At 47.3% G+C, this 72,089-nt stretch overlaps 2 pseudogenes; one reads left to right on the plus strand and one right to left on the minus strand.

Moving 5' to 3' along the window:
• Positions 1-13,373: 13,373 nt before the first annotated feature.
• LOC142263269 (U2 spliceosomal RNA) lies at positions 13,374-13,580 on the minus strand (annotated as a pseudogene).
• A 34,403-nt stretch (positions 13,581-47,983) lies between these two features.
• Positions 47,984-48,190, plus strand: LOC142263264 (U2 spliceosomal RNA; annotated as a pseudogene).
• Positions 48,191-72,089: the final 23,899 nt, after the last annotated feature.

Genomic DNA, 72,089 nt, shown 5'->3' on the forward strand with positions numbered 1-72,089 from the left:
TCCCTGTAGACTGTAAGCCCTCGCGGGCAGGGTCCTCTCTCCTCCTGTACCAGTCTGTTATGTACTGTTAATGATTGTTGTACGTATACCCTTTCACTTGTAAAGTGCCATGGAATAAATGGCGCTATAATAATAAATAATAATAATAATAATAATAATGGCTTACTTATAATTAGTTGGAGTATGCAACGCAGGCAGATGCGCTCTGCAAATGTCTTGGCACTAGTGGGACTATAGCAAGGTCCAATAGCCACGTATAGGATGCCACTAGGTACACTGAGTGTTTGCTAGTATAATGGCTTACTTATAATTAGTTGGAGTGTGCAACGCAGGCAGATGCGCTCTGCAAATGTCTTGGCACTAGTGGGACTATAGCAAGGTCCAATAGCCACGTATAGGATGCCACTAGGTACACTGAGTGTTTGCTAGTATAATGGCTTACTTATAATTAGTTGGAGTGTGCAACGCAGGCAGATGCGCTCTGCAAATGTCTTGGCACTAGTGGGACTATAGCAAACTCCAATAGCCACAGATAGGATGCCACTAGGTACACTGAGTGTTTGCTAGTATAAGGGCTTACTTATAATTAGTTGGAGTGTGCAACGCAGGCAGATGCGCTCTGCAAATGTCTTGGCACTAGTGGGACTATAGCAAAGTCCAATAGCCACGTATAGGATGCCACTAGGTACACTGAGTGTTTGCTAGTAAAATTGCTTAGTTTAAAAAAGTTGGAGTGTGCAATGCAGGCAGACGTGCTCTGCAAATGTCTTTGCACTAGTGGGACTATAGCAAAGTCCAATAGCCACGTATAGGATGCCACTAGGTACACTGAGTGTTTGCTAGTATAATGGCTAAGTTAAAATTAGTTGGAGTGTGCAACGCAGGCAGATGCGCTCTGCAAATGTCTTGGCACTAGTGGGACTATAGCAAAGTCCAATAGCCACGTATAGGATGCCACTAGGTACACTGAGTGTTTGCTAGTATAATGGCTTACTTATAATTAGTTGGAGTGTGCAACGCAGGCAGATGCGCTCTGCAAATGTCTTGGCACTAGTGGGACTATAGCAAAGTCCAATAGCCACGTATAGGATGCCACTAGGTACACTGAGTGTTTGCTAGTATAATGGCTAAGTTAAAATTAGTTGGAGTGTGCAACGCAGGCAGTTGCGCTCTGCAAATGTCTTGGCACTAGTGGGACTATAGCAAAGTCCAATAGCCACGTATAGGATGCCACTAGGTACACTGAGTGTTTGCTAGTATAATGGCTTACTTATAATTAGTTGGAGTGTGCAACGCAGGCAGATGCGCTCTGCAAATGTCTTGGCACTAGTGGGACTATAGCAAAGTCCAATAGCCACGTATAGGATGCCACTAGGTACACTGAGTGTTTGCTAGTATAATGGCTTACTTATAATTAGTTGGAGTGTGCAACGCAGGCAGATGCGCTCTGCAAATGTCTTGGCACTAGTGGGACTATAGCAAAGTCCAATAGCCACAGATAGGATGCCACTAGGTACACTGAGTGTTTGCTAGTATAATGGCTTACTTATAATTAGTTGGAGTGTGCAACGCAGGCAGATGCGCTCTGCAAATGTCTTGGCACTAGTGGGACTATAGCAAGGTCCAATAGCCACGTATAGGATGCCACTAGGTACACTGAGTGTTTGCTAGTATAATGGCTTACTTATAATTAGTTGGAGTGTGCAACGCAGGCAGATGCGCTCTGCAAATGTCTTGGCACTAGTGGGACTATAGCAAAGTCCAATAGCCACGTATAGGATGCCACTAGGTACACTGAGTGTTTGCTAGTATAATGGCTTACTTATAATTAGTTGGAGTGTGCAACGCAGGCAGATGCGCTCTGCAAATGTCTTGGCACTAGTGGGACTATAGCAAGGTCCAATAGCCACGTATAGGATGCCACTAGGTACACTGAGTGTTTGCTAGTATAATGGCTTACTTATAATTAGTTGGAGTGTGCAACGCAGGCAGATGCGCTCTGCAAATGTCTTGGCACTAGTGGGACTATAGCAAAGTCCAATAGCCACGTATAGGATGCCACTAGGTACACTGAGTGTTTGCTAGTATAATGGTTAAGTTAAAATTAGTTGGAGTGTGCAACGCAGGCAGATGCGCTCTGCAAATGTCTTGGCACTAGTGGGACTATAGCAAAGTCCAATAGCCACGTATAGGATGCCACTAGGTACACTGAGTGTTTGCTAGTAAAATTGCTTAGTTTAAAAAAGTTGGAGTGTGCAATGCAGGCAGACGTGCTCTGCAAATGTCTTTGCACTAGTGGGACTATAGCAAAGTCCAATAGCCACGTATAGGATGCCACTAGGTACACTGAGTGTTTGCTAGTATAATGGCTTACTTATAATTAGTTGGAGTGTGCAACGCAGGCAGATGCGCTCTGCAAATGTCTTGGCACTAGTGGGACTATAGCAAAGTCCAATAGCCACGTATAGGATGCCACTAGGTACACTGAGTGTTTGCTAGTATAATGGCTAAGTTAAAATTAGTTGGAGTGTGCAACGCAGGCAGATGCGCTCTGCAAATGTCTTGGCACTAGTGGGACTATAGCAAAGTCCAATAGCCACGTATAGGATGCCACTAGGTACACTGAGTGTTTGCTAGTATAATGGCTTACTTATAATTAGTTGGAGTGTGCAACGCAGGCAGATGCGCTCTGCAAATGTCTTGGCACTAGTGGGACTATAGCAAAGTCCAATAGCCACGTATAGGATGCCACTAGGTACACTGAGTGTTTGCTAGTATAATGGCTTACTTGTAATTAGTTGGAGTGTGCAACGCAGGCAGATGCGCTCTGCAAATGTCTTGGCACTAGTGGGACTATAGCAAAGTCCAATAGCCACAGATAGGATGCCACTAGGTACACTGAGTGTTTGCTAGTATAATGGCTTACTTATAATTAGTTGGAGTGTGCAACGCAGGCAGATGCGCTCTGCAAATGTCTTGGCACTAGTGGGACTATAGCAAGGTCCAATAGCCACGTATAGGATGCCACTAGGTACACTGAGTGTTTGCTAGTATAATGGCTTACTTATAATTAGTTGGAGTGTGCAACGCAGGCAGATGCGCTCTGCAAATGTCTTGGCACTAGTGGGACTATAGCAAAGTCCAATAGCCACGTATAGGATGCCACTAGGTACACTGAGTGTTTGCTAGTATAATGGCTTACTTATAATTAGTTGGAGTGTGCAACGCAGGCAGATGCGCTCTGCAAATGTCTTGGCACTAGTGGGACTATAGCAAGGTCCAATAGCCACGTATAGGATGCCACTAGGTACACTGAGTGTTTGCTAGTATAATGGCTTACTTATAATTAGTTGGAGTGTGCAACGCAGGCAGATGCGCTCTGCAAATGTCTTGGCACTAGTGGGACTATAGCAAAGTCCAATAGCCACGTATAGGATGCCACTAGGTACACTGAGTGTTTGCTAGTATAATGGTTAAGTTAAAATTAGTTGGAGTGTGCAACGCAGGCAGATGCGCTCTGCAAATGTCTTGGCACTAGTGGGACTATAGCAAAGTCCAATAGCCACGTATAGGATGCCACTAGGTACACTGAGTGTTTGCTAGTAAAATTGCTTAGTTTAAAAAAGTTGGAGTGTGCAATGCAGGCAGACGTGCTCTGCAAATGTCTTTGCACTAGTGGGACTATAGCAAAGTCCAATAGCCACGTATAGGATGCCACTAGGTACACTGAGTGTTTGCTAGTATAATGGCTTACTTATAATTAGTTGGAGTGTGCAACGCAGGCAGATGCGCTCTGCAAATGTCTTGGCACTAGTGGGACTATAGCAAGGTCCAATAGCCACGTATAGGATGCCACTAGGTACACTGAGTGTTTGCTATTATAATGGCTTACTTATAATTAGTTGGAGTGTGCAACGCAGGCAGATGCGCTCTGCAAATGTCTTGGCACTAGTGGGACTATAGCAAGGTCCAATAGCCACGTATAGGATGCCACTAGGTACACTGAGTGTTTGCTAGTATAATGGCTTACTTATAATTAGTTGGAGTGTGCAACGCAGGCAGATGCGCTCTGCAAATGTCTTGGCACTAGTGGGACTATAGCAAAGTCCAATAGCCACAGATAGGATGCCACTAGGTACACTGAGTGTTTGCTAGTATAATGGACCTGACATTACCTCTCTACTAACCAGAATCCCACAATGTCTGTCTGCTATTTCATCCTTCTTCTCTGTGCGATTCCTAAAACTTAACATGGACAAAACAGAATTCATTGTCTTTCCTCCTCCTCACTCATCTCCTCCAACAAGCCTTTCCATCAAACTCGATGGTTGCTTACTCTCCCCAGTCTCACAAGCTCGTTGCCTTGGAGTGACCCTCGACTCTGCTCTATCCTTCAAGCCACACATCCAAGCCCTCTTCACCTCATGCCGATTACAACTCAAAAACATCTCCCGGATCCGTGCTTTCCTTAACCAAGAATCAGCAAAAACATTAGTGCATGCCCTCATCATCTCCCGCCTCGACTACTGCAACCTCCTGCTCTCTGGCCTCCCTTCCAACACTCTTGCACCCCTCCAATCTATCCTAAACTCTGCGGCCCGCTTAATCCACCTCTCCCCTCGCTACTCCCCAGCCTCGCCACTCTGCCAATCCCTTCACTGGCTTCCCATCACCCAACGACTCCAGTTCAAAACACTAACCATGACATACAAAGCCATGCACAACCTGTCTCCTCCCTACATCTGTGACCTAGTCTCCCGGTACCTACCTGCACGCAACCTCAGATCCTCACAAGATCTCCTTCTCTGCTCCTCCCTTATCTTCTCTTCCCACAATCGCGTACAAGATTTCTCCCGTGCATCCCCCATACTTTGGAATGCTCTACCTCAGCACATCAGACTCTCCCCTACCGTGGAAAGCTTCAAGAGGAACCTCAAGACCCACCTCTTCCAACAAGCCTATAACCTACAACAGCCCTCAGTCCAGTAGACCACTGCGCAACCAGCTCTGTCCTCACCTATTGTACCATCACCCATTACCTGTAGACTGTAAGCCCTCGCGGGCAGGGTCCTCTCTCCTCCTGTACCAGTCTGTTATGTACTGTTAATGATTGTTGTACGTATACCCTTTCACTTGTAAAGCGCCATGGAATAAATGGCGCTATAATAATAAATAATAATAATAATTATAATAATGGCTTACTTATAATTAGTTGGAGTGTGCAACGCAGGCAGATGCGCTCTGCAAATGTCTTGGCACTAGTGGGACTATAGCAAGGTCCAATAGCCACGTATAGGATGCCACTAGGTACACTGAGTGTTTGCTAGTATAATGGCTTACTTATAATTAGTTGGAGTGTGCAACGCAGGCAGATGCGCTCTGCAAATGTCTTGGCACTAGTGGGACTATAGCAAGGTCCAATAGCCACGTATAGGATGCCACTAGGTACACTGAGTGTTTGCTAGTATAATGGCTTACTTATAATTAGTTGGAGTGTGCAACGCAGGCAGATGCGCTCTGCAAATGTCTTGGCACTAGTGGGACTATAGCAAAGTCCAATAGCCACAGATAGGATGCCACTAGGTACACTGAGTGTTTGCTAGTATAATGGCTTACTTATAATTAGTTGGAGTGTGCAACGCAGGCAGATGCGCTCTGCAAATGTCTTGGCACTAGTGGGACTATAGCAAAGTCCAATAGCCACGTATAGGATGCCACTAGGTACACTGAGTGTTTGCTAGTAAAATTGCTTAGTTTAAAAAAGTTGGAGTGTGCAATGCAGGCAGACGTGCTCTGCAAATGTCTTTGCACTAGTGGGACTATAGCAAAGTCCAATAGCCACAGATAGGATGCCACTAGGTACACTGAGTGTTTGCTAGTATAATGGCTTACTTATAATTAGTTGGAGTGTGCAACGCAGGCAGATGCGCTCTGCAAATGTCTTGGCACTAGTGGGACTATAGCAAAGTCCAATAGCCACGTATAGGATGCCACTAGGTACACTGAGTGTTTGCTAGTATAATGGCTAAGTTAAAATTAGTTGGAGTGTGCAACGCAGGCAGATGCGCTCTGCAAATGTCTTGGCACTAGTGGGACTATAGCAAAGTCCAATAGCCACGTATAGGATGCCACTAGGTACACTGAGTGTTTGCTAGTAAAATTGCTTAGTTTAAAAAAGTTGGAGTGTGCAATGCAGGCAGACGTGCTCTGCAAATGTCTTTGCACTAGTGGGACTATAGCAAAGTCCAATAGCCACAGATAGGATGCCACTAGGTACACTGAGTTTTTGCTAGTATAATGGCTTAGTTATAATGAGTTGGAGTGTGCAGAGGACAGGAGGGTACAGTGGCAGGATTGTGGTGCTCTGGGTAGAGGAATGGAAGCCTGCCTTTCTATTCCCTCCTAATGGTGAAATGCAGGGAGGAAATCCCTGACCTTGGCTACACAGATGCTGTTGCTGTTTGCAGGACCTGTCACGTTTGGCTCTCTGACCCTGCCGGTTTGAGTCCTTAAAAGGACTGCTATAAAGTGCTCTCCCTATGCTGTCTAACGCTGTGTATGCAGCGCATACAGCTGTATCGGCTATAGGACTCAGGAGGACGGAGCTGCGACAGTGATGTCTGACACCAAAGACGCAGAAGGCAGATAATGGCGTCCGTGAAGAAAATGTCCGGTTTTATAATGCAGGGACATGTGACATGCAGATCCTATCACACATGCCGTTGCTTCTCTGGCTCAAAGTCAACTTAGCTGTGTGTGTGTCTGTGATTGGCTGACATGCTGGCCCGCCCCACAAGACGCGCGCACTTAGGGAAGGAAGACAAGAAAAAAAAAAAAAAAATGGCGATCGCCATTATAGAAACAGCAGTGATCTGAAGGCGCTGTTCACGCACACTATACACTGAAATGTGATAATAGTTTGATTCACAGAGTGACTTACACTATTACAGCAGAAACCAAGCTATGATTTAGCTGTTTTTTGGCTGCTAGAACCGTTCTCGAACGTTTCTAGAACTATCGAGATTTTGCAAAAAGCTCGAGTTCTAGTTCGATCTAGAACATGCCCCAAAATCACTCGAGCCTAGAACTGGAGAACCACGAACCACGAACCGCGCTCAACTCTATCCAGGAGCTTTGGTTCCCTGAGTTTCCAATAGCAAATGTCTAGAAAAAACTCTGTCCATTGGCACAACTCAGCAAGAAAACGAGAAGACCGAGAAGATATATTTCATTTATCTTAATGCCACCTTCTTAACAGCACTAAACCCTTCTATTATGTCCCTTAGCCTTTTGAGCTTATCCTCTGGTAAGCGGAAGACCATGCCTCTGGTATCGATCTCAGTGCCTAAAAACTGTATTATAGTAGCCAATCAGAATACAAAAGGATGCATAGGAAGCGTGACTTTATTTCAATATTTTAAAACAATCCAATAAAATGAAGAAAAGTCACTCATACAAGATCCACAGAAGTTGTATAATACATACATAAATCAAAACACTATAAGGCCTGTTTCACACGTCAGTGATTCTGGTACGTTTGTGCTTTTTTTTAAACATAACAGAATCACTGAGATACGCAGATCCATTATAATGAATGGGTCTGCTCACACATCAGTGATTTTTCACTGCACGTGTCTCCGTGCGGCGTACCCGCGTGTCCGTGATTGCTGCACGGAGACATGTCCATTTTTTTCTGGCATCACTGATAGGATGTCCATAAGGTGGCAGCAGAGCATAACAGAAAAAGGTGCCTATTGTGCACTGAAAAGACCCAATGTGATGCACCAGACATATAGAGCCCTAATGGATTCACAAATATAAGATATATCATGAATGACTACTGCATAATGAACGCTAGCATGAAAAAAGAAAGGAATCCATAAAAATAAATAATAAATGGTGCACATATGTTAGAGCCCCACCGAAGGACAAAAAAAGTCTGATGGAAATAGAGAGCATATAGGAACAATAAGAATGTGCAACAGAGAGGAAGGTGAGAATGCAGGATCAATCACTGCCTGTCAGATATTAATAATCAGGGAAATAACTCTGGAGCAGACGCACAAATTAGGGTCTTACCTGGTAAGGTAACAAATAATTAATAGTAGTTGCACTCACCTATTAAGGTTGTGCCAGTCACAACCCCTAAATGCACGTTACAAATGGCGACAGCCGCAGCCCCTAGTAGAAGAGCAATAACGTATAGGAGGAAAATCGGGTGCGTGCCGCGCTGTCACCAAAGGAAACTGATGTTAATTATTTCATCTCTTTATTCTTTTTTCCGGTCAATGTGTTTCAGAGATCACTGTCTCCTTCATCAGGGCAAAAAAAGAACAGTATGCAATCAAAGGAGGAAGAACCTCTATATATACACATATGGAGCTACGTCAGAGGACTGACTGCTGTATTTCAAATACTGCCGGGATGGTCAACTGTTACAATACCGGCCATAAAAGTTCTCAAGTGATATATTGAGAAACATTTATAAAATCACTGGGGTATAGTGTTTCAAATTTCATCAGCTTTTTGAGACAAAAATCAGAAAAAGAAGAAGAAGAAGGACAAAATGAAAAAAAGAAAAAAAAGAAGAAAAAAAAAACAAAAAGGGAGCATTGAGCTCCAGACCCTGTATTGAGTCTTAGAAGTGTAGTGACAAGTGCATCTGTCCACAACCCTGTAAGGGTGAACGGGATGACGGACAAGAAAAATTATGTTCGTGGCAAAAAATGGTGGTGTTGCTATATAAAATTGCATTAAGAATAAAGAAAGGAAAAATTTCTTTATAAAAGTAGTGAAGAAAAAAGTGGAAAAAAGGGGAGTGTAAGCCATTTTACTAATAAATAGTGATGAGCGAGCATGCTTGTTACTACTCGGTACTCGCACGAGTATCACTGTACTCGGTCTACTCGACGGGGACCGAGTAATCTCGCGATACTCGTGCTGTACTCGTGGTCTTCATCCCTGCATGTTGGCGCTCTTTTGAGAGCCAGCCCTCATGCAGGGATTGGCTGGCAGACCACTGCAATGCCACAGCCCTGTTAGTTGTGGAATTGCAGTGATTGGCCGGCCTGCACAGCGTGACCGAGCCTTTATACCGGCGGGCGCGCTGTGCTCTGCTCACAGCTATCCAGACAGTCAGTGCAGGGAGAGGGTCGCTGCTTCAGGGAAAGGTTTGCGGCCCTTTATAGCTATTTCCGTAGCAGGGCTGCAAACAGTGTGACCAAAAGTCCTTCTCAGGACTATTCTAGTTGTATACAGGCAGGCAGGGTATAGCCAGGTCGGAGTACAGTAGCAGAGTCCTTCTCAGGACTATTGTTGCTGTATACAGGCAGGGTATAGCCAGGTTGGAATACAGGCTAGTGACCAAAAGAGTCCTTGTCAGGACTATTGTAGCAGTATACAGGCAGGCAGGCAGGCAGGCAGGCAGGGTAAATAGCCATTCCTAGTGGTGACCGTATACCAGCCTTCATCATATCTGGGGCTGGTGTACACAGTCTAAAACAGTCCTGATAGTGTCAGACTTCTCAGCAATTGTCGCTCCTAAAACCTGTTAGGTTCTTAGTGCGTCCGTGCTTGCATTTAAAAACCGCACGTGTGTGCCTGTCGGTGGCAGCGTACAGGTGCACTTGTGTGCGTTTTTACCAAACTATTATATAACGCACAAGTGTAGTGTATAATACACGTCAGTCAGCAGTGGCTGATAGTGTCAGAGTTCTCGTCATTAATTTTTGCTCCTAAAACCTGTGTTAGGTTCTTAGTGCGTCCGTGCTTGCATTTAAAAACCGCACGTGTGTGCCTGTCGGTGGCAGCGTACAGGTGCACTTGTGTGCGTTTTTACCAAACTATTATATAACGCACAAGTGTAGTGTATAATACACGTCAGTCAGCAGTGGCTGATAGTGTCAGAGTTCTCGTCATTAATTTTTGCTCCTAAAACCTGTGTTAGGTTCTTAGTGCGTCCGTGCTTGCATTTAAAAACCGCACGTGTGTGCCTGTCGGTGGCAGCGTACAGGTGCACTTGTGTGCGTTTTTACCAAACTATTATATAACGCACAAGTGTAGTGTATAATACACGTCAGTCAGCAGTGGCTGATAGTGTCAGAGTTCTCGTCATTAATTTTTGCTCCTAAAACCTGTGTTAGGTTCTTAGTGCGTCCGTGCTTGCATTTAAAAACCGCACGTGTGTGCCTGTCGGTGGCAGCGTACAGGTGCACTTGTGTGCGTTTTTACCAAACTATTATATAACGCACAAGTGTAGTGTATAATACACGTCAGTCAGCAGTGGCTGATAGTGTCAGAGTTCTCGTCATTAATTTTTCCTCCTAAAACCTGTTAGGTTCTTAGTGCGTCCGTGCTTGCATTTAAAAACCGCACGTGTGTGCCTGTCGGTGGCAGCGTACAGGTGCACAATTTGCACAAACTTTGATATAACGCCCAAGTCTAGTGAATACACGTCAGCACAGCATTGCAAAATGCGCAAGGGCGTTGGCAAGGAACAAGGAAGTGGACGTGATGGTGGTGCAGGCAGAGGCCGAGGTCGTGGGCAAGCTCTAATTTTGCCACAACAAAGGGCCACATCTAGTCGCTCGCACGTCCTGTCCCAAATTCTTGGGGACCGCAGCAGTACACCGCTCTTGAACCAAGACCAGTGTCAACAGGTTGTTAGTTGGATAGCGGATAATGCTTCCAGTCAGATTGGCACCACCACAAACACTCTGTCTTCCACACGGTCAAGTGTCAGTAGCCGTGATACTGCACCGCACATTTCAGAACCTGATCCTCCTTCCTACCACAAGGCTGAGTACACGTCCTCGGACATTAATGATCCCACACTTGGACACTCGGAAGAGCTGTTCACATTTCCATTCGCACATTCTGGCCTCTCGCCAGCTCATGTTGAAGTGGGTCATGAGGAGATCGTATGTACAGATGGCCAAATATTTGAGCAGCCACGTTCTCACGAAGTTGGCAACGTGTCTCAACAAGGGGTGGACGATGATGAGACACAATTGTCAGGAAGTCAGGAGGAGGAGCAGGGTGCGGAAGAGGAAGACGACGTGGTGGATGATCCAGTAACTGACCCAACCTGGCAGGAGGATATGCAGAGCGAGGACAGCAGTGCACAGGGGGAGGGAGGCGTAGCATCCCAACAGGCAGTAAGAAGCAGGGTGGTGGCTCCAGGCAGAAGTCAGGCAACCGTTCCCCGGAACAACAACACGACACAAGGTGCCTGTACAAATGTTAGGTCTTCCCGAGTCTGGCAGTTTTTTAAGTTGGATCCAGATGATTCTAAAAAGGCCATTTGCAACACCTGCCGTGCCAGCATCAGCAGGGGTACCAAAACTAGCAGCCTGACCACCACCAGCATGATCAGGCACATGTCAGCCAAGCACCCGACTTTGTGGGAAGTACAACACAGTCGAGGAGCAGTGCTTGCTAATGTCACTGCTACGTCTTCGCTGGTTGTGCATGCGAGCCAATCCCCTGTCCATGCTGCCTGCGAACAAGCCTCCTCCGGTCCTGCACCTGCAGTTGCCTACTCAGAAATAACACCATCATCAAGCACGTCCTTGTCCCAGCGCAGCGTTCAGTTATCCATTCAGCAAACCTTTGAACGCAGGCGCAAATACACTGCCAACACCCCACATGGGCGCCCTGGACAAGCCAGGTCGTCACAGGTACTACACCAACACACTCTACACTCCGGCTAGGCACACCGAAGCTAAACACAAATCCTAGTTGCCTTCCTCCAGGGGCTGATGTCCACACCAGGGGGTGGGCCAGGCGGTTGATCCCACCCACCGAGGAGTTCACAGTCCTGGAGGCGGGAAAAGGAGTCAGATTAGAGATCAGTTTTGGAGTTAGAGAAGTGAAGAGGAGAGGAGACTGACCGTGTCCGGGTGTGTGGCCCGGGCACTCAGCAAGGTTGGCAGACGGTGGTGACCTTCTGCAGGAGAGGCTGATTGGAGTGAACCGTACGGACCGGGGATGGGCGGTGGCCCGCCGGTACCAGATCGGGGAGTGAAGAGAAGCCAGCACCATCCGGCAGGGCCTACGGACCCCGACCAGGCTAGGAGTCGCCGTAAAACCGGTCAAATCCGTTAGCGACAGGAACCTCCAGGGTTTCCCAGCAGTCAAGACCCGATTGAAGGCAACAGCTCACACCGTAGAGGGAAGCACAGTCACCGCCAAGGCTACAGTTCCCAGGGCCAGAGCCTGCGGGCAAAAGGGGCTCCCTCAGCATCCATCCAAGCTGGGGAGCGGGTTACCGGTGGGAAGCCCGCTAGATTTTGGGGGAATAAAAGGGGTCCAACACCACATCCCCACAGGTGCACACCCACCCATCAAAGAGAGCTATAAGCCAATACCACCTTCACATTGCCAGTGTACCAAGTACATGTTGAGCAACATGAAGGCGGCTGGGGTTATCCGTGACAGTTGTAGCCTTTGGGCAGCTCTGTTGATCCTGTTAAAAAAGAAGGACGGCACCACTCCCCGTATTGAGGAATCGCTAGCTGCATTGAGAACTGCAAATTATTTTTCTACCCTTGATCTCACTAGTCACTATTGGCAAGTGTCCGTTGCTGAGGCAGACCGGGAGAAGACCGCCTTCGCCACCCCTATGGGTCTCTGCGAGTTCAAAAGCATGCCCTTCGAGCTGTGCAATGCGCCAGGAACCTTCCAGAGGCTGATGGAATGCTGCTTGGGACAAGATTTTAGGGTGTATAAAAAGGGAGATTAGATCCCGTGATCCCAACGTATTGTTACACCTCTATAAATCACTTGTAAGGCTACATCTGGAATATGGGAACCAGTTTTGGGCTCCACATTTTAATAAGGACATTCAGAAGTTAGAGTCAGTTCAAAGGTGGGCAACTAGACTACTACAAGGAATGGAAGGCCTCCCATATGATGACAAGTTGAAAAAGTTATTAAGTGATTATTGGCTGCAATGGGGCTTTCTGGCTGGTGCCAGCCTCTCTTCTTAGCACACAGGAACCACAATCCCTACACCATGCTTCAATGGATTCTCTCATCCCAGCCCAGTAAAACTACATATTTTACACAGTCATAAGCAGCCAAAAGGGATCTATTCTATTCAATTGCAAATGATCTAGATAAGACTGAGAATAAGATACTGCACGGGACATAGCAGAGTTGGTCAAGTTGAGTGGAGATGAGTTTGCTATTTGGCACAGCTTTTTGCATCAATAAAGCAAGTAAAAGGTGTGAAAGATAAAAAAAAGGGTGAAAGTGTGAAAAGTGAATTGGCCAAATTGAGGTGCATATAAAGTTTTTGCTTTCTTTCAATTAACTAATGGGGCTCATTTGAATCAGGTGAATTGAGTTCTGCTTTTGGAAACTGGGTTAAGAAGGGGTGCACCGGTCCTGGAGGTACTGCAATACCAGGTCAATGCGTGCAGTGGACAGAGCAAGATTTTTTCCATCTCCTTGTTCTAAAAATCCATTTAATATATGGTCCCCAGAGAGGGGACGTATCAGATATTAAACTGATAAGAACAGATTTAATTTTTTTTTTTTTCTGTTTATCAGTAGGACTTCAAAATAACAAAGGTGATCGCCTCCCGTTGCCTGGGAACCGTCCAGGCACAAGAGGGCTATGTGTCACCAGAAGGCGCACACACTTCCTCAAGGCCGGCAGACGTGCAATCCCAGGCACCTTCCAGTACCGACCAAGGTAGCGTCCTCCGAAACTACACTTGATCTTAGCCAAAAGGCCGAGAAGCTATAACCCGAATTGGTTACGGCCTTGAGTGGCACCCTGGCCTATACCGGACACATCTTAGGGAGAGGGAGACAAACCCACGCCTACAGAAGACATTTTGTCACCCAAGCCAACCCTTGAAAAGGCTGTTTTGCAGAGCAAAAACAAGAAGAATGGTGCTTTTTGCAGCCGCCGCCCACTGCAATGAATCTGAATAACTCCTCCTTTTGGACACAAGCACCTCCCCTCCCCCTTGCAGTCTTTCCAATTCATGATACAAAAAGACGGACGGACAGGACAGGACAGGACAGGCTGCCTGACTTTCCGTCACTGCCACCCTTTGCCATCCTTGCCCGTAGAAAGCCCTTTCATCATCCCCAAACCCTAATCTTTTCCCTTCCCTTCCCAGATGCGTCTCACTCCCTTTCATTAGGAAGTGAGCGCAGCCTTTTCTCCGTTCTGCACATGCGCGACGTTAAACACAAATGCGCAGGCGTGCGTTCCATTACCCTCACTGCATTCCACTCCCATACAGGAAGTGGGCGCAGCTATTACTACGGTCGCACATAAAAGAACCCACGGCCACCACTGCACATAGCTGACTCCACCACAGGACACCCACTTCTACACCAACGCAGGTAAGACAGGATCGGCACCTCTATGCTCCCGTTACAATCAGGCTCAGTCACCATGTGATAACGCTCTCAACTCTTTAGTTGCAGGCTCCCCTTGCTTCACCTCCACTGGCTGTGCTGCCATTTCCTCTCCCACCTGGAAGGTATACTTTATTCCACTATTTTCCTGTTTCTCTCTTCCCCCTTTTCCCATAACCTACTTTTATCTGCATTTGTGGGGTATCTATATGCTATTTACATCATAGTTTTATTCATTAATATGGAAGGGAAGAGTGCCCATGAGAGTGTTGAACTGCGGAGAGCAAGAGATTAAGCTGCTCCGATTTGCCACCATTGATAAGCTGTTCTCAGTAGATACACATGCTATCCAAACAGCAGCATCCACCATTGCTTCAGCCCACCCATTCAGTGACAGCTCACCAAGTCAGCCAGAGGAGTGGTGTAAGGAATTACACGTAGGCACTGACTCCACACCTTCACATCACAAGAAGGGGGTCTACAGGCTAGTGCAAGAATACGAGCAAGTCTTCAGCAAACATCCGCTAGACTTTTGAAGAATAAAAGGGGTCAAACACTACATCCCCACAAGTGCACACCCACCCATCAAAGAGAGATATAAGCCAAAACTACCTGCACATTACCAGTGTACCAAGGACATGTTGAGCAACATGAAGGAGGCTGGGGTTATCCGTGACAGTTGTAGCCTCTGGGCAGCTCCGTTGGTCCTGTTAAAGAAGAAGGACAGCACCACTCCCCTGTATTGAGGAATAGCTAGCTGCATTGAGAACTGCAAATTATTTTTCTACCCTTGATCTCACTAGTCGCTATTGGCAAGTGTCCGTTGCTGAGGCAGACCGGGAGAAGACCGCCTTTGCCACCCCGATGGGTCTCTGCGAGTTCAAAAGCATGCCCTTCGAGCTGTGCAATTTGCCAGGAACCTTCCAGAGGCTGATGGAATGCTGCTTGGGACACCGAAACTTTGAAACGGTACTGCTATACCTTTATGATGTTATTGTTTATTCTAAAGCAAACAAGATTTTAGGGTGTATAAAAAGGGAGATTAGATCCGGTGATCCCAACGTATTGTTACCCCTCTATAAATCACTTGTAAGGCCACATCTGGAATATGGGGTAAAGTCCTGAGCAGGTTGATAACCATTGGTTTGAGCATGGTAGGGTGTAGTGCGCATCTTCCTGCATCGGTAAAAGCTGCAGAAGTCCTTGAAGATTTCCGCTTCAAAGGCTGTGCCTTGATCTGTGAGGACTCTCTCTGAGTAGCCATGAGGTCTGCATAAGTGTGCTTGGAAGACCTTCGCTGCAGTATGGGCCATTAGATCTTTGACTTGTACCACAACCATAAATCTCGAGTAGTTGTCTACCATCGTAAGTGCATACGTGAGCTCGCCTCGATATTCTGCAACAAAACTCCCTTTTTCGATTTCAGTTTCAGCAAACACTCCTCTTCCTGTAGAAAATATTTATCATTACCTAAGACAGTCATTCTAATGCATGACAATATTAAGGCAATTTAGTTAAAACTTGTTTTAACTCACCTTTAAGGGGATTGATGTATTTCATGGTCAATCCAGGTTTGTCAGTGATGGCACTGACATAATGTATGGCGTCTTTTTCGGGAGTTATCCTTTGCCTTTTCATTGTGAAAATCCAGTTGCCTATATCAAAGCAAATTCTACTACTTGTAAAGTATGCAGAAAATGAAATGTAGAACATATAACATCAACTGCTTAGGAACGCATCATAGGTTAGTACTTAAAAGGATATTGTCATGTTCTAGTCATAATGCAAGCTGGACATTTTTCATGTTACCCTGTAATCGCCGGCCTGTTCTAATGCTCACAAGCCAAGATATAGGCTCAGCTGCTAAGGCTTCCCTCTGCCTTCTGAATGAAACTTGAATATGTCTGGGTCACTGTGTATATAGCAGGTGCTCAGAAAAAATAAGAGTCAATTCAATAGAAATAGCTCTGGCACACTATAGTGATCAATAACGTAAGAAAAGAACTCTTGGAATGCTGAAAATTCTTTATTTGTGCAAAAGGATAATTCATCCAACGTTTCGACCTTGTTTTTAGGTCTTTATCAAGGATAAAGTTATCTAAGATCATAAAGGGTTACAAAACCATATAAACACGTAATTAGTACATAGTACAACATAACAGTACAATATATTGCTACTTGAGAGTACAATGGGTCAAATGACCATGATGCACATACAAAAAATTTTTCCAAAGCCATAGTGAAAACATTTGTACTGAGGAAAGAAAATTTCCACATGACCTATCTGGAGAAACATTCTGGATCAAACAACCAAAAATAGTCAAGCAGGTAAATACACACCTATATGGATAACAGGATGATATGTGTTCAATTGTATAGCGTCATTGCCATTAAGGTACAAATGGAAAACTTGCAATCCTATATAGTGAAGGAAATGAACACATATCATATCAAAGAACACAGGAACATGGGTGTGAGAAAAACCTCAATGTTTATACTTTGTTCTTTATAATGGTGTGAACATGTATATGTCTCAGTACCTTATGCACTTGAGAATTCTAGTGAGTAGATCATGAAAGCCTATTTCAGAACTGGAATCGGTAAATAATTGTAGGTGGAATCTAAATGAAAAGATGGTACAAGTGTTATCATGACACGTGGGCTATAACACAATGAGGGGCACTGCAGCCAGAAACTTGAGATGCTGCCCCCTGACTGCTGGCCCCTATGCATGTTTAAATAGAGGTCTCCCCCTAGAAAGACACTGACCTGCCGCCCCCGCCTCCTGTGGTGTGACTGGCCTAAGCCCCGCCTCCTGGATACATATCACCGTGCTGCCCAGCTTCCAGCCTCTCGGCTGCAGGACCCGGACCTGTTTGGGCAGCCGGACACAGGGACCCGCTCCTGGAGGCGGTAAGAGAGCTATCAGCAGGGAGGTAAGCGTTTCAGCTCACAGCACTGTTAGCTGTGAGCGGCTCCCTCTATGCTGAGGCACAAGCGATGTGTGACCGGTGAGCGCGGCGTTCTAAGGGAACTACCCGCCCGCTGGTCCGCTTGTGCTCGCCATTATTTAACAACCTCACCCCCCCCCCTCCCCCCACCCCCCCCCCCTCCTCCCCTAAAATCAGCATGGAGGAAAGCGTTCTGCTCACGGCGCTGTTTGCTATGAGCGGCTCCCTCCCTGCTGAGGCTCAAGCTACGTGCGCCGGCGAGCGGCGTTCTGAGGGAACTACCCGCCCGCCGGTCAGCTTGAGCCGCCATTAAGTTTGAAAAAGAGCGCTTCGCGCTCTTTGTCATTGGCCCCGCCCACCCGCCGCCCAGCAACCGCCGACCAGACACCGTCGCCAGTGCCGAGGAGGAGCTGGGTAGGGCTGTGTGCGCTCTGCACGGCACCTAAAAGGTGTGCCTCAGAGCGCAGCTGAAAAGCTCCGTTCTGAGGCGCATGGTGCCGGTAGAGAACGTGCGCTCAGCCTGCAGCTCCTGCCATAGACAGAGCAGGAGCTGCCGGCAAAGCGCACGGAAGTGACATGTCACTTCTTAGAACACAGCGATTCGGGCAACAGCTGAATCGCTGCGTTCTACTATGCAACGTGCGTACGGCCTCTACACAGTCTCCATAGACTGTGCAGGGGACGCAGGACGCATGAATTAGGCACACAGCCTAATTGAAGTGCAGACTCAGTGCAGTCCCTGTCACAGCGCAGGTTGGAGGCACGGTAGGGGAGAATCTAGTATGCAGGCACTAACCTGCAAGAGTCAAATCACCCCATCCCACACGCACTGAACTTCCCCTCCCCTCCGTTTGTATGCCCCGGGAATGCCAAGGGGGCTAGCCTGGGAATGAACCAGGGACCATGTGGGTCTCCCAGTGAGCGGGCGGGTTAAGGGATTCTGTTAGGACTTCAATGTTCAAATTGAGGGGGGCTGGTAGTGAACAGGGGCAAGAAGCAACAGTCAGCAGGTGGCGTGTTTTCCCTCCTGCTGATACCACACCTACACCAAGCCCCCTCCCAGGCCAAAACACACTCCATTTGACATTATGACAATGGTGACTGTTAACAGCCCCGCCCCGTTGTCACACAGGGGATTTCAGCATGTTATGGCGGCGGTGGGTGCGGTGCCGACTATCGCGTTGTACGGTCATGTGCAGGGGTCACGGTAGCAAGCTTTGGCATGGGTAGCCACCATGTCCGGAGTCTGTCATCTTAACCCTTGGATAGGTGTGAGCGTCGTCGTAGCAGGCGTTACGTGGGTAGATCTAGATCCAGTCGTCTTGTCATTTCCTGAATCACCAGGTGAGTACCCTGATGGGGAATGCGGGGTGGGATAAGTCCCCCTAGGGAGGATAACGTGACGTCACAGGTAACAGGCGTCCCGCCCAGCTCTACATGTTGTCACTAAGTTATTTATAACAATGTTATTGGTGCTGAGGGAATCGCCCTCCCCCGTTTCTGTTAAAAGCTGTGATGGTATCTAGCATTCCTACCCCTTGTAGACAGCATTCCACAATCTACCTGCTCTAACTGTAAAGAAGCCTTCCCTATTTCGGAGGATTAAGTTTGGTGGCAGTTTATTTATATTGACCACACGGGTATTTATACAAATTATTATTATTTATTATGCGCCATATAATTCATGGCGCTTTGCATGCGAAAGGGGTTTTTACATAATAGGTACCAGTATAATAATCATAAACCGTACAAGGCACAGACTGGTACAGGGGGAGAGAGGACCCTGCCCGCGAGGGCTCACAGTCTACAGGGGATGGGTGAGGAGACAGTAGATGAGGGCAGAGCTGATTGTGCGGCGCTGTATCGGACTGAGGGTTACGGCAGCTTGTAGGCCTGTCGGAAGAGGTACAAATGAGATATCCTCTGAGACGTCTTTCAAAAATTAAACATATCTTAATTTTTCAACCTTAGTTTAATACAGGCGGCCTCCATTCCTTGTAATAATCTTGTTGCCACCGGTTAACTGACCCTTCAAGTGATTTATTGATTAGTGACAATATTATGGGATCACGGGATCTAACCCCCCTGTTTTACCCCTAATGTCATGCTGTAATTGAAAGAAGGGATCTATATTGGTCACAGTTAGTTTTATCGAAATGTGAGAAGTATATCTCTGTACATTTGCATGGTTTGATTGTTTTTCTAAAACTGCTTCTTTTTTGTAGTGAAGTAATTTTCATCCTTTTTTACTAGATTTTCCCTCTTTGGTTAATTACGTATGTTTTAATTGGTTTTCCTTACCGTAAGAACTGAAAATAAACAAGTGAGATGGGAAAACCGGCAATGTTAGCTATTCGCAGAATAATTATGCCCGCTAATATTTTCTGGACAATTACTTCCACATACATATTCTAAAAGGTATAAATTCACTTTTAGTTTTTGTGTGCGTTGCATGGATTGGGGACGCTGCCCCATCGGGGCTTACGGTCTGGATTCCCTATCTGTATGTTTATGGGGGTGTGGGAGGAGGCTAGAGTGCCCGGAGTAGACCCACGCAGTCACGGGGAGAACGTACAGGCTCCTTGCGGATGGTGTCCTTGGCGGGATTTGGGCCCAGGACCCCAGGGCTGCAGCTAGCCATTGAGCCACCGTGCCATGCCATAATAGTTTCAAGAGCAGGAACAGACAGATTTGTAGATGGAGTATTACGGCGTTGCAGGGCCAGCTGTTTGGGATCATTTGCGATACAAAGTGTTTATATAGTTATATATAAAAAAAAAAAATGCTCCTTATGCTGGGCCCGGGGGGACATGGTCCATTAACCTAACTTTGATTGCGCCTTTCCCCCTATTTCGGTTCCAGCTACACAAAAGGGGGGGTGGACTGGGAAATAGGAGAATGACCAGTGGTCCGACGATGCCGGTGGGTAAAAACCTTAACCAACTACAGCCCTTTCCTCGAATAAGTAATCAGGCTGATTAGGTTTTTGTGGCTTGGAATGATTATGGGTCAACGCAGGGTTGAAGGCAAAACAGGCATCTGGGTTCCGGGTTAGTATCGGGCACCTTATTGCAATCCCAATCTCAGGTATTTTGGTAACTCAACCCACCAGCAGGATCAAGGTTGGAGTTCTCAGCTAGATGGTGGGGTGCTCGGTGAAGTTAGGCCTATGATCCGGGCCTCCATTTTGCATTGACCTGACGGTTCGATGGTACGTTATTCAGCGGGTGTTGCTCTGGTGGTTGATGTGCGTGACGATTTTACAAGCCACCCTCTAGTAATACACACCCTGCAGTATTCAGCGAATGTGCACCAATTTCGGTTGCAAGAAAACTGTTACGAGGTCGGTCTTCCCATTTTTAAATTGCGGAACGGTACTGAAGCGATGAGGGTCTTGTGGGGTGAAAGGTATTGAAGGGTTGGATGATTATGGTAAGCGAGTGGAGCACAGTAGGCCTATTCTTTTTTAGCCGAAGATTGTTTGTTTTGTTTTAAAAAAAAAAAAAAAAAAAAAAAAGAAAAAAGTGGGGGTTTGGATTGTTCGCCCCATTGCAAATCTATACATTGATATTTTGGATCTTTTTCCCTCACTCGGCGGGTGTCCCGACGTTGTCGTTTATGTCTCTTAGGCGAGCGGGTGTATGGGACCAGTTTTTACCCATGACGACGGCCCTTCATTTTAGCGTTACGTAGTTGGTCCTCCATTTTGTGGGCTGGTTTTTGGTTGGTAATGCGACGGTTACTCGTTATTTTGGTGTTTGCCAGCCGTGGTACCCGGCACGTACTCTCCCAGAGTTGGGGTGCTACAAGGCTTCAGGAGCCAGCATACATGAGCACAGTTTTCAGTGGATCAGGTAACGACAATGGAAATGCATTATGAGGGACGTCAGGTCGGAGTTGGTTTTTTGAAATCGGGTTTTATTCGACACGTAAGGAGATTCAGAACAGTGTACAGGGCTAATGTAAAATGACATGATTGTGATTTGTTTATCCAAAAAAAAAAAAAAAAAAAAAATTTTTGTGGGTTTTTGTCTTTTTGTCAGTACCACCTTGGAGAGACGAGGTGTTTGATGGTTACGAGAATTCCCTGTTCTGACAGTGTTTTTGCCTTTCAGATCCAAGTCGGCCCAGTGATTGGGTCCGAGGTTACTTCCATGTATGTTGTCTGCGAGGAGAGCGGATCTTCGCCTCTTCGCCTTGGTGGTCGGTTCTTGGTTCCTGTTACAGTGAAAGTAATTGGAAAGGTTGCCGGAGCTTGGCTCAGCTGTGGGTCTATCAGAGGCGATCAAGATTGCGTGAGCTCTCTTTTCTACAACCGACTTGGTGATACACATAGGCTTCAAGTAGCTGGTCCAAGGCCGTCTAGCTAGGCCTCTTACCCTTATCCGGTCAGAGAGGTACAAGTTTCCCTGTTTTAGTGTGGAGTGTTACAACGATCCGGTCGAAGGTTACCCTCTGGCCCAGGTGGCTTGGAGCTATGGAAGAATGTGATAAGGATCTCTCCTGGCGCATGGTCGATCAGGGCCTACCCAAGTTGTGCTGTTAATAAAGTGTTTTTTTAAAAAAAAAAAAAAAAAAAAAAAAAAGAGGTTGTTGGTCTGGCACCGCCAGCTGGAAGGCAATATTTGGCTGTCCTTAAGCTCGGATGGGTACACCCCAAAATGATGATGTTATGGATATGGTGGTTTCGGAAATGCCTGGGACGGCTCAGGTATTTCAGTTTTTGGGGGGGGTCGCAGCTTGCTGGCGCGGTGCTGCTCCTTGGCGGAAGGGGTAGAAAAAGTGGTGGTGAAATACCCGCGCCGGACGGCCGGAAGGCGGTACATTTACCTGAACCCCGTGATGTTGGCAAGTTAATGCCTGGTTTAAAGCTGCGACCAAATTTTATGCCAAAAGATGAGAGTGGTTTTTTCTCCATGCCTCTCTCCAAAATGGAAAATTCAAATAAAAGTATTTTAATTTATAAGAGAACGGTGTCGTGTCTTTCTAGGGGGGAAAAATGGTGGTAGTTGGGTCCTGGCAGTCTGAGGGGCACTGCAGCCAGAAACTTGAGATGCTGCCCCCTGACTGCTGGCCCCTATGCATGTTTAAATAGAGGTCTCCCCCTAGAAAGACACTGACCTGCCGCCCCCGCCTCCTGTGGTGTGACTGGCCTAAGCCCCGCCTCCTGGATACATATCACCGTGCTGCCCAGCTTCCAGCCTCTCGGCTGCAGGACCCGGACCTGTTTTCCCACCCTCCCTCCCTTTTTGTTTTCCAAGTTGATTGAGTTTTCTGTGTTTAAGTCGCAGCAGCGGAAGGGGTAGAAAAAGTGGTGGTGAAATACCCGCGCCGGACGGCCGGAAGGCGGTACATTTACCTGAACCCCGTGATGTTGGCAAGTTAATGCCTGGTTTAAAGCTGCGACCAAATTTTATGCCAAAAGATGAGAGTGGTTTTTTCTCCATGCCTCTCTCCAAAATGGAAAATTCAAATAAAAGTATTTTAATTTATAAGAGAACGGTGTCGTGTCTTTCTAGGGGGGAAAAATGGTGGTAGTTGGGTCCTGGCAGTCTGGACCGTGTGACAAAGAAGAAAGGAGAGAAAGAAGAGGAAGAAAATGCAACTACCTGTAACATTACGTGATAGTCACTGGTAAGTATCACTTGACAATTCAAGTGAAAAAGGATTCCTTTATTAAAGGGTTCTCAGTCGCCTCAGGATCATGAAATACTAGGGTAAATGATATGAGAATGGGTAAGAAGCACCACTAAAGGAAATATGAGATGCAGGACATATATCTATAAACCCCTGAACTACATGATAGAAATAAAAAGAAGAAAAAAGAAAAAAAAGAAGAAAGAAGAAGAACACATAGAATGCGGAAAGAGAATGGGTACAACTACCTGAGTTACTGCAGGGAGGCCCCTGGTTGGTATTGTGAGGGTTAGTGGAATTCCTTCACTGAAGGGTTCTCAGTTGCCTCAGGTTCGTGAAAAATGCTATAGACAAATAATGCCCGGAGAAAAGGGGTTCATATACAGCGAATAATGGTAATACAAGGTACATGTGTCACATGTAATAGTATATATATATATATTGTACTAAGCTCTACAACAGAAATAGAAAGTAGTCCCTCTGCCTTCTGTCTAGGTGCCCTGAGTTATGTCCTGTAAACTGTCACAGGGACCCAGACACACATGTGTAGTAGGGGAATATCCCTGCTGAGATGCCAGTGCTAGAGCACTCGTTTGCTGTGGAGTTGAACGCTATGTGAGCAGTTCTTACCTTCAATGAGCAGAAGTCTCTTTTTTCAGATTTCAATATCTCTGTGGGTATCTGGCAGAAATATAGAATACTCTTTACTGCTAAGACCCTGTACACCACTCCCACTAAAGGGGGCTTTACACGCTGCGACATCGCTAATGCGGAGTCGTTGGGGTCACGGAATTTGTGACGCACATCCGGCCGCATTAGCGATGTTGCTGCGTGTGACACCGATGAGCGATTTTGCATCGCTGCAAAAACGTGCAAAATCGCTCATCGGTGACATGGGTCTCCATTCTCGATTATCGTTACTGCAGCAGTAACGATGTAGTTCGTCGCTCCTGCGGCAGCACACATCGCTCCGTGTGACACCGCAGAAACGAGGAACCTCTCCTTACCTGCCTCCCAGCCGCTATGAGGAAGGAAGGAGGTGGGCGGGATGTTCCGGCCACTCATCTCCGCCCCTCCGCTGCTATTGGGCGGTCGCTCAGTGACGTCGCTGTGACGCCGCACGGACCGCCCCCTTAGAAAGGAGGCGGTTCGCCGGTCACAGCGACGTCGCCTGGCAGGTAAGTATGTGTGACGGGTCTGGTCGGTGTTGTGCAGCATGGGCAGCGATTTGCCCGTGTCGCGCAACAGATGGGGGCGGGTATCCACACTAGCGATATCGGGACCGATATCGCAGTGTGTAAAGTAGCCTTTAATAAACTGTGTAAAGGATTTTAAGTAAAAATCCACAATAAACCAGCGCTAGATGGGTTTTTATAATTTTATTAATAGACCACAAATAAAACATTTTTTGCTATCCTTGTTTCAAGACAGAGTATTTGATAATATACAATACACTGATTATTACTAAAACCAAGGACCACATAAAACAAGGACCACATAAAATAAAAAATGAAAGTAATGAGAATAAAATTCTTTTGTATAACCAATTAACTTCGAGGTGATACAATATTCACATTGATTTAGTTTTACCAGTCTAATGTAATGCCCCGGCCGGTGGCATATATTTTGTTTGGTTAATAATTTAGACTTATACAATGAAAGATGTACTATACCACCCCTGGCTAACTTACAAGTTTTAAGTTGTACAATATAAGTTTGCGATGTTATATTCATATATAGGAAGGCAAACAATATTGGCAATTTAGTGGCACCCACCATACGTAATCTTACAGCACCTAATAAGGGAGGATTATTTGGCCTGAAAGGTTTTTTTCCATGCAAAAGCTGTATAGTATGTAAGAATACAAAAAATATTTCACGGAAATCCTTCTTACAGGGGCAGTCAGAAGTCATGATTAGAGAATTTATTACATGTCAATCAAAGGGAGTAGTATATTGCATTCAATGTCCCTGTCAGAAAAAATACATTGGGAGAACTATTAGACCCCTATGGAAAAGGGTGGGTGAGCACATTAGAAGTGTTAAAAATAAATGTACTAAGCACCCCCTATCCAGACATTATGTGTTAAAACATGGAGGGTCCTTTAAAGGATCCCAAGTATGGGGCGTACAAAAAATAACTAAGGATTGGAGAGGTGGCGATTTCATTAAAAAAATGTCACGAGCAGAAAGCCAATGGATTTTTGAATTGAACACCTTGAAACCATATGGACTCAATAATGATATAGAACTGTTTGCTTTTAATTAATTTATATTTTTATAGGTAGAGGAGTAATAGGTACTGATAATAATACGGAGAGAAGGAAAAAAAAAAAAAAAAAAAAAAAGCGATTGTCATGGAGATATATGTGTATATATGCATAATATATATTAAAATTGGTGCTTCACTTGCCCAAGGTTGATGTAGATATAAGGGGCTTTTCATATTATAGCAAATTTATATTACACCTTTATGATGTCCTTTTGTTAAATTTATTGTTGAAAAAAAGCATATGCATATATACACATTGTCTTCCCAGTATATGATGATACAAGCAAGGCTATATCTTTTTAGAAAAACCTTTAGAAAAACCTTTGCACATAATTATATTATATGGCTATTATGAACGGTCTTTCACAAATTGATATATGTAGTGGTCATTGAATGTTGGTTGAATTTAAACATTGTTTAATTTTATGCAAATTATAACCAATTAAATATATGCATAAATAGTGCTCTAGGCAACAGCTGAGTTATCCTTGAGGAAGGGGGCCGTTACACGCCCCCGAAACGCGCGTCGGATCAGTTTTCTTTTTTTTAGCCTACCTCACCTGTGCGTTGATAACCTGCCAAGTAATCTCTCCCTCGTGTGGAATCAACCGGCTTCCACTGGACACGGTACGGATTGCCTGCTGGAGAGGTTGAGAGGTTACCGCTGACATTTCCTTTGTCTGCAACCAGGATACATTGGTACCTCCAGCGGTTCTGCATTGCTCGTTTGGAAGCGGATCGGAGCCTTGTGTGGTGCTAACCTGCCAAGCAACTTCCTCCTGTGTGGAATCAGTCAGCTGACACTGGATACGGTCTGGACTGCCCGCTGGAGAGGCTGAGTAGTTACCGCTGATCTTATTGTTGTCCGCAGCCAACATCTTGGTGCTTTCAGTGGCTTCGTACTGCTTGATTTCGAAAGTACATTTGGGAGAATACGGGACCGGCTGGTTTGTGGCCTTGTGAAGTGTTATAAAGGCTCTGTAAAGAGGGATGTCGGTAACCATACATCTCCCCCAGAGCCAGCACTAGTCGCGGCCACTGGCCTCAAAACGTCCGCTCTGGAAGTCTAACAGGTCAATCCTGTACATAGCGGTTCCAGCCTAATCAACGGAGAAATCCGGGGTGTTTTTTGCGGTCAAGTTGTTGTGAGGTTTATTCCCCCAGGCCCTGGGGGCGAATATAACGTCGCAAACTTATATTGTACAACTTAAAACTTGTAAGTTAGCCAGGGGTGGTATAGTACATCTTTCATTGTATAAGTCTAAATTATTAACCAAACAAAATATATGCCACCGGCCGGGGCATTACATTAGACTGGTAAAACTAAATGAATGTGAATATTGTATCACCTCGAAGTTAATTGGTTATACAAAATAATTTTATTCTCATTACTTTCATTTTTTATTTTATGTGGTCCTTGTTTTATGTGGTCCTTGGTTTTAGTAATAATCAGTGTATTGTATATTATCAAATACTCTGTCTTGAAACAAGGATAGCAAAAAATTTTTTATTTGTGGTCTATTAATAAAATTATAAAAACCCATCTAGCGCTGGTTTATTGTGGATTTTTACTTAAAATCCTTTACACAGTTTATTAAAGGCTACTTTACACACTGCGATATCGGTCCCGATATCGCTAGTGTGGATACCCGCCCCCATCTGTTGCGCGACACGGGCAAATCGCTGCCCATGCTGCACAACACCGACCAGACCCGTCACACATACTTACCTGCCCGGCGACGTCGCTGTGACCGGCGAACCGCCTCCTTTCTAAGGGGGCGGTCCGTGCGGCGTCACAGCGACGTCACTGAGCGACCGCCCAATAGCAGCGGAGGGGCGGAGATGAGTGGCCGGAACATCCCGCCCACCTCCTTCCTTCCTCATAGCGGCTGGGAGGCAGGTAAGGAGAGGTTCCTCGTTTCTGCGGTGTCACACGGAGCGATGTGTGCTGCCGCAGGAGCGACGAACTACATCGTTACTGCTGCAGTAACGATAATCGAGAATGGAGACCCATGTCACCGATGAGCGATTTTGCACGTTTTTGCAGCGATGCAAAATCGCTCATCGGTGTCACACGCAGCAACATCGCTAATGCGGCCGGATGTGCGTCACAAATTCCGTGACCCCAACGACTCCGCATTAGCGATGTCGCAGCGTGTAAAGCCCCCTTTAGTGGGAGTGGTGTACAGGGTCTTAGCAGTAAAGAGTATTCCATATTTCTGCCAGATACCCACAGAGATATTGAAATCTGAAAAAAGAGACTTCTGCTCATTGAAGGTAAGAACTGCTCACATAGCGTTCAACTCCACAGCAAACGAGTGCTCTAGCACTGGCATCTCAGCAGGGATATTCCCCTACTACACATGTGTGTCTGGGTCCCTGTGACAGTTTACAGGACATAACTCAGGGCACCTAGACAGAAGGCAGAGGGACTACTTTCTATTTCTGGTGTAGAGCTTAGTACAATATATATATATACTATTACATGTGACACATGTACCTTGTATTACCATTATTCGCTGTATATGAACCCCTTTTCTCCGGGCATTATTTGTCTATAGCATTTTTCACGAACCTGAGGCAACTGAGAACCCTTCAGTGAAGGAATTCCACTAACCCTCACAATACCAACCAGGGGCCTCCCTGCAGTAACTCAGGTAGTTGTACCCATTCTCTTTCCGCATTCTATGTGTTCTTCTTCTTTCTTCTTTTTTTTCTTTTTTCTTCTTTTTATTTCTATCATGTAGTTCAGGGGTTTATAGATATATGTCCTGCATCTCATATTTCCTTTAGTGGTGCTTCTTACCCATTCTCATATCATTTACCCTAGTATTTCATGATCCTGAGGCGACTGAGAACCCTTTAATAAAGGAATCCTTTTTCACTTGAATTGTCAAGTGATACTTACCAGTGACTATCACGTAATGTTACAGGTAGTTGCATTTTCTTCCTCTTCTTTCTCTCCTTTCTTCTTTGTCACACGGTCTATTGTGTTATAGCCCACGTGTCATGATTAGAGTTGAGCGCGGTTCGTGGTTCGTGGTTCTCCAGTTCTAGGCTCGAGTGATTTTGGGGCATGTTCTAGATCGAACTAGAACTCGAGCTTTTTGCAAAAGCTCGATAGTTCTAGAAACGTTCGAGAACGGTTCTAGCAGCCAAAAAACAGCTAAATCTTAGCTTGGTTTCTGCTGTAATAGTGTAAGTCACTCTGTGAATCAAACTATTATCACATTTCAGTGTATAGTGTGCGTGAACAGCGCCTTCAGATCACTGCTGTTTCTATAATGGCGATCGCCATTTTTTTTTTTTTTTTTCTTGTCTTCCTTCCCTAAGCGCGCGCGTCTTGTGGGGCTGGCCAGCATGTCAGCCAATCACAGACACACACACACCTAAGTGGACTTTGAGGCAGAGAAGCAACGGCATGTGTGATAGGATCTGCATGTCACATGTCCCTGCATTATAAAACCGGACATTTTCTTCACGATCGCCATTATCTGCCTTCTGCGTCTTTGGTGTCAGACATCACTGTCGCAGATCCGTCCTTTGTCCTATCGCCGATACAGCTGTATGCGCTGCATACACAGCGTTAGACAGCTTAGGGAGAGCACATTCTAGCAGTCCTTTTAAGGGCTCGTACCGGCAGGGTCAGAGAGCAATAGGTGACAGGTCCTGCAAACAGCAACAGCGTCTGTGTAGCCCAGGTCAGGGATTTCCTCCCTGCATTTCACCATTAGGAGGGAATAGAAAGGCAGGCTTCCATTCCTCTACCCAGAGCACCACAATCCTGCCACTGTACCCTCTTGTCCTCTGCACACTCCAACTCATTCTAAGTAAGCCATTATACTAGCAAACACTCAGTGTACCTAGTGGCATCCTATCTGTGGCTATTGGACTTTGCTATAGTCCCACTAGTGCAAAGACATTTGCAGAGCACATCTGCCTGCATTGCACACTCCAAGTTTTTTAAACTAAGCAATTTTACTAGCAAACACTCAGTGTACCTAGTGGCATCCTATACGTGGCTATTGGACTTTGCTATAGTCCCACTAGTGCAAAGACATTAGCAGAGCACATCTGCCTGCATTGCACACTCCAAGTTTTTTAAACTCAGCCATTATACTAGCAAACACTCAGTGTACCTAGTGGCATCCTATACGTGGCTATTGGACTTTGCTATAGTCCCACTAGGGCCAAGACATTTGCAGAGCGCATCTGCCTGCGTTGCACACTCCAACAAATTATAACGAAGCCATTATACTAGCAAACACTCAGTGTACCTAGTGGCATCCTATACGTGGCTATTGGACTTTGCTATAGTCCCACTAGTGCCAAGACATTTGCAGCACGTCTGCCTGCGTTGTACACTCCAACGAATTATAACTAAGCCATTATACTACCACACACTCAGTGTACCTAGTGGCATCCTATACGTGGCTATTGGACTTTGCTATAGTCCCACTAGTGCAAAGACATTAGCAGAGCACATCTGCCTGCATTGCACACTCCAAGTTTTTTAAACTCAGCCATTATACTAGCAAACACTCAGTGTACCTAGTGGCATCCTATACGTGGCTATTGGACTTTGCTATAGTCCCACTAGTGCCAAGACATTTGCAGAGCGCATCTGCCTGCGTTGCACACTCCAACTAATTATAACGAAGCCATTATACTAGCAAACACTCAGTGTACCTAGTGGCATCCTATACGTGGCTATTGGACTTTGCTATAGTCCCACTAGTGCCAAGACATTTGCAGAGCGCATCTGCCTGCGTTGCACACTCCAACAAATTATAACGAAGCCATTATACTAGCACACACTCAGTGTACCTAGTGGCATCCTATACGTGGCTATTGGACTTTGCTATAGTCCCACTAGTGCCAAGACATTTGCAGAGCACATCTGCCTGCATTGCACACTCCAAGTTTTTTAAACTCAGCCATTATACTAGCAAACAGTCAGTGTACCTAGTGGCATCCTAAACGTGGCTATTGTACTTTTGTCAATTCACAGTATTGGAACGTTATTTGCAGCACGTCTGCCTGCATTGCACACTCTAACTTTTTTAAACTCAGCCATTATACTAGCAAACACTCACTGTACCTAGTGGCATCCTAAACGTGGCTATTGTACTTTTGTCAATTCACAGTATTAGAACGTTATTTGCAGCACGTCTGCCTGCATTGCACACTCTAACTTTTTTAAACTCAGCCATTATACTAGCAAACACTCACTGTACCTAGTGGCATCCTAAACGTGGCTATTGTACTTTTGTCAATTCACAGTATTGGAACGTTATTTGCAGCACGTCTGCCTGCATTGCACACTCTAACTTTTTTAAACTCAGCCGTTATACTAGCAAACACTCACTGTACCTAGTTGTATCCTAAACGTGGCTATTGTACTTTTGTCAATTCACAGTATTGGAACGTTATTTGCAGCACGTCTGCCTGCATTGCACACTCTAACTTTTTTAAACTCAGCCATTATACTAGCAAACACTCACTGTACCTAGTTGTATCCTAAACGTGGCTATTGTACTTTTGTCAATTCACAGTATTGGAACGTTATTTGCAGCACGTCTGCCTGCATTGCACACTCTAACTTTTTTAAACTCAGCCATTATACTACCAAACAGTCAGTGTACCTAGTGGCATCCTAAACGTGGCTATTATACTTTTGTCAATTCACAGTATTGGAACGTTATTTGCAGCACGTCTGCCTGCATTGCACACTCTAACTTTTTTAAACTCAGCCATTATACTACCAAACAGTCAGTGTACCTAGTGGCATCCTAAACGTGGCTATTGTACTTTTGTCAATTCACAGTATTGGAACGTTATTTGCAGCACGTCTGCCTGCATTGCACACTCTAACTTTTTTAAACTCAGCCATTATACTAGCAAACACTCACTGTACCTAGTGGCATCCTAAACGTGGCTATTGTACTTTTGTCAATTCACAGTATTGGAACGTTATTTGCAGCACGTCTGCCTGCATTGCACACTCTAACTTTTTTAAACTCAGCCATTATACTAGCAAACACTCACTGTACCTAGTTGTATCCTAAACGTGGCTATTGTACTTTTGTCAATTCACAGTATTGGAACGTTATTTGCAGCACGTCTGCCTGCATTGCACACTCTAACTTTTTTAAACTCAGCCATTATACTACCAAACAGTCAGTGTACCTAGTGGCATCCTAAACGTGGCTATTGTACTTTTGTCAATTCACAGTATTGGAACGTTATTTGCAGCACGTCTGCCTGCATTGCACACTCTAACTTTTTTAAACTCAGCCATTATACTAGCAAACAGTCAGTGTACCTAGTGGCATCCTAAACGTGGCTATTGTACTTTTGTCAATTCACAGTATTGGAACGTTATTTGCAGCACGTCTGCCTGCATTGCACACTCTAACTTTTTTAAACTCAGCCATTATACTAGCAAACAGTCAGTGTACCTAGTGGCATCCTATACGTGGCTATTGTACTTTTGTCAATTCACAGTATTGGAACGTTATTTGCAGCACGTCTGCCTGCATTGCACACTCTAACTTTTTTAAACTCAGCCATTATACTAGCAAACAGTCAGTGTACCTAGTGGCATCCTAAACGTGGCTATTGTACTTTTGTCAATTCACAGTATTGGAACGTTATTTGCAGCACGTCTGCCTGCATTGCACACTCTAACTTTTTTAAACTCAGCCATTATACTACCAAACAGTCAGTGTACCTAGTGGCATCCTATACGTGGCTATTGGACTTTGCTATAGTCCCACTAGTGCCAAGACATTTGCAGAGCGCATCTGCCTGCGTTGCACACTCCAACTAATTATAACGAAGCCATTATACTAGCAAACACTCACTGTACCTAGTTGTATCCTAAACGTGGCTATTGTACTTTTGTCAATTCACAGTATTGGAACGTTATTTGCAGCACGTCTGCCTGCATTGCACACTCTATCTTTTTTAAACTCATCCATTATACTAGCAAACACACAGTGTACCTAGTGGCATCCTATACGTGGCTATTGGACTTTGCTATAGTCCCACTAGTGCCAAGATATTTGCAGAGCGCATCTGCCTGCGTTGCACACTCCAACAAATTATAACGAAGCCATTATACTAGCACACACTCAGTGTACCTAGTGGCATCCTATACGTGGCTATTGGACTTTGCTATAGTCCCACTAGTGCAAAGACATTTGCATAGCACGTCTGCCTGCATTGCACACTACAACTTTTTTAAACTAAGCAATTTTACTAGCAAACACTCACTGTACCTAGTTGTATCCTAAACGTGGCTATTGTACTTTTGTCAATTCACACTACTGCAAATCTATGTGCAGCACCTCTGCATGACAACCTCGTGCTCTGTTTTTAATAAGCTATAATGATAGCACAAAATACTGCCATTTTGTGGCATCATAGAACTGGCTGTTGTATTCCATTAGTGCCCCACTGGTGACAAGCTATTTCTAGCACCTCTACATCACACCCTCATGCACATTTTGCTACGCTAATGTTATAGCAAACTCATGGAATTCATTGCTGCATTTCATAATTCGGAGGGATAGAAAGTCAGGCTTCCTTTAGCTTTTCCTTCTTTTCATAGACAGCATCTCCAAGACAAATTTCCCCTCCACGTCTAAGTGTGGAGAGGCAGCTAGTGCGCATGCGTGTGCCGATGTACCCCAGCTGCAGCATAATTACAGTGTTTCGCCTAGTGAGTATGCTCAGCCTGACTGTGCCATTCCTGACGCTAAGTTTTCATTTCGGGATACAGCGCATGCTCCCACACTAAGTGTGAAAAGCCTCTTTGCACAGGTGCTTGCATTCCGTGCCGGGTCTAAGTCCTGTTTTGGGCATAGACACCATGCTAAAGCTGATAGTCTTTTTTCAGAGACTGTATTTCATGCTACTGAGCATGCTCAGGCACTTCCTGCATCAGAGACTAGGTCCGGTAATGAACTCTTTGGCCCTGGCCCTGATGTGGGGGTCCCATATAGACCACAGGGCATCAGGTGTCCTCCCAAATGGCTTGCAGAGGCCCACACCTATGACTTGTCACCGCATTATTGATGCTCAGACGATGACTGGTGAGGTGTTTGGGTCATGGCAGCCATGAGGTCATCATTGAAGTTGCGTTTCCAAATAGGACGCTAGTTATGCCACTCATGACGTGTCACTCTACTTTTGTCTCCAGGAGGTGCATTGTGGTTCACCCTGGTTTGGGGCGGACCCAGGTTATAAAAGGGGCTGGAGCCAACCAGGAGGTGCGCAGTCTTCTATTATGCTCCGAAAGAGCACACCTCCATGTGTTGAACCCATTGCGGCTTTAGGCCAGAGGTAGGCAGGGATCGGGTGGTGGATGCAGGCCACCACCACAGTTGGTAACGCAGAACGGTTAAGACCAGCTCCTGTCCTAACAGTCCTGCTTGTGCAGCCCAGTGGCATTAACAGGCCTGCTGCTGCTGATGCGCCTGCTGTCCACAGGTGTGGCCCCTACGCACACGGTCAGCGTACTCAATGGCCCCTGTGTTGTTAACAGGGAGTTCCTGGGCTGGGTGGGCATGTGGACCCTGTGACGCTAACAGGGCTCACAGTCTCCAGATCGAATGGCGTCTAACTCGGTTCAGGCTACTATTAGTTTCATAGCCACACAGCTCTGTATCCTCCACCAAACCTTCAAGTTGCCAACCTCTCCTTTTCCAACTGGGAGCACGGTGGACACTGACTGGTGATGGGGATATATACCTTTCTCTTTCTTTTCTTATTAATTTTCGTTATATAGCGGTCACAGATTATATACCACTTTATCCAAATCTGCCAGTCCCACTGTAACAGATGTTGTTTCTTCAGCAAATGTTACAGTTGCTTAACCACCAAATCCACGGACCAAAACTTTTTTCCCCTTTCCAACACACCTGTTCCCCTTTCCAACAGCATCTGTCCTTTTTCAACTCATTTTGGGATATGACCAAAAGTGCAACTGTGCAGGGACACCGTACTCAACGCCATCTCAGCACAGCAGCCATCCCTCGGTCCCTCCGATGTGGACAAGTAAAAGACCATTTCCTCCTATCCATGACAAAGCGTTGAGATTCACTCTGTGCAGCACTGGTGTTTAGTGGACAAGTAGATCTAAGATTGCGTACCACATTCTGCAGATACTCCTGTATACGTGCGTCTATTTCTATGGCAGGAATTAGTTCGCCAAATTTTGTCTTGTACCGGGGATCTAACAGTGTGGCAACCCAGTATTCAGGATTAGTTCAAATTCATACAATCCGAGGGTCATGTAGGTAGTGCAGCAAGAAGGCGCTCATGTGTCTTGTGCATCCAGGAGGACCAAGTCCTTGGTGTGTTGGTGGCAGAGAGGTGAGAATCGTGCATCCTTCCTCTGCCCTCTACCCACAACCTCGCACAACCGAAATGTGAGCAAGCTCTCACTCATCTGCTGAGTCTTCCATGCCCATCGCCAGTTCGTCCTCCATTTCTTCATGGGCTCCTGCACTTTCATCAACACTTTTTGCTGATACTATGCGCCCTTGTTAATCCCTCTCCCTCACCATGAATGCCGCATAGGTGCCGCTGACCATCTGGACCTCGTAGATCTTGTTATCCCTTCCGCATATGACTCCTCCTGTACTTCCTCCCCTTCCTCTTGTCCCAACACCTGACTCAGAATAATAATTACAGTGTGCTCCATCATGTAGATGACCAGAATTGTCACGCTGAGAATGACATTGCCAGTGCTAAACATCTTCGTCGACATTTCAAAACTGTGTAGCAGGGTGCATAGGTCCTTGATCTGACACCACTCCAGCAGCGTGATCTGCACCACCTCTGGATCAAGTTATCCCAGGCTATATGTCTTACCGTATTTCAGCAGGGCTCTGCGGTGCTGCCACACACGCTGCAACATGTGCAGATTCCAATTCCTGCGTGTCGAAACATCGCATTTACGGCGTTTAACTGCCAGACCCTAAGACTTCCGGAGTGATGAAAGTTGTTGAGCTGCTGTGTGCGCACGATGGAAGTGAGCACATAGCGAGCGTGCCCACTGCACAAGGCCATGTAGGCCGTGATGGTGTTTTAAAAATTGCTGGCGAATTCGGTTCAACACGTGAGCCCTAAAAGGCACGTGTGTCACATTGCCCTGAGGATGGCCCGCAGCCAGGTTTGCATCATTGCCGCACACGGCTGTTAAGTCACCAACGTAGTCCGCTCCGTCAATTTGTACTCCGGTTGCCAGGTGACAACGTGTTCCTTTCATGAATAGTGCTGATGATGTGAGAGTAGTCGATGCCAGCGGCGCAGGTGGACGCAGGTTATGCTCACCCACTGGGCTGCATTACCTTGACAGATGCAGAATCTCTGGCTGAATGTAGCTGGTGGGTATCTCACAGATGAAATACCATCATTCAGCTACAACCAATGGGAAGACACCACACCCTTTTTTATGCCCATCCTGTCTGCAGACCACTGCCAGACATAGCTATGAACCTCTGGTTAATTTTACCCCCAGTTCAGTTTTATGATTTTGTGTGCTTGTTACCTGACTACTTTTCCTGCTTGCTGTTTATGTACCTTGTTGGCCGATACGCATTTCAACTCTGCTTGTTTTCTGATTCTTTCCTGGCCGTCCCATTCTGTTCCTGTTCCTCAATTAATGTTTTGACCCTGCCTGACTACTATTCTCTGTAATAGCGGTGTGACTCACATTTCCCATACATTTCAAAGTAAAGCTTTGACCGCCTGATGGCATTGAGCTCTGCTGCCAGCATAGTAAGGAGGTGTGTGGTAGTCCTTGTGCGCAGTTGCAAGGAAGGGTGGCCTGACCACACAGGGTTTGCGCCAAGGTAGAGGACCCACACGAGGTTGAAGAGGCAGAAGCAGTGTATTAACTTCTACATACAGAACAAGGATTGAAACAACTCGTGGGGACGGCAAGACTTGTACAGCAGACCCTTCTCCATCTCTCACCATAGTTTGCCAGTGCCCAGTCAGTGACATGTAATGACCCTGTCTATGCTTACTGGTCCAAGTATCTGTGTTGAAATGCACCCTGTCGCACACAGATTTTCTCAAGGAAGTGGTGATGTTGTGTGCGACATGCTGGTGTAGCGCGGGCATGCTTTTCTTGGAGAAGCAGTGGTGATTGGGCATGTGGTACTGGGGCACAGCGACAGACATAAGGTCTGTAAAATCCTGTGTGTCCACTACGCGTAAAGGCAGCATTTCGGTAGCCAACAGCTTACAGAGGGATAGAGTCAACCACTTAGCTTTGTCATGGGTCGCAGTAAGTGGCCTTTTATTTGACCACATCTGAGGGAAAGAGATCTGGCTGCTGTCTGTAGACGGTGTTGAGTAGGGTGTCCCTGGAAAAATGCAGGTTTGTGAGAAAAGTGCAGGCGGAGACATGATGTTGCCTTCATCTTGCCTTCAGATCTGTTCATCTTGTATCATTTTTAAAAAACACATCAAGCAAGGGTTACTCCAAGCGGAGTCTACCTTTTTTCCCAACATTGGGCACACAGACACCCCATCAGTGGCAGCACTTGTGCCCTAGTTGCAAACAGGATGTTTTGATTTGCATCAAGCACATTCCAAATCCACAAGCATTTACTCTCCCCAGGATGACACAGGGGTAGTAAATTCCTTCTGGATCCATGACTTGTTCATTTTGATGAACGTCAGTGTGTCCACATTGTCACTGGACAGACGCGTGCGCTTATCTGTCAGCACACACCCAGCAGCACTGAAGAAGACACGTTCAGAGACAACGCTGGCAGCTGCACACGACAAAATCTCCAAGGCGTAACTGGAGAGCTCTGTCAATTTTTCTAGATTTGAAGCCCAAAAGGAGCAAGGCTCCATTTGCAAAGTCATTGCATCGATGTTCATTTCGAGATACTCCTGTATCATCCTCTCCATCCGTTGACTATGTGTCAGACTTGTTGTCTCTGGTGGCCTTGCAAAGGAGGGTCTAAAAAAATTATGAAAATATTCCATAAAATTGCTGTTACCAGCACCAGATACGGTCCTACTGGTACGGGTAGACTGTTGAAGATGACGATGCCGTCCCATGTTTGTCAAGTTACAACTGGGAGAATCACTCCCTTCACCTGCACGGTTGTTTGGTGTAAAAGCCGAGCTAAGATCGAGTAACAGCTTATGCTGATACTCCAGCATACGTGCGTCCCTTTCTATGGGTGGAATTATGTCACAAAATTTGGACTTGTCCCGGGGATCTAATAGTGTGGCAAGCCAGTAGTCATCATCACTTCTAATTTTGACAATCCGAGGGTCATGTTGGAGGTAGTGCAACAAGAAGGCACTCATGTGTCTTGCGCAGCCATGCGGACCAAGTCCACGCTGTGTTTGTGGCATAGAGGTGCTAACCGTTCTTTCTTCCTCTGACATCTCCCCCCAACCTCTTTCAACTGAATTTTGACCAAGGTCTCCCTCATCCGCTGAGTCTTCCATGTCCATGGACAGTTCGTCCTCCATATTTTCATGTCCTCCTGCACCTTCCTCAACATCTCGCCTGCTACCATGCGCCCTTGTTGATCCCTGTCCCCCATGGTCCCATGCCTGCCGCGTTGGTGATGATGAACGTCTGGACCTTGGTGATGTTGTTGTGTCTTGCGCATATGAATCCTCCTGTAGTTCCTCCCCTTCCTGTTGTCCCACCCCCTGACTCCGAATAGTGTTTAGCGTGTGCTCCAGCATGTAAATGACTGTAATCGTCATGCTGATAATGGCATTGTCAGCGCTAAACATATTCGTCGCCATGTCGAAACTGTGCAGAACGGTGCATAGGTCCTTGATCTGAGATCACTCCATCAGGGTGATCTGCCCCACTTCTGCATCTCGTTGGCCCATCATGACGTATTGCACCAGGGCTCGCCGGTGCTGCCACAGTCGCTGTAACATGTGGAGAGTTGAATTCCAGCGTGTCGCCACATCGCATTTCAGGCGATGAACCGGCAGGCCGAAAGACTTCTGGAGCGATGCAAGTCGCTCAGCTGCGGCGGTTGAACGGCGGAAGTGAGCACTGCAGACAGTTTACGTGCCCTGGTCAGAAGGCCATCTAGGCCGGGATAGTGTGTTAAAAATTGCTGGACAACAAGGTTCAACACGTGAGCCATACAAGGCACGTGTGTCACCTTGCCCAGGCGAAGGGCCGCACCCAGGTTTGCAGCATTGTCGCACACGGCCTTACCAGGCTGCAGGTTGAGTGGAGACAACCATTTATTAAACTCGGACCGCAGAGCTGACCACAACTCCTCAGCTGTGTGACTCTTATTCCCAAGACATGTCAAGCTAAAGACCGCCTGATGCCGTTGCGCTCTGCTGCCAGCATAGTAATGAGGGGTGCGTGATTCCTTCTGCGCAGTGAGAACGCTGGTGGCCTGACCAGGCAGGCTTGGGGCGGAGGTGGAGGACCCAGATGAGGTGGAGGATGCAGAAGCAGTGGCGGAACTTGGACAGACAGAGGATTGACACACAAGTCGTGGGGACGGCAAGACTTGTGCAGCAGACCCTTCACCATCTATCAACATAGTTACCGAGTGCCCAGTCAGCGACATGTAACGTCCCTGTCCATGCTTACTGGTCCAAGTATCGGTGGTGAAATGCACCCGTTCACACACAGAGTTTCTCAAGGAAGCGGTGATGTTGTGTGCGACATGCTGGTGTAGCGCGGGCACACCTTTCTTAGAGAAGTAGTGGCGACTAGGCATCTGGTACTGGGGCACAGCGACAGACATAAGGTCTCTAAAATCCTGTGTGTCCACTAGGCGGAAAGGCAGCATTTCGGTAGCCAACAGCTTACAGAGGGATAGAGTCAACCTCTTAGCTTTGTCATGGGTCGGAGGAAGTGGCCTTTTATTTGACCACATCTGAGGGACAGAGATCTGGCTGCTGTGTGTAGACGGTGTTGAGTAGGGTGTCCCTGGAAAAATGCAGGTTTGGGAGGAAAGTGCAGGCGGAGACATGATGTTGCCTTCATCCAACGTAGGTGCTATCGATGTCTGAGAGAGCTGTACACACTCACTTGTTTCCCCTTCCAAACCAACTGACGACCTACCAAGCAAACTGCCTGTTGCGGTTACAGTGGTGGAAGTTTTGCGTGGAAAAACAGGTGTGACAGCTGTCCCCACAGTCCTAGAAGATGAAGAGCGCGCGGATGCACTGGAAGGGGCGGGCGGTGGATGGTTCGCTCCGCTAGGCCGCATTGCAGCACAGTGAGCTTCCCACCGGGACCTATGATATTTATTCATGTGACGATTCATGGAAGAAGTTGTCAAACTGCTGAGGTTTTGACCTCTACTAAGAGAATCATGACAAATTTTACATATCACATGATTTGGGCGATCTTTTTCTATGTCAAAAAAGGAACAGGCTAGGCAAGGCTTAGAGGCCATGCGACCTGTTGATGCACCCCGAATAATGCTCATAGGCAGAGTGGTGGCTGAGGATGCAGTTGTAGACGTGCTACCAGTGCTCCGACTCTGTCCAGGAAGGCGCAAGGTAATTTCGTCGTCGGTTGCATCCTCCTCCACCGCCTCTGTTGACCTCCTCGAGTGCCTGACTGGGGGTTGACAGTAGGTGGGATCTAGAACTTCATCATCAATTGTTGTGTTTGCACTACCCTCCCCCTCAGACCGAGCCTCTTCTTGCCCTGACCGAATATTTAAGTTGTCATCCTAATCGGGTATCTGCGTCTCATCTTCATCAGTATGTTCCTCATTGCCTATAACCACAGTTGTTGGAAAGGCAGCATTTTGGTAGCCAACAGTTTGCATTTTATGAAAGTCAACCTCCAAGCCATGTCATGCCCTTCTAAAAGCATGTATAACACAGCGAGGGGACTCCAACCACAGTCTCCCTCGTTGCCACTCACTGGGCCACACACACCCCACTTGACTGGCATCGGTTGAGCTCCCTTTTGAAAAAGAAAAAGATGCTTTGCATGAAGCACTCTCAAAAATACGCGTGCCTTTCCCGTCCCCTGGCTGACCCAGGGGAAGAAAAGTCCTCTGAGAGCCATGACTTGTTCATCTTGGTTCTTTTAGAGACACAGCGAGGGGACTCCAACCACAGTCTCCCTCGTTGCCACTCACTGGGCCACACACACCCCACTTGACTGGCATCGGTTGAGCTCCCTTTTGAAAAAGAAAAAGATGCTTTGCATGAAGCACTCTCAAAAATACGCGTGCCTTTCCCGTCCCCTGGCTGACCCAGGGGAAGAAAAGTCCTCTGAGAGCCATGACTTGTTCATCTTGGTTCTTTTAGAGACACAGCGAGGGGACTCCAACCACAGTCTCCCTCGTTGCCACTCACTGGGCCACACACACCCCACTTGACTGGCATCGGTTGAGCTCCCTTTTGAAAAAGAAAAAGATGCTTTGCATGAAGCACTCTCAAAAATACGCGTGCCTTTCCCGTCCCCTGGCTGACCCAGGGGAAGAAAAGTCCTCTGAGAGCCATGACTTGTTCATCTTGGTTCTTTTAGAGACACAGCGAGGGGACTCCAACCACAGTCTCCCTCGTTGCCACTCACTGGGCCACACACACCCCACTTGACTGGCATCGGTTGAGCTCCCTTTTGAAAAAGAAAAAGATGCTTTGCATGAAGCACTCTCAAAAATACGCGTGCCTTTCCCGTCCCCTGGCTGACCCAGGGGAAGAAAAGTCCTCTGAGAGCCATGACTTGTTCATCTTGGTTCTTTTAGAGACACAGCGAGGGGACTCCAACCACAGTCTCCCTCGTTTCCACTCACTGGGCCACACACACCCCACTTGACTGGCATCGGTTGAGCTCCCTTTTGAAAAAGAAAAAGATGCTTTGCATGAAGCACTCTCAAAAATACGCGTGCCTTTCCCGTCCCCTGGCTGACCCAGGGGAAGAAAAGTCCTCTGAGAGCCATGACTTGTTCATCTTGGTTCTTTTAGAGACACAGCGAGGGGACTCCAACCACAGTCTCCCTCGTTTCCACTCACTGGGCCACACACACCCCACTTGACTGGCATCGGTTGAGCTCCCTTTTGAAAAAGAAAAAGATGCTTTGCATGAAGCACTCTCAAAAATACGCGTGCCTTTCCCGTCCCCTGGCTGACCCAGGGGAAGAAAAGTCCTCTGAGAGCCATGACTTGTTCATCTTGGTTCTTTTAGAGACACAGCGAGGGGACTCCAACCACAGTCTCCCTCGTTGCCACTCACTGGGCCACACACACCCCACTTGACTGGCATCGGTTGAGCTCCCTTTTGAAAAAGAAAAAGATGCTTTGCATGAAGCACTCTCAAAAATACGCGTGCCTTTCCCGTCCCCTGGCTGACCCAGGGGAAGAAAAGTCCTCTGAGAGCCATGACTTGTTCATCTTGGTTCTTTTAGAGACACAGCGAGGGGACTCCAACCACAGTCTCCCTCGTTGCCACTCACTGGGCCACACACACCCCACTTGACTGGCATCGGTTGAGCTCCCTTTTGAAAAAGAAAAAGATGCTTTGCATGAAGCACTCTCAAAAATACGCGTGCCTTTCCCGTCCCCTGGCTGACCCAGGGGAAGAAAAGTCCTCTGAGAGCCATGACTTGTTCATCTTGGTTCTTTTAGAGACACAGCGAGGGGACTCCAACCACAGTCTCCCTCGTTGCCACTCACTGGGCCACACACACCCCACTTGACTGGCATCGGTTGAGCTCCCTTTTGAAAAAGAAAAAGATGCTTTGCATGAAGCACTCTCAAAAATACGCGTGCCTTTCCCGTCCCCTGGCTGACCCAGGGGAAGAAAAGTCCTCTGAGAGCCATGACTTGTTCATCTTGGTTCTTTTAGAGACACAGCGAGGGGACTCCAACCACAGTCTCCCTCGTTGCCACTCACTGGGCCACACACACCCCACTTGACTGGCATCGGTTGAGCTCCCTTTTGAAAAAGAAAAAGATGCTTTGCATGAAGCACTCTCAAAAATACGCGTGCCTTTCCCGTCCCCTGGCTGACCCAGGGGAAGAAAAGTCCTCTGAGAGCCATGACTTGTTCATCTTGGTTCTTTTAGAGACACAGCGAGGGGACTCCAACCACAGTCTCCCTCTTTGCCACTCACTGGGCCACACACACCCCACTTGACTGGCATCGGTTGAGCTCCCTTTTGAAAAAGAAAAAGATGCTTTGCATGAAGCACTCTCAAAAATACGCGTGCCTTTCCCGTCCCCTGGCTGACCCAGGGGAAGAAAAGTCCTCTGAGAGCCATGACTTGTTCATCTTGGTTCTTTTAGAGACACAGCGAGGGGACTCCAACCACAGTCTCCCTCGTTGCCACTCACTGGGCCACACACACCCCACTTGACTGGCATCGGTTGAGCTCCCTTTTGAAAAAGAAAAAGATGCTTTGCATGAAGCACTCTCAAAAATACGCGTGCCTTTCCCGTCCCCTGGCTGACCCAGGGGAAGAAAAGTCCTCTGAGAGCCATGACTTGTTCATCTTGGTTCTTTTAGAGACACAGCGAGGGGACTTCAACCACAGTCTCCCTCGTTGCCACTCACTGGGCCACACACACCCCACTTGACTGGCATCGGTTGAGCTCCCTTTTGAAAAAGAAAAAGATGCTTTGCATGAAGCACTCTCAAAAATACGCGTGCCTTTCCCGTCCCCTGGCTGACCCAGGGGAAGAAAAGTCCTCTGAGAGCCATGACTTGTTCATCTTGGTTCTTTTAGAGACACAGCGAGGGGACTCCAACCACAGTCTCCCTCGTTTCCACTCACTGGGCCACACACACCCCACTTGACTGGCATCGGTTGAGCTCCCTTTTGAAAAAGAAAAAGATGCTTTGCATGAAGCACTCTCAAAAATACGCGTGCCTTTCCCGTCCCCTGGCTGACCCAGGGGAAGAAAAGTCCTCTGAGAGCCATGACTTGTTCATCTTGGTTCTTTTAGAGACACAGCGAGGGGACTCCAACCACAGTCTCCCTCGTTGCCACTCACTGGGCCACACACACCCCACTTGACTGGCATCGGTTGAGCTCCCTTTTGAAAAAGAAAAAGATGCTTTGCATGAAGCACTCTCAAAAATACGCGTGCCTTTCCCGTCCCCTGGCTGACCCAGGGGAAGAAAAGTCCTCTGAGAGCCATGACTTGTTCATCTTGGTTCTTTTAGAGACACAGCGAGGGGACTCCAACCACAGTCTCCCTCGTTTCCACTCACTGGGCCACACACACCCCACTTGACTGGCATCGGTTGAGCTCCCTTTTGAAAAAGAAAAAGATGCTTTGCATGAAGCACTCTCAAAAATACGCGTGCCTTTCCCGTCCCCTGGCTGACCCAGGGGAAGAAAAGTCCTCTGAGAGCCATGACTTGTTCATCTTGGTTCTTTTAGAGACACAGCGAGGGGACTCCAACCACAGTCTCCCTCGTTTCCACTCACTGGGCCACACACACCCCACTTGACTGGCATCGGTTGAGCTCCCTTTTGAAAAAGAAAAAGATGCTTTGCATGAAGCACTCTCAAAAATACGCGTGCCTTTCCCGTCCCCTGGCTGACCCAGGGGAAGAAAAGTCCTCTGAGAGCCATGACTTGTTCATCTTGGTTCTTTTAGAGACACAGCGAGGGGACTCCAACCACAGTCTCCCTCGTTTCCACTCACTGGGCCACACACACCCCACTTGACTGGCATCGGTTGAGCTCCCTTTTGAAAAAGAAAAAGATGCTTTGCATGAAGCACTCTCAAAAATACGCGTGCCTTTCCCGTCCCCTGGCTGACCCAGGGGAAGAAAAGTCCTCTGAGAGCCATGTCCACATTGTCAGTGGACAGACACGTGTGCTTATCTGCCAGCAGACCCACAGCAGCACTGAAGACAGGTTCCGAGAGAACGCTGGCTGCAGGACACGACAAGATCCCCAAGACGTACGTGGCGAGCTCAGGCAATTTATCAAGATTGGAAGCCAAGAATGAGCAGGGCTCAAGTTGCACATTAATGGAATCGATGTTTCCTTGCATATACTCATATATCTGTGTGTCCTCCTCTTTTTCCTTGTCCAGCTGTTTTGTTTTCGCATGAGTATATGTCCTTGTCACTTTCCAATGTGTTTGAGTTGTTTGTCACCTTTAGGACACCTTTGAGGGTGTTTTCTAGGTGTTTTTCTGTGTTTGTGATTGCCTGCCATTGTTTCCTATTGGCTCGAGTTCGGTTCGTCGAACGTTCGACGAACCGAACTCGAACGGGAGGTCCGTTCGGCGAACCAACCTCGAGCCGAACCGCGACCGGTTCGCTCATCTCTAGTCATGATAACACTTGTACCATCTTTTCATTTAGATTCCACCTACAATTATTTACCGATTCCAGTTCTGAAATAGGCTTTCATGATCTACTCACTAGAATTCTCAAGTGCATAAGGTACTGAGACATATACATGTTCACACCATTATAAAGAACAAAGTATAAACATTGAGGTTTTTCTCACACCCATGTTCCTGTGTTCTTTGATATGATATGTGTTCATTTCCTTCACTATATAGGATTGCAAGTTTTCCATTTGTACCTTAATGGCAATGACGCTATACAATTGAACACATATCATCCTGTTATCCATATAGGTGTGTATTTACCTGCTTGACTATTTTTGGTTGTTTGATCCAGAATGTTTCTCCAGATAGGTCATGTGGAAATTTTCTTTCCTCAGTACAAATGTTTTCACTATGGCTTTGGAAAAATTTTTTGTATGTGCATCATGGTCATTTGACCCATTGTACTCTCAAGTAGCAATATATTGTACTGTTATGTTGTACTATGTACTAATTACGTGTTTATATGGTTTTGTAACCCTTTATGATCTTAGATAACTTTATCCTTGATAAAGACCTAAAAACAAGGTCGAAACGTTGGATGAATTATCCTTTTGCACAAATAAAGAATTTTCAGCATTCCAAGAGTTCTTTTCTTACGTTATTGATCACTATAGTGTGCCAGAGCTATTTCTATTGAATTGACTCTTATTTTTTCTGAGCACCTGCTATATACACAGTGACCCAGACATATTCAAGTTTCATTCAGAAGGCAGAGGGAAGCCTTAGCAGCTGAGCCTATATCTTGGCTTGTGAGCATTAGAACAGGCCGGCGATTACAGGGTAACATGAAAAATGTCCAGCTTGCATTATGACTAGAACATGACAATATCCTTTTAAGTACTAACCTATGATGCGTTCCTAAGCAGTTGATGTTATATGTTCTACATTTCATTTTCTGCATACTTTACAAGTAGTAGAATTTGCTTTGATATAGGCAACTGGATTTTCACAATGAAAAGGCAAAGGATAACGCCCGAAAAAGACGCCATACATTATGTCAGTGCCATCACTGACAAACCTGGATTGACCATGAAATACATCAATCCCCTTAAAGGTGAGTTAAAACAAGTTTTAACTAAATTGCCTTAATATTGTCATGCATTAGAATGACTGTCTTAGGTAATGATAAATATTTTCTACAGGAAGAGGAGTGTTTGCTGAAACTGAAATCGAAAAAGGGAGTTTTGTTGCAGAATATCGAGGCGAGCTCACGTATGCACTTACGATGGTAGACAACTACTCGAGATTTATGGTTGTGGTACAAGTCAAAGATCTAATGGCCCATACTGCAGCGAAGGTCTTCCAAGCACACTTATGCAGACCTCATGGCTACTCAGAGAGAGTCCTCACAGATCAAGGCACAGCCTTTGAAGCGGAAATCTTCAAGGACTTCTGCAGCTTTTACCGATGCAGGAAGATGCGCACTACACCCTACCATGCTCAAACCAATGGTTATCAACCTGCTCAGGACTTTACCCCATATTCCAGATGTGGCCTTACAAGTGATTTATAGAGGGGTAACAATACGTTGGGATCACCGGATCTAATCTCCCTTTTTATACACCCTAAAATCTTGTTTGCTTTAGAATAAACAATAACATCATAAAGGTATAGCAGTACCGTTTCAAAGTTTCGGTGTCCCAAGCAGCATTCCATCAGCCTCTGGAAGGTTCCTGGCAAATTGCACAGCTCGAAGGGCATGCTTTTGAACTCGCAGAGACCCATCGGGGTGGCAAAGGCGGTCTTCTCCCGGTCTGCCTCAGCAACGGACACTTGCCAATAGCGACTAGTGAGATCAAGGGTAGAAAAATAATTTGCAGTTCTCAATGCAGCTAGCTATTCCTCAATACAGGGGAGTGGTGCTGTCCTTCTTCTTTAACAGGACCAACGGAGCTGCCCAGAGGCTACAACTGTCACGGATAACCCCAGCCTCCTTCATGTTGCTCAACATGTCCTTGGTACACTGGTAATGTGCAGGTAGTTTTGGCTTATATCTCTCTTTGATGGGTGGGTGTGCACTTGTGGGGATGTAGTGTTTGACCCCTTTTATTCTTCAAAAGTCTAGCGGATGTTTGCTGAAGACTTGCTCGTATTCTTGCACTAGCCTGTAGACCCCCTTCTTGTGATGTGAAGGTGTGGAGTCAGTGCCTACGTGTAATTCCTTACACCACTCCTCTGGCTGACTTGGTGAGCTGTCACTGAATGGGTGGGCTGAAGCAATGGTGGATGCTGCTGTTTGGATAGCATGTGTATCTACTGAGAACAGCTTATCAATGGTGGCAAATCGGAGCAGCTTAATCTCTTGCTCTCCGCAGTTCAACACTCTCATGGGCACTCTTCCCTTCCATATTAATGAATAAAACTATGATGTAAATAGCATATAGATACCCCACAAATGCAGATAAAAGTAGGTTATGGGAAAAGGGGGAAGAGAGAAACAGGAAAATAGTGGAATAAAGTATACCTTCCAGGTGGGAGAGGAAATGGCAGCACAGCCAGTGGAGGTGAAGCAAGGGGAGCCTGCAACTAAAGAGTTGAGAGCGTTATCACATGGTGACTGAGCCTGATTGTAACAGGAGCATAGAGGTGCCGATCCTGTCTTACCTGTGTTGGTGTAGAAGTGGGTGTCCTGTGGTGGAGTCAGCTATGTGCAGTGGTGGCCGTGGGTTCTTTTATGTGCGACCGTAGTAATAGCTGCGCCCACTTCCTGTATGGGAGTGGAATGCAGTGAGGGTAATGGAACGCACGCCTGTGCATTTGTGTTTAACGTCGCGCATGTGCAGAACGGAGAAAAGGCTGCGCTCACTTCCTAATGAAAGGGAGTGAGACGCATCTGGGAAGGGAAGGGAAAAGATTAGGGTTTGGGGATGATGAAAGGGCTTTCTACGGGCAAGGATGGCAAAGGGTGGCAGTGACGGAAAGTCAGGCAGCCTGTCCTGTCCTGTCCTGTCCGTCCGTCTTTTTGTATCATGAATTGGAAAGACTGCAAGGGGGAGGGGAGGTGCTTGTGTCCAAAAGGAGGAGTTATTCAGATTCATTGCAGTGGGCGGCGGCTGCAAAAAGCACCATTCTTCTTGTTTTTGCTCTGCAAAACAGCCTTTTCAAGGGTTGGCTTGGGTGACAAAATGTCTTCTGTAGGCGTGGGTTTGTCTCCCTCTCCCTAAGATGTGTCCGGTATAGGCCAGGGTGCCACTCAAGGCCGTAACCAATTCGGGTTATAGCTTCTCGGCCTTTTGGCTAAGATCAAGTGTAGTTTCGGAGGACGCTACCTTGGTCGGTACTGGAAGGTGCCTGGGATTGCACGTCTGCCGGCCTTGAGGAAGTGTGTGCGCCTTCTGGTGACACATAGCCCTCTTGTGCCTGGACGGTTCCCAGGCAACGGGAGGCGATCACCTTTGTTATTTTGAAGTCCTACTGATAAACAGAAAAAAAAAAAAATTAAATCTGTTCTTATCAGTTTAATATCTGATACGTCCCCTCTCTGGGGACCATATATTAAATGGATTTTTAGAACAAGGAGATGGAAAAAATCTTGCTCTGTCCACTCCACGCATTGACCTGGTATTGCAGTACCTCCAGGACCGGTGCACCCCTTCTTAACCCAGTTTCCAAAAGCAGAACTCAATTCACCTGATTCAAATGAGCCCCATTAGTGAATTGAAAGAAAGCAAAAACTTTATATGCACCTCAATTTGGCCAATTCACTTTTCACACTTTCACCCTTTTTTTTATCTTTCACACCTTTTACTTGCTTTATTGATGCAAAAAGCTGTGCCAAATAGCAAACTCATCTCCACTCAACTTGACCAACTCTGCTATGTCCCGTGCAGTATCTTATTCTCAGTCTTATCTAGATCATTTGCAATTGAATAGAATAGATCCCTTTTGGCTGCTTATGACTGTGTAAAATATGTAGCTTTACTGGGCTGGGATGAGAGAATCCATTGAAGCATGGTGTAGGGATTGTGGTTCCTGTGTGCTAAGAAGAGAGGCTGGCACCAGCCAGAAAGCCCCATTGCAGCCAATAATCACTTAATAACTTTTTCAACTTGTCATCATATGGGAGGCCTTCCATTCCTTGTAGTAGTCTAGTTGCCCACCTTTGAACTGACTCTAACTTCTGAATGTCCTTATTAAAATGTGGAGCCCAAAACTGGTTCCCATATTCCAGATGTAGCCTTACAAGTGATTTATAGAGGTGTAACAATACGTTGGGATCACGGGATCTAATCTCCCTTTTTATACACCCTAAAATCTTGTCCCAAGCAGCATTCCATCAGCCTCTGGAAGGTTCCTGGCGCATTGCACAGCTCGAAGGGCATGCTTTTGAACTCGCAGAGACCCATAGGGGTGGCGAAGGCGGTCTTCTCCCGGTCTGCCTCAGCAACGGACACTTGCCAATAGTGACTAGTGAGATCAAGGGTAGAAAAATAATTTGCAGTTCTCAATGCAGCTAGCGATTCCTCAATACGGGGAATGGTGCCGTCCTTCTTTTTTAACAGGATCAACAGAGCTGCCCAAAGGCTACAACTGTCACGGATAACCCCAGCCGCCTTCATGTTGCTCAACATGTCCTTGGTACACTGGCAATGTGAAGGTGGTATTGGCTTATAGCTCTCTTTGATGGGTGGGTGTGCACCTGTGGGGATGTGGTGGTGGACCCCTTTTATTCCCCCAAAATCTAGCGGGCTTCCCACCGGTAACCCGCTCCCCAGCTTGGATGGATGCTGAGGGAGCCCCTTTTGCCCGCAGGCTCTGGCCCTGGGAACTGTAGCCTTGGCGGTGACTGTGCTTCCCTCTACGGTGTGAGCTGTTGCCTTCAATCGGGTCTTGACTGCTGGGAAACCCTGGAGGTTCCTGTCGCTAACGGATTTGACCGGTTTTACGGCGACTCCTAGCCTGGTCGGGGTCCGTAGGCCCTGCCGGATGGTGCTGGCTTCTCTTCACTCCCCGATCTGGTACCGGCGGGCCACCGCCCATCCCCGGTCCGTACGGTTCACTCCAATCAGCCTCTCCTGCAGAAGGTCACCACCGTCTGCCAACCTTGCTGAGTGCCCGGGCCACACACACGGACACGGTCAGTCTCCTCTCCTCTTCACTTCTCTAACTCCAAAACTGATCTCTAATCTGACTCCTTTTCCCGCCTCCAGGACTGTGAACTCCTCGGTGGGTGGGATCAACCGCCTGGCCCACCCCCTGGTGTGGACATCAGCCCCTGGAGGAAGGCAACTAGGATTTGTGTTTAGCTTCGGTGTGCCTAGCCGGAGTGTAGAGCGTGTTGGTGTAGTACCTGTGACGACCTGGCTTGTCCAGGGCGCCACATTCCCCTATAGTAAAATGCAGACCGTCCGCGGGCTGCCCGTCCATCACCGGTTTTATTTTCACAACTGAAAAAGAATAAAACGGTAAAACATGTAAAAGCATCATAAACATTTTACAACGGTACAGCTTCCGCTCTTCTCCCACCCAAACAACCTGGCCCTGATGCTGCCCCTAAGAAGCGGGCAGCACCCCTTGACCCCAGTCCAGCACCAAGTTGCCCGAGCGGGTTCTGTCTCTTTCAGGGGGCCCACGTCCAAGGGGACCCCTGAACCCCCGGAGGATCGCCACCGGTTACGGTAGTGGCGGGCCTAGGCCATCCCTTTCCTCCAGGCCCATCCTCCCAAATCAGCCTCTCCGGAGGCGGTAACGGTGTCAAGCCAACAAACATTTTTATTTACATTGCACTAAGTTTGTGGTTGCCCTGCAAGTTCTCGGGCTTGTCCGTAAGCAGTTCCTTACGCAATGGTTGCACAGTCCCTACGGGGACAACAGTTGCCGGCAACGGCCAGTTTAATCACGGTTCAATCAGGTAAACTTCTTTGGTTGATCATCTTTACTTATCATTTAAAACTTTCAAACTGGTACACTCAACACATAAAGCCCCCCCCTTTTAAAGAGTAGTTTCCCTGTACCTAAGTGGGGGTCTACCTAGGTTGGGGCGAGTGGACCTTCGGGATCCGGTGTCAGTGGTGACAGGCAGTGGGGCAGAGGGAACAGTCAGTTCCTCCTCCCTGCTATCATGTGGGGCAGGCGGAGGCGTAGGGGAGCTGGGTACAGGTACATCCCTGGGCACTGGCTCGCGGTTAACCGTTTCCATCATTTCTTCATCCACGGGTTGTGGGAACAGTATCACTGGAAGGATCACCGCACCGTTCTGTGTAGGCCAGTCTGCTGGAAAATCACCCATCATGGTGTGGATTACCTCTTTTTCCTTCTCCACTGGACTGGGAACTGGAGCCTCATCCGCTACTCTCAATGCTGGTGGGCACTTCTTCAGGTGGTCTCGGGAAACCGTGGCCAAAGTCCCCCCCTGGTCACGGCTGATCTGGTAGGCCTTCCCATTCTCCCATCCTGTGGGCTGGACTACATACGGGGTTTTTTCCCATTGATCATCCAGCTTGTGGGCCCTTCTTTTCCGCTTCAGCACTACATCCCCAGGTTGGAAGGAACCGGCAGGCGCCTTCTTGTTGAAGCACTGCTCCTGTTGTCCCCGACTCCGGCACAAGTTCTTTTCAACATACTCCTGGACCTGTCGGTACTGTGTCCTCCGCCGAGTGTCCCATTCAGCTGTCGACAGGAGTGCTTCTGAAGCTTCCAAGCCCATTTCCAGATCCACTGGTAGCCGGCCGGGACGAGCTCTCATCAGGTATGCTGGAGTGCATTTCGTAGAGCTGGAAGGGATGTTGTTGTACATATCGACCAGGTCAGGTAGATTCTCCAGCCACAGGTTCCGCTCTTCCAGTGGTAACGTCTTGAGGAGGCCCAGGACCAAGTGGTTCATCTTTTCACAAATGCCATTGGTTTGGGCGTGGTAAGGCGTGGTCCGGATTTTCTTGCAGCCGTACAACTGGCAGAATTCCTGGAATACCTCTGCTTCAAAGGCCGGACCCTGGTCGGTAAGCACCCTCTCCGGGTACCAATGCGGTCAACAGAAATAAGCCTGGAAAGCCTTAGCAGCGGTGCGGCCGGTTAAGTCCTTAACTGGGACAACCACCAGGAACCTCGAGTAGTGGTCTACGATGGTCAGAGCGTAGGTGTACCCACTTCGGCTGGGGGTGAGCTTTACATGGTCAAGGGCAACCAGCTCCAGCGGTTGGTGTGTAATGATCGGGTGTAGGGGTGCCTTCTGGCTGGCCTCGTCCTTCCTTCTCAATGCGCAAGGGCCACATTCTCGGCACCAGGCCTCCACAGATTCCCGCATTCCACTCCAATAGAACCGCTCTCTTAACAACATCTCTAGCTTCTTCCACCCGAAGTGCACTGCACCATCATGGTATGCTTGCAGGACGGTGGGCACGTTAGCCTGGGGAATCACCAGCTGGCGGATCTTCTCGTGAGTCTTTGGATTAATCAGCTCGCGATACAACTTCCCCTGGTGTTGGTATAGCCGGGTCCATTCTTGCCACAGACGTTGGGCTTCGGCAGGGGCAGCAGGGTCTATCCCAGCAGAACCCTGTTCCACTAGAGTCTTGACCAGGCGGACAGCAGGTGCCTGGTCCTGAGCTTCCTGCCAGTCCTGTCGGGGCAGCGGATCCAGGTTCACCCGTTGTTGGTAGACGTGCACCTTCTCAGTGAATGGCCGGTGAAATGCAGGCAACTCGATCTCTTCGAGGTCATCATCCTCTGGCCCCTCTTCCGACAGGTGGGGCATCCGGGAGAGTGCATTGGCATTGACGTTGGTACGGCCGGCCCGGTACTTGATGGTGAAATCGTAGTTGGCTAACCTGGTCACCCACCGCTGCTCCAACGCGCCCAGCTTGGCCGTATCTAGATGGGTCAGCAGGTTATTGTCTGTGTACGCGGTGAACTTGGCTGCTGCCAGGTAATGGCGGAACCGCTCGGTGATAGCCCACACCAGTGCCAAGAGCTCAAGCTTGAAGGAGATGTAGTTCTCAGGGTTCCTCTCAGTCGGTCGGAGTTTTCGGCTAGCATAAGCTATTACCTTTTCCCTTCTGTCTTGGACCTGGGATAGAACAGCCCCCAAGCCCACATTGCTGGCGTCGGTGTAGAGGATGAATGGGCGGCTGTAGTCAGGGTACGCTAGGATTTCCTCTCCGGTCAGGGCTGTTCTCAGCTGGCGGAAGGATTCCTCATGCTTTTCTTCCCACACCAATGGGGCTACTAGGGATCTACCACCCTTGGTCTGTCCTACGAGGAGGTCTTGCATGGGGGCAGCCATCTTTGTGTACCCCTTAATGAAGCGACGGTAATATCCCACCAGGCCCAGAAACTGCCTCACTTCCCTCACTGTGGTCGGTCTCGGCCAGTCTTGGATGGCGGTGATCTTCTCGGGGTTGGGGGCGACACCTTCCGCACCAACCACATGTCCTAGGTACTGCACTCTGGGTTTCAGCAGATGACACTTTGAGGGCTTCAACTTCATCCCATACTTGGCAAGGGACGCGAACACCTCGGCTAGGTGCTCCAGGTGGGCTTCATACGTCTGTGAGTACACAATCACATCATCCAAGTACAGCAAAACGGTCCCATAGGCAGTCTTCTCTCGGTCTTCCGGTGCCACGGCCACCTGCCAGTACCCGCTGGTGAGGTCAAGGGTGGAGAAGTAGTTAGCGGTTCTCAGCGAGGCCAGGGACTCTTTGATGCGGGGCAGAGGGTAAGCATCCTTATGCGTTATCTGGTTAATCTTCCGGTAATCCACACACATCCGCATGGTGCCATCCTTCTTCTTAACCAGCACCAACGGAGCGGCCCAGGGACTACAGCTGTCCCTAATAACCCCTGCCTCCTTCATGTTCCTCAACATGTCTTTGGCGCATTGGTAGTGGGCAGGGGGAATAGGCCTGTATCTCTCTTTAATAGGGGAGTGTGTACCGGTAGGGATGTGGTGTTGAACCCCTTTAATCTGCCCAAAATCTAGAGGGTGCTTGCTAAAAACCCGCTCATACTCCTGTACCACCCGGTATACCCCTTCCTTGTGGTGTATGGGGGTATCATCAGTGCCGACATGTAGCTCTCGATACCACTCGCCTAACTCCCCCAGGGATGAGTGGGAACCGGCAGCAGGCGGTGTGACCGGGGGAACGGCTTCATGGATCGTGTGGGGATCTAGAGTGAGCAATTTGGCAAGGGTAGCGTACCGGGTGGTGCATGAATGCACACATTGTCAGGTTTCCGGGTTTTCCAGTCCTCTTTTGAAAGAGCTTGCCCTCGGTTAACATGGAGTTTTATGTTCTGTTGCCCTACTTCCTGTCCAGCTGCTTAAAAGGCCGCCTCTAAGCCTAGTCCAGTGCCTGAGTATACTGCTTGCTGTGTGCTCCTGCTTTGCTGCTGCTGCTACTTGATTACCTTTGGATCCTCCTGAAAATCTACCGACCGACTCTGGACCACACCCGGTTTCTTCAAACTGTGCCCGGACTCCGTCTGCCGTCTTTGGTCAGCACGTCTGCCCGGTTTCTTCCGGTTCATAACCATTCTGGACTTTCATCCCGTACGGACACTTCTGGACTTTACCGCTTGCCCCTTGTGTCCCGGCTGCGGCGCATTTAGGCCTTCCGGGGTTGATTGCCGGACAGTCCCTGTATAGGGGTTCGCTCTGGTGGTCTCCCTGGGGGAGTCTGGTGCGTGGCCCCGGGAATCCCCTTCGCTCCGTTTCAGAAAGGTATTTTCATGTGTTTGTTATACTGTGTATTTCCGTTGTGTATCTACCATGGTTACATATCATAAACATCTTGTACCACAAACTCGTCTCTGGCTGTCATTGCCCTAACGCTATCGAAATCCTCAAAACATACAATAGTATTACATTATACTCAGGCCACAAGAGGATTTCACTGGGGCAATGACTGAGACACGAGGAGTAGATCAGCTCTTTTCTATGATTAACTCCTTGCAGCAGGAGATGGAGGTGGTGCAGACTAAACTTAGAGATATGGAGGCACAGCTGGGCCATGATCACCAGGTACTGGGTCCGGCTATACAGGACTTGCAAGTCAGAGTGGAGGCTCAGGAAGCCGGCCCCACTACGTCCGTATCAGCTGCCGGTATGCCTAGGTTACCCCCATTCCGTTTCAATGGTGACCGTAGTCAGTTTCGTGGATTTGTGAACCAATGTATACTGTTTTTTGATGTACATGCTGATTATTACCGTTCTGACCGGTCCAAAGTGTTATGTATAATTATGTTATTAACCTCACAAGCACTGGCTTGGGCTAATCCTATGATAGAGAACCGGGACATCCGTTTAAATCACCTAGATGATTTTCTGACCGCAATGGCGCAGATGTTTGATGATCCGAATCGCCGTGCTACCGCTGAATCGGCTCTCCTTTCCTTACGTCAGGGAAAGCGTTCTGTAGTTGAATATGCCACTGAGTTCAAGAGGTTAGTGGTAGACACCGACTGGGGAAACAATGCATTATTGTCTGTTTTCAGAAAGGGGTTGTCCGGTACCATCAAGGACGAGTTAGCTCGTTCTGAATCTCCAGGGGATTTTGAACTGTTTCTCCAGCACTGTGTGCGTATTGATACCCGCTTGACGGAACGTAGACAGGAAAAATGGGCAGCTGTAAACCGTGTAAACAACTTTGCATTTCCTTCCAGAGAACCCGCTCTCAGGACGCCACGGGAGGCCGAGGACGTTCCTATGCAAGTGGACTCTCTGCAAAAGCGAGAGACCAATGAACGTCGCGAACACCGGCTCCGTGAGCGTCTGTGTTTCTATTGCGGTCAATCAGACCATTTCTTGATCGACTGCCCGAAACGTCCGAATCGCCCAAATAAGGTATTGGCAGCCATGGCAGAGTGTGACAACACGGACGCAGAGTCCGATATCTCTGAGGCAAGTGGACACTTGGATGCGGTATTTCCCTTGACTGTAATGTCAACCTCACCGAAGGACTCGGAAGGGAAATATACCCATTGCTCGCTCCCCATTCAGATCCGGTGGGAGGGACAGCTAATACCTACCTCTGCAATGATAGATTCTGGGGCAGGGGGAAATTTCATGGACTCCTCTTTTGCCAGGAAACACGGTATCCGGACTCAGCAAAGAGCCTCACCGGTTACCATGGAGACGGTAGACGGATCTCCGTTAATCTCTGGACCAGTTGATCGGGAAACCGTACCGCTAGAGTGCGTCATGAAGCCAGGTCAGCAGGAGACCCTTGTTTTCATGCTAATTTCTTCTCCTCATTTTCCGATTATTTTAGGTATTCCGTGGCTACGGTCTACAAATCCGGTCATCGATTGGGAAACTAAGGAAATATCCTTCCCACCGCAGAGTATTCCGACCATTAGTCCAACTGTTCCGGTTCCAGTAACGCCGAATGCGGAGGGCACTGTACAGGTACCTGTTCTACCCCCGGTGTATAACGACTTTGCGGACATATGCGACAAAAGAAAAGCCGATCGGCTTCCCCCGCATAGACCGTATGATTGCCCCATAGACTTACTCCCAGGGGCGGAGATCCCGTTTGGTCATGTCTACCCGTTGGCGGCACCTGAGCTAGAAGCACTAAAAAACTACATTGATGAAAGTCTGGCGAAGGGATTTATTCGTCCGTCTACCTCACCAGCAGGGGCACCCATCTTTTTTGTGAAAAAGAAAGAGGGGACTCTAAGACCCTGTATTGACTACCGGGAACTGAATAAAATAACCATCCGGAACCGGTATCCGTTACCATTGATTCCTGAGCTATTGGAGAGGGTCCAACAGGCAAAAATATTCACCAAATTGGACCTCCGTGGGGCATACAATCTACTCCGCATACGTCCCGGAGACGAGTGGAAGACCGCGTTCCGATGTCGGTATGGACATTTTGAGTACCTAGTGATGCCTTTTGGACTTTGTAACGCTCCCGCGGCTTTCCAACATCTAGTTAACGATATTTTTAGGGATATCATGGACCAATTCATGGTGATTTATCTGGACGATATCCTAATCTTTTCTGATTCCCTACAGGAACACCAGGAGCACGTCAAGACCGTACTTACCCGGCTGAGGGAAAACCACCTGTACATCAAACTGGAGAAATGCGAATTCCATTGCTCACAGATACAATTCTTAGGTTATGTCATCTCTCCTCAGGGACTGAACATGGAGTCTGGCAAAATACAAGCGATTCTAGACTGGCCGGAACCGGGAAACATCAAAGAGGTACAACGCTTTGTCGGTTTTGCCAACTTTTACCGACGTTTTATCCGTAATTTTTCAGAAATCGTTCGTCCCATCACTCTGTTAACCAAGAAAGGACAGAAGTTTGTGTGGTCCGCCCAGGCCCAGGAAGCCTTCCATCGTCTCAAGGTCTGTTTTACCTCAGCGCCTATATTGGTACATCCGAATCCCGCACTTCCCTTTATCGTGGAAGTCGACGCTTCCGACTACGCATTAGGGGCCATCCTTTCTCAAAGGACTGGGGACAAGAGTCTCTTACATCCGTGTGCTTTCTTTTCCCGCCGGTTGTCCCCTGCAGAAAGGAACTATGACATTGCGGACAAAGAATTGTTAGCGATTATTTCCGCCTTCAAGGAATGGAGACACCACTTACAGGGAGCCGCGCAGCAAGTGATAGTACTCACAGATCATCGTAATCTGGAGTTTCTTAAGTCTGCCAGGTGCCTGTCTCCACGGCAAGCCCGTTGGAGCCTATTCCTTAACCAGTTCAATTTTGTCGTTACATACCGTCCAGGTTCACGTAATGGGAAAGCCGATGCCTTGTCCCGAATCCACGCCGTGGACTCCGTGCCTGGAACCCCGTCTCAGACCGTGTTATCGGATGCCAATTTCGTTGGAGTAATCCAGGACCAGGACTTGTGGAAGGACATCAAGCTGGCCTATGATGGTGACGTATTTCTTGCTGCCCCCCCGAATGATGTAACTCTTGTTCTTCGGAATGGTGTGTGGTTGAGAGAGCGACGCATTTATGTCCCGGAGGCCGTAAGACTTCGGGTTCTCAAGTTGGTCCATGACTCCGTGTTGGCTGGTCATAGGGGGGTACAGAAGACGCAGGAATTTCTGAACCGTTTCTTCTGGTGGCCTACCTGTTTAAAGGACGTAAAGGACTATGTCCACTCATGTGTGGTTTGTGCCCGGTGCAAGGTCCCTCGTGTGGCTCCTACAGGACTCCTCCAACCGTTACCCGTGCCATCTCGCCCTTGGGGGTCTATCTCAATGGATTTTATTGTGGAGTTGCCCGTCTCAGACGGTCACAATACCATTTTAGTGGTGGTGGATCGGTTGACTAAAGCTGCTCACTTTATTCCGTGTGCCGGTCTTCCCTCAGCCGCAGAGACAGTGGATTTGGTTATCCAGAACGTATTCCGATTGCATGGGGTACCAGACGAGATCATCTCTGACCGGGGCGTGCAGTTCACGTCTAGGTTCTGGAAGGGGTTTTGTACGGCACTCCAGATTGATGTCTGTTTGTCTTCTGCATACCATCCTCAGACAAATGGGCAAACCGAACGGACCAATCAAACCCTGGAACAATACCTTCGATGTTATGTCAGCCATCTGCAGGACGATTGGTTGAAGATGCTTCCGTTGGCGGAGTTCTCGTATAACAACACTCAGAGCAGCTCCACTAAGGTAACGCCCTTTTTTGCTAACTTGGGTTACCATCCGACTATTTTGCCTAGGTCACCGGTTGCGGTCTCAGTGCCTGCGGTGGAGGACAGATTGACAGAGCTTCGACAAAATCTGGAGGTTCTAAAGGACAGTGTGGCTACGGCCCAGGAGCGTTACAAGAGGTCGGCAGACACTCACCGGAAACCGGCACCCATGTATAAGGTAGGGGACTCTGTATGGTTGTCCACCAAGAACCTGAGATTGGGTGTCCCTTCGCAGAAGCTGGGACAAAAATTCATCGGTCCATTTAAGATCACCGGGATCGTGAGCCCTGTGGCCTGTCGGCTGCGGTTACCGCACCATCTCAAGGTACACCCGGTCTTTCATGTTTCTCTCCTCAAATCCGTCTCTCCCAATACGTTTCATGGTCGTGTCGTGCCTCCTCCTCCGCCTGTGATGGTCGACGGCGAGGAGCAGTTCGTGGTTGAGGACATTATTGACTCCCGGCTCCATCGTCGTCGGCTTCAGTATCTGGTACGTTGGCAGGGGTACGCCCCCGAGGACGATTCCTGGGAACCGGTGGGTAACATTCGAGCTCCCCGGAAGATCGCTCAGTTTCATCGACGGTACCCGGACAAGCCAGGCCCTGACCCATCCTGAGGCCGTTTCTGGGGGGGGGAGTAATGTCAGGTTTCCGGGTTTTCCAGTTCTCTTTTTTGCATGAGCTTGCCCTCGGTTAACATGGAGTTTTATGTTCTGTTGCCCTACTTCCTGTCCAGCTGCTTAAAAGGCCGCCTCTAAGCCTAGTCCAGTGCCTGAGTATACGGCTTGCTGTGTGCTCCTGCTTTGCTGCTGCTGCTACTTCTTGATTACCTTTGGATCCTCCTGAAAGTCTACCGACCGACTCTGGACCATACCCGGTTTCTTCAAGCTGTGCCCGGACTCCGTCTGCCGTCTTTGGTCAGCACGTCTGCCCGGTTTCTTCCGGCTCATACCCATTCTGGACTTTCATCCCGTACGGACACTTCTGGACTTTACCACTTGCCCCTTGTGTCCCGGCTGCGGCGCATTTAGGCCTTCCGGGGTTGATTGCCGGACAGTCCCTGTATAGGGGTTCGCTCTGGTGGTCTCCCTGGGGGAGTCCGGTGCGTGGCCCCGGGAATCCCCTTCGCTCCGTTTCAGAAAGGTATTTTCATGTGTTTTGTGTATTTCCGCTGTGTATCTACCGTGGTTACATATTATAAACATCTTGTACCACAAACTCGTCTCTGGTTGTCATTGCCCTAACGCTATCGAAATCCTCAAAACATACAATAGTATTACACACATATTGGTTTTATAATCTTATTGTATTACTTTATATTCTTATTTCACTTGTGCATATCTCCACCATAATCCTGGCTAAGAAATATAGCTTTTTTTGGGGTACACAGGTAGTAAGGTCTTCTTTCTGTTTCTTTAGGGGTGATATAGCCTGGTGGAACTCTAGACCTCTAACATTATATATGCACCCTTTTTCTTTATGGTTCTTGGACACCTTATAACATTCTTCCATACATATATATCTTTCTCATAAATTATAAATAATTAGGCATTTTTATATATCTTATTTACATTTTCATAAATAACTTTTTACAAAGCATGGGGGACATTCTCACATACATATAATTTTCATGTACGCATTCTGAAAATTTACGCATAAACCGTACACACTCCTTTTTGTAACAATTTCTATAACTCATTCGCTGAACTCTCATCCCGGATATTCATTCTTACACCGAATTTCCTGTTATAACACAACATTCATGATTTTTATTCAATTTATTTTTATTTTTTAGGTTTATTAGTAGTGATGAGCGAGTACTAAAAAACTCGGGTGCTCGAAGCTCGGGCCGAGCCTCCCAAGATACTCGTGTACTCGGCCCGAGCACCGAGCCCAATGTTATCCTATGGGAGACCCGAGTATTTTTGTGAAATGACCACCGGCAGCATGTAGAAACCCTAAAAATGGCACAAAAGTCTCCGAAGAGTGCTCAAATGACATGGCAACAGCATGGGGAAGACCCCTTGAAGCATTTATCACTCAAAAGTCACAGCTGTGAATAATTTTGTCCGCGTTTTACGCCATTTTTACGGACTCACCAGAAAACCTTCCAAAATGACACCAAAATGATTTTTCATAGCGGAAATGTTAAGGGCACATACCCAATAGTGAGATAGAGCTAATGTATGTTACTTTTTGAGATCAATACATGAAAGATTTTACGTAAAACATTGTGTGGCACTCCGATGTCCCTGAGAAGAGACGTACATAAAGGCCTCTGAGTCTAATGTGCCCATTTTGAGGAACTGAGTCTTTGTAGTATTTTCCTTTGCCAGGGCAGTCCAAAATTGTGAGGTTCACCAATGCCCCTGCATACAGACGTGCATGATGGCCTGTAAACCTGAAGTGCCCATTGTAAGGAAGTGGGTCTATTGTAGTATAGCCCTTAGGCAGGGCAGCCAAAAATTGGGAGGCTCCACGTTGTCCCTGGATAGAGACGTGCATGAGGGCCTCAAAACATTAAGTGTCCAGTGTCAGGAAGTGGGTGTATTATAGTATAGCCCTTAGGCAGGGCAGCCAAAAATTGGGAGGCTCCACGTTGTCCCTGGATAGAGACGTGCATGAGGGCCTGTAAACCTGAAGTGCCCATTGGAAGGAAGTGGGTCTTTTGTAGTATAGCCCTTTGGCAGGGCAGCCAAAAATTGGGAGGCTCCACGTTGTCCCTGGATAGAGACGTGCATGAGGGCCTGTAAACCTGAAGTGCCCATTGGAAGGAAGTGGGTCTTTTGTAGTATAGCCCTTTGGCAGGGCAGCCAATAATTGGGAGGCTCCACGTTGTCCCTGGATAGAGACATGCATGAGGGCCTCAAAACATTAAGTGTCCATTGTCAGGAAGTGGGTGTATTATAGTATAGCCCTTAGGCAGGGCAGCCAAAAATTGGGAGGCTCCACGTTGTCCCTGGATAGAGACGTGCATGAGGGCCTGTAATCCTGAAGTGTCCATTGTCAGGAAGTGGGTGTATTATAGTATAGCCCTTAGGCAGGGCAATAAAAAAGGAATCTGAACACATTCGCGCAAAAATGAAATGACCACAATTTTCTCCAAAACTATAACAGATGCAAACTGTGGTGGAGATGAGATTTGATAAAGTAAGTGGAAATCCAGTAAAAGTTTCATTTGGCTACTTTGCACTCTCGAGATAATCGTCACCATGTGTCTGTGGTTAGGTGGACTTTGGGTGAAACAGCGTTGTTCAGGGCACGTGTGATGTTTTGTGACACGTGGTTATGCAACGCGGGGACGGCACACCGGGAGAAATAGTGGCGGCTGGGGACCGAGTAACGTGGGACAGCTGCCGCCATCAGGTCGCGGAATGCTTCTGTCTCCACCAGCCTAAAAGGCAACATTTCCAGCGCAAGCAGTCGCGAAATGTTAGCATTTAGAACTGTGGCATGTGGGGTGTTGGCAGTGTATTTGCGCCTGCGTTCAAAGGTTTGCTGAATGGATAACTGAACGCTGCGCTGGGACAAGGACGTGCTTGATGATGGTGTTATTTCTGAGTAGGCAACTGCAGGTGCAGGACCGGAGGAGGCTTGTTCGCAGGCAGCATGGACAGGGGATTGGCTCGCATGCACAACCAGCGAAGACGTAGCAGTGACATTAGCAAGCACTGCTCCTCGACTCTGTTGTACTTCCCACAAAGTCGGGTGCTTGGCTGACATGTGCCTGATCATGCTGGTGGTGGTCAGGCTGCTAGTTTTGGTACCCCTGCTGATGCTGGCACGGCAGGTGTTGCAAATGGCCTTTTTAGAATCATCTGGATCCAACTTAAAAAACTGCCAGACTCGGGAAGACCTAACATTTGTACAGGCACCTTGTGTCGTGTTGTTGTTCCGGGGAACGGTTGCCTGACTTCTGCCTGGAGCCACCACCCTGCTTCTTACTGCCTGTTGGGATGCTACGCCTCCCTCCCCCTGTGCACTGCTGTCCTCGCTCTGCATATCCTCCTGCCAGGTTGGGTCAGTTACTGGATCATCCACCACGTCGTCTTCCTCTTCCGCACCCTGCTCCTCCTCCTGACTTCCTGACAATTGTGTCTCATCATCGTCCACCCCTTGTTGAGACACGTTGCCAACTTCGTGAGAACGTGGCTGCTCAAATATTTGGCCATCTGTACATACGATCTCCTCATGACCCACTTCAACATGAGCTGGCGAGAGGCCAGAATGTGCGAATGGAAACGTGAACAGCTCTTCCGAGTGTCCAAGTGTGGGATCATTAATGTCCGAGGACGTGTACTCAGCCTTGTGGTAGGAAGGAGGATCAGGTTCTGAAATGTGCGGTGCAGTATCACGGCTACTGACACTTGACCGTGTGGAAGACAGAGTGTTTGTGGTGGTGCCAATCTGACTGGAAGCATTATCCGCTATCCAACTAACAACCTGTTGACACTGGTCTTGGTTCAAGAGCGGTGTACTGCTGCGGTCCCCAAGAATTTGGGACAGGACGTGCGAGCAACTAGATGTGGCCCTTTGTTGTGGCAAAATTAGAGCTTGCCCACGACCTCGGCCTCTGCCTGCACCACCATCACGTCCACTTCCTTGTTCCTTGCCAACGCCCTTGCGCATTTTGCAATGCTGTGCTGACGTGTATTCACTAGACTTGGGCGTTATATCAAAGTTTGTGCAAATTGTGCACCTGTACGCTGCCACCGACAGGCACACACGTGCGGTTTTTAAATGCAAGCACGGACGCACTAAGAACCTAACAGGTTTTAGGAGCAAAAATTAATGATGAGAACTCTGACACTATCAGCCACTGCTGACTGACGTGTATTATACACTACACTTGTGCGTTATATAATAGTTTGGTAAAAACGCACACAAGTGCACCTGTACGCTGCCACCGACAGGCACACACGTGCGGTTTTTAAATGCAAGCACGGACGCACTAAGAACCTAACAGGTTTTAGGAGCAAAAATTAATGACGAGAACTCTGACACTATCAGCCACTGCTGACTGACGTGTATTATACACTACACTTGTGCGTTATATAATAGTTTGGTAAAAACGCACACAAGTGCACCTGTACGCTGCCACCGACAGGCACACACGTGCGGTTTTTAAATGCAAGCACGGACGCACTAAGAACCTAACACAGGTTTTAGGAGCAAAAATTAATGACGAGAACTCTGACACTATCAGCCACTGCTGACTGACGTGTATTATACACTACACTTGTGCGTTATATAATAGTTTGGTAAAAACGCACACAAGTGCACCTGTACGCTGCCACCGACAGGCACACACGTGCGGTTTTTAAATGCAAGCACGGACGCACTAAGAACCTAACACAGGTTTTAGGAGCAAAAATTAATGACGAGAACTCTGACACTATCAGCCACTGCTGACTGACGTGTATTATACACTACACTTGTGCGTTATATAATAGTTTGGTAAAAACGCACACAAGTGCACCTGTACGCTGCCACCGACAGGCACACACGTGCGGTTTTTAAATGCAAGCACGGACGCACTAAGAACCTAACACAGGTTTTAGGAGCAAAAATTAATGACGAGAACTCTGACACTATCAGCCACTGCTGACTGACGTGTATTATACACTACACTTGTGCGTTATATAATAGTTTGGTAAAAACGCACACAAGTGCACCTGTACGCTGCCACCGACAGGCACACACGTGCGGTTTTTAAATGCAAGCACGGACGCACTAAGAACCTAACAGGTTTTAGGAGCGACAATTGCTGAGAAGTCTGACACTATCAGGACTGTTTTAGACTGTGTACACCAGCCCCAGATATGATGAAGGCTGGTATACGGTCACCACTAGGAATGGCTATATACCCTGCCTGCCTGCCTGCCTGCCTGCCTGTATACTGCTACAATAGTCCTGACAAGGACTCTTTTGGTCACTAGCCTGTATTCCAACCTGGCTATACCCTGCCTGTATACAGCAACAATAGTCCTGAGAAGGACTCTGCTACTGTACTCCGACCTGGCTATACCCTGCCTGCCTGTATACAACTAGAATAGTCCTGAGAAGGACTTTTGGTCACACTGTTTGCAGCCCTGCTACGGAAATAGCTATAAAGGGCCGCAAACCTTTCCCTGAAGCAGCGACCCTCTCCCTGCACTGACTGTCTGGATAGCTGTGAGCAGAGCACAGCGCGCCCGCCGGTATAAAGGCTCGGTCACGCTGTGCAGGCCGGCCAATCACTGCAATTCCACAACTAACAGGGCTGTGGCATTGCAGTGGTCTGCCAGCCAATCCCTGCATGAGGGCTGGCTCTCAAAAGAGCGCCAACATGCAGGGATGAAGACCACGAGTACAGCACGAGTATCGCGAGATTACTCGGTCCCCGTCGAGTAGACCGAGTACAGTGATACTCGTGCGAGTACCGAGTAGTAACAAGCATGCTCGCTCATCACTATTTATTAGTAAAATGGCTTACACTCCCCTTTTTTCCACTTTTTTCTTCACTACTTTTATAAAGAAATTTTTCCTTTCTTTATTCTTAATGCAATTTTATATAGCAACACCACCATTTTTTGCCACGAACATAATTTTTCTTGTCCGTCATCCCGTTCACCCTTACAGGGTTGTGGACAGATGCACTTGTCACTACACTTCTAAGACTCAATACAGGGTCTGGAGCTCAATGCTCCCTTTTTGTTTTTTTTTTCTTCTTTTTTTTCTTTTTTTCATTTTGTCCTTCTTCTTCTTCTTTTTCTGATTTTTGTCTCAAAAAGCTGATGAAATTTGAAACACTATACCCCAGTGATTTTATAAATGTTTCTCAATATATCACTTGAGAACTTTTATGGCCGGTATTGTAACAGTTGACCATCCCGGCAGTATTTGAAATACAGCAGTCAGTCCTCTGACGTAGCTCCATATGTGTATATATAGAGGTTCTTCCTCCTTTGATTGCATACTGTTCTTTTTTTGCCCTGATGAAGGAGACAGTGATCTCTGAAACACATTGACCGGAAAAAAGAATAAAGAGATGAAATAATTAACATCAGTTTCCTTTGGTGACAGCGCGGCACGCACCCGATTTTCCTCCTATACGTTATTGCTCTTCTACTAGGGGCTGCGGCTGTCGCCATTTGTAACGTGCATTTAGGGGTTGTGACTGGCACAACCTTAATAGGTGAGTGCAACTACTATTAATTATTTGTTACCTTACCAGGTAAGACCCTAATTTGTGCGTCTGCTCCAGAGTTATTTCCCTGATTATTAATATCTGACAGGCAGTGATTGATCCTGCATTCTCACCTTCCTCTCTGTTGCACATTCTTATTGTTCCTATATGCTCTCTATTTCCATCAGACTTTTTTTGTCCTTCGGTGGGGCTCTAACATATGTGCACCATTTATTATTTATTTTTATGGATTCCTTTCTTTTTTCATGCTAGCGTTCATTATGCAGTAGTCATTCATGATATATCTTATATTTGTGAATCCATTAGGGCTCTATATGTCTGGTGCATCACATTGGGTCTTTTCAGTGCACAATAGGCACCTTTTTCTGTTATGCTCTGCTGCCACCTTATGGACATCCTATCAGTGATGCCAGAAAAAAATGGACATGTCTCCGTGCAGCAATCACGGACACGCGGGTACGCCGCACGGAGACACGTGCAGTGAAAAATCACTGATGTGTGAGCAGACCCATTCATTATAATGGATCTGCGTATCTCAGTGATTCTGTTATGTTTAAAAAAAAGCACAAACGTACCAGAATCACTGACGTGTGAAACAGGCCTTATAGTGTTTTGATTTATGTATGTATTATACAACTTCTGTGGATCTTGTATGAGTGACTTTTCTTCATTTTATTGGATTGTTTTAAAATATTGAAATAAAGTCACGCTTCCTATGCATCCTTTTGTATTCTGATTGGCTACTATAATACAGTTTTTAGGCACTGAGATCGATACCAGAGGCATGGTCTTCCGCTTACCAGAGGATAAGCTCAAAAGGCTAAGGGACATAATAGAAGGGTTTAGTGCTGTTAAGAAGGTGGCATTAAGATAAATGAAATATATCTTCTCGGTCTTCTCGTTTTCTTGCTGAGTTGTGCCAATGGACAGAGTTTTTTCTAGACATTTGCTATTGGAAACTCAGGGAACCAAAGCTCCTGGATAGAGTTGAGCGCGGTTCGTGGTTCGTGGTTCTCCAGTTCTAGGCTCGAGTGATTTTGGGGCATGTTCTAGATCGAACTAGAACTCGAGCTTTTTGCAAAATCTCGATAGTTCTAGAAACGTTCGAGAACGGTTCTAGCAGCCAAAAAACAGCTAAATCATAGCTTGGTTTCTGCTGTAATAGTGTAAGTCACTCTGTGAATCAAACTATTATCACATTTCAGTGTATAGTGTGCGTGAACAGCGCCTTCAGATCACTGCTGTTTCTATAATGGCGATCGCCATTTTTTTTTTTTTTTTTCTTGTCTTCCTTCCCTAAGTGCGCGCGTCTTGTGGGGCGGGCCAGCATGTCAGCCAATCACAGACACACACACAGCTAAGTTGACTTTGAGCCAGAGAAGCAACGGCATGTGTGATAGGATCTGCATGTCACATGTCCCTGCATTATAAAACCGGACATTTTCTTCACGGACGCCATTATCTGCCTTCTGCGTCTTTGGTGTCAGACATCACTGTCGCAGCTCCGTCCTCCTGAGTCCTATAGCCGATACAGCTGTATGCGCTGCATACACAGCGTTAGACAGCATAGGGAGAGCACTTTATAGCAGTCCTTTTAAGGACTCAAACCGGCAGGGTCAGAGAGCCATAGGTGACAGGTCCTGCAAACAGCAACAGCATCTGTGTAGCCAAGGTCAGGGATTTCCTCCCTGCATTTCACCATTAGGAGGGAATAGAAAGGCAGGCTTCCATTCCTCTACCCAGAGCACCACAATCCTGCCACTGTACCCTCCTGTCCTCTGCACACTCCAACTCATTATAACTAAGCCATTATACTAGCAAACACTCAGTGTACCTAGTGGCATCCTATCTGTGGCTATTGGACTTTGCTATAGTCCCACTAGTGCAAAGACATTTGCAGAGCACGTCTGCCTGCATTGCACACTCCAACTTTTTTAAACTAAGCAATTTTACTAGCAAACACTCAGTGTACCTAGTGGCATCCTATACGTGGCTATTGGACTTTGCTATAGTCCCACTAGTGCCAAGACATTTGCAGAGCGCATCTGCCTGCGTTGCACACTCCAACTAATTTTAACTTAGCCATTATACTAGCAAACACTCAGTGTACCTAGTGGCATCCTATACGTGGCTATTGGACTTTGCTATAGTCCCACTAGTGCCAAGACATTTGCAGAGCGCATCTGCCTGCGTTGCACACTCCAACTAATTATAAGTAAGCCATTATACTAGCAAACACTCAGTGTACCTAGTGGCATCCTATCTGTGGCTATTGGACTTTGCTATAGTCCCACTAGTGCAAAGACATTTGCAGAGCACGTCTGCCTGCATTGCACACTCCAACTTTTTTAAACTAAGCAATTTTACTAGCAAACACTCAGTGTACCTAGTGGCATCCTATACGTGGCTATTGGACTTTGCTATAGTCCCACTAGTGCCAAGACATTTGCAGAGCGCATCTGCCTGCGTTGCACACTCCAACTAATTATAAGTAAGCCATTATACTAGCAAACACTCAGTGTACCTAGTGGCATCCTATCTGTGGCTATTGGACTTTGCTATAGTCCCACTAGTGCCAAGACATTTGCAGAGCGCATCTGCCTGCGTTGCACACTCCAACTAATTATAAGTAAGCCATTATACTAGCAAACACTCAGTGTACCTAGTGGCATCCTATACGTGGCTATTGGACCTTGCTATAGTCCCACTAGTGCCAAGACATTTGCAGAGCGCATCTGCCTGCGTTGCACACTCCAACTAATTATAAGTAAGCCATTATACTAGCAAACACTCAGTGTACCTAGTGGCATCCTATACGTGGCTATTGGACCTTGCTATAGTCCCACTAGTGCCAAGACATTTGCAGAGCGCATCTGCCTGCGTTGCACACTCCAACTAATTATAAGTAAGCCATTATTATAATTATTATTATTATTTATTATTATAGCGCCATTTATTCCATGGCGCTTTACAAGTGAAAGGGTATACGTACAACAATCATTAACAGTACATAACAGACTGGTACAGGAGGAGAGAGGACCCTGCCCGCGAGGGCTTACAGTCTACAGGGAATGGGTGATGGTACAATAGGTGAGGACAGAGCTGGTTGCGCAGTGGTCTACTGGACTGAGGGCTGTTGTAGGTTATAGGCTTGTTGGAAGAGGTGGGTCTTGAGGTTCCTCTTGAAGCTTTCCACGGTAGGGGAGAGTCTGATGTGCTGAGGTAGAGCATTCCAAAGTATGGGGGATGCACGGGAGAAATCTTGTACGCGATTGTGGGAAGAGGAGATAAGGGAGGAGCAGAGAAGGAGATCTTGTGAGGATCTGAGGTTGCGTGCAGGTAGGTACCGGGAGACTAGGTCACAGATGTAGGGAGGAGACAGGTTGTGCATGGCTTTGTATGTCATGGTTAGTGTTTTGAACTGGAGTCGTTGGGTGATGGGAAGCCAGTGAAGGGATTGGCAGAGTGGCGAGGCTGGGGAGTAGCGAGGGGAGAGGTGGATTAAGCGGGCCGCAGAGTTTAGGATAGATTGGAGGGGTGCAAGAGTGTTGGAAGGGAGGCCAGAGAGCAGGAGGTTGCAGTAGTCGAGGCGGGAGATGATGAGGGCATGCACTAATGTTTTTGCTGATTCTTGGTTAAGGAAAGCACGGATCCGGGAGATGTTTTTGAGTTGTAATCGGCATGAGGTGAAGAGGGCTTGGATGTGTGGCTTGAAGGATAGAGCAGAGTCGAGGGTCACTCCAAGGCAACGAGCTTGTGAGACTGGGGAGAGTAAGCAACCATCGAGTTTGATGGAAAGGCTTGTTGGAGGAGATGAGTGAGGAGGAGGAAAGACAATGAATTCTGTTTTGTCCATGTTAAGTTTTAGGAATCGCACAGAGAAGAAGGATGAAATAGCAGACAGACATTGTGGGATTCTGGTTAGTAGAGAGGTAATGTCAGGTCCATTATACTAGCAAACACTCAGTGTACCTAGTGGCATCCTATCTGTGGCTATTGGACTTTGCTATAGTCCCACTAGTGCCAAGACATTTGCAGAGCGCATCTGCCTGCGTTGCACACTCCAACTAATTATAAGTAAGCCATTATACTAGCAAACACTCAGTGTACCTAGTGGCATCCTATACGTGGCTATTGGACCTTGCTATAGTCCCACTAGTGCCAAGACATTTGCAGAGCGCATCTGCCTGCGTTGCACACTCCAACTAATTATAAGTAAGCCATTATTATTATTATTATTATTATTTATTATTATAGCGCCATTTATTCCATGGCGCTTTACAAGTGAAAGGGTATACGTACAACAATCATTAACAGTACATAACAGACTGGTACAGGAGGAGAGAGGACCCTGCCCGCGAGGGCTTACAGTCTACAGGGAATGGGTGATGGTACAATAGGTGAGGACAGAGCTGGTTGCGCAGTGGTCTACTGGACTGAGGGCTGTTGTAGGTTATAGGCTTGTTGGAAGAGGTGGGTCTTGAGGTTCCTCTTGAAGCTTTCCACGGTAGGGGAGAGTCTGATGTGCTGAGGTAGAGCATTCCAAAGTATGGGGGATGCACGGGAGAAATCTTGTACGCGATTGTGGGAAGAGGAGATAAGGGAGGAGCAGAGAAGGAGATCTTGTGAGGATCTGAGGTTGCGTGCAGGTAGGTACCGGGAGACTAGGTCACAGATGTAGGGAGGAGACAGGTTGTGCATGGCTTTGTATGTCATGGTTAGTGTTTTGAACTGGAGTCGTTGGGTGATGGGAAGCCAGTGAAGGGATTGGCAGAGTGGCGAGGCTGGGGAGTAGCGAGGGGAGAGGTGGATTAAGCGGGCCGCAGAGTTTAGGATAGATTGGAGGGGTGCAAGAGTGTTGGAAGGGAGGCCAGAGAGCAGGAGGTTGCAGTAGTCGAGGCGGGAGATGATGAGGGCATGCACTAATGTTTTTGCTGATTCTTGGTTAAGGAAAGCACGGATCCGGGAGATGTTTTTGAGTTGTAATCGGCATGAGGTGAAGAGGGCTTGGATGTGTGGCTTGAAGGATAGAGCAGAGTCGAGGGTCACTCCAAGGCAACGAGCTTGTGAGACTGGGGAGAGTAAGCAACCATCGAGTTTGATGGAAAGGCTTGTTGGAGGAGATGAGTGAGGAGGAGGAAAGACAATGAATTCTGTTTTGTCCATGTTAAGTTTTAGGAATCGCACAGAGAAGAAGGATGAAATAGCAGACAGACATTGTGGGATTCTGGTTAGTAGAGAGGTAATGTCAGGTCCATTATACTAGCAAACACTCAGTGTACCTAGTGGCATCCTATCTGTGGCTATTGGACTTTGCTATAGTCCCACTAGTGCCAAGACATTTGCAGAGCGCATCTGCCTGCGTTGCACACTCCAACTAATTATAAGTAAGCCATTATACTAGCAAACACTCAGTGTACCTAGTGGCATCCTATACGTGGCTATTGGACCTTGCTATAGTCCCACTAGTGCCAAGACATTTGCAGAGCGCATCTGCCTGCGTTGCACACTCCAACTAATTATAAGTAAGCCATTATACTAGCAAACACTCAGTGTACCTAGTGGCATCCTATACGTGGCTATTGGACTTTGCTATAGTCCCACTAGTGCAAAGACATTTGCAGAGCACGTCTGCCTGCATTGCACACTCCAACTTTTTTAAACTAAGCAATTTTACTAGCAAACACTCAGTGTACCTAGTGGCATCCTATACGTGGCTATTGGACTTTGCTATAGTCCCACTAGTGCCAAGACATTTGCAGAGCGCATCTGCCTGCGTTGCACACTCCAACTAATTTTAACTTAACCATTATACTAGAAAACACTCAGTGTACCTAGTGGCATCCTATACGTGGCTATTGGACTTTGCTATAGTCCCACTAGTGCCAAGACATTTGCAGAGCGCATCTGCCTGCGTTTCACACTCCAACTAATTATAAGTAAGCCATTATACTAGCAAACACTCAGTGTACCTAGTGGCATCCTATACGTGGCTATTGGACCTTGCTATAGTCCCACTAGTGCCAAGACATTTGCAGAGCGCATCTGCCTGCGTTGCACACTCCAACTAATTATAAGTAAGCCATTATACTAGCAAACACTCAGTGTACCTAGTGGCATCCTATACGTGGCTATTGGACTTTGCTATAGTCCCACTAGTGCCAAGACATTTGCAGAGCGCATCTGCCTGCGTTGCACACTCCAACTAATTATAAGTAAGCCATTATACTAGCAAACACTCAGTGTACCTAGTGGCATCCTAAAAGTGGCTATTGGACCTTGCTATAGTCCCACTAGTGCCAAGACATTTGCAGAGCGCATCTGCCTGCGTTGCACACTCCAAATAATTATAAGTAAGCCATTATACTAGCAAACACTCAGTGTACCTAGTGGCATCCTATCTGTGGCTATTGGACTTTGCTATAGTCCCACTAGTGCCAAGACATTTGCAGAGCGCATCTGCCTGCGTTGCACACTCCAACTAATTATAAGTAAGCCATTATACTAGCAAACACTCAGTGTACCTAGTGGCATCCTATACGTGGCTATTGGACTTTGCTATAGTCCCACTAGTGCCAAGACATTTGCAGAGCGCATCTGCCTGCGTTGCACACTCCAACTAATTATAAGTAAGCCATTATACTAGCAAACACTCAGTGTACCTAGTGGCATCCTATACGTGGCTATTGGACTTT

Source organism: Anomaloglossus baeobatrachus, unplaced genomic scaffold (assembly GCF_048569485.1).
Source record: "Anomaloglossus baeobatrachus isolate aAnoBae1 unplaced genomic scaffold, aAnoBae1.hap1 Scaffold_256, whole genome shotgun sequence".
In the NCBI taxonomy this organism is placed as follows: Eukaryota; Metazoa; Chordata; class Amphibia; order Anura; family Aromobatidae; genus Anomaloglossus; species Anomaloglossus baeobatrachus.